Genomic DNA, 71,718 nt, shown 5'->3' with positions numbered 1-71,718 from the left:
CGGTTCACCAAGGAGAATTTGGTTGAAGCTGGAGTCCCAAACTCGGCGAACACCCCGGCACCTCCGGTGATCGAAGAGTCCTCGCTAATTATCTTTGCCGTCGAGAGCGCCAACCGGAGCACGTTCTCCATCATCCCGATCGTGACCTTGTCGAACCAGTCGTGGTACTCGAGCAGTCGCTTCTCCGCCCACCCCTGCATCGTGGCCAATGCTGCCGACAAGGCCCGCACGTACCCGGGCTCCCTGTCGGGCCTCCTGGCGTCGTTGGCCACCTCGACGAGCATCGCGAGCGCCGCAGCGATCAGGTCCGGCTCCACTTGCCCGGTCGCGATGTATTGCTCGAACAGGACCCAAGTGAAGCACACGTTGTGGATCATCCTGTTGATCCCGAGGATGCTCCATGTCTTCTTCATCAGCTCGAGCAGCTCGTCGACCTCGTCGAGCACGACGGTCTCGTCCCGGAGATCGAAGATGGAGCGGAGCAAGGCTAGGTATAGGTACTCGTTGAGGGGGAAGCCGTCGGCCCAGTGACACACTTCGACGGGAGGCCCGATATGGGTGCGCCATGCGAGGGCCATGACGCAGTTGCAGAGGGTCCGCATCGTTTCCGAGTTCTTGCTAGTGTCGATGGGCCTGAGCTCGCTGGCACTCACGATCTCGCTGAAGCGGGCAGCGGCGGTGTTCATCCGGTCCAGGGGAATCGAGGGGTGTAAAATGAGCCCTGCCTCGAGGACCTTGAGCTGCCTCCGCTGCCATACGTGATACTCCTGAGGGTCGTTGAATTCGGACGGTTTCAAGTGGCGGAGGAGTTCGAGAGGGAGGATGATTGCTTCTGCCCTTTTACCCGCCTGATCAAGAAGAGTCGTTCGATGAATTGATTGCAGGCTCATCAACATTGATTTCATATGCATCATGTTGGCGATGCACAAGCAGCGGATGCATATGGATGCAAGGAATCATGAGGGATTCGGGGGGGACGACGAACCAACCTGGCCGACGAGGGTGCGCACGAGGGTCTTCCTGAGGCGGGTTTCCCTCAGCTCCGTGACGCCCATCTGCTGCCGCATGATCTCGGCCGAAGTCATCGGCCGCTGCTTCACCTTCCCCGCCGAGGAACCAGCGCCACCCATCGCTCCCCCGCCCCCGCCCAGGCTGGACATGGCCGGCGACATCGCAGGCGATCCTAAATGCGTCATCGGGCGCATGTGGGCGGCCCTCCTCGTCCTCAGTCCCAGGGCTCTCTTTATCCGGCTGCTGACCGCCATGTTCGCCCCGCCTCCGGACGACGGTCTCCCGGCAGCGTCACCAGCCGCCGCGCCGGTGGCGGTGGTCTCAGAAGGATTGTGGTAGGCCGGGGAGCGGCCGCCGAAGCCGGGAGAGGAGCGGCAGGCGGTGAAGAAGATCTCGTAGGCGGTGGCGCGGAGCTCGTCGCGGCCGAGTTCGTCGAGGCGGCCGAAGGGCCACTCCAACTCCGCGCCGTCCTCCTCGGCGTCGTCGACGAACGAGCCCGCGGAGAGGCAGCGGCGGCGGCGGCCCATTCGGCGGCGGCGGCCTCGGGTCCCGTTTGCTTGTCCTTCTCTTGGGAATCGGGCGTTGGTGGTGGTGAGGAGGAGGAGGAGGAGGAGGAGGCGCAGGAGCTAGAACGAGGAAAAAGGTCGGTAATATTTCTCTCTTTTTGCTTCGTTCTGTTTGAGCTTCCCTTCTTCGTTCGTTAAGATCCCGTGGACTCCCAAAACAGGGCAACCGCGTGGCATCTATTTGGTGGCGAAAGCGGCAGGCCCACTTGTTCCAACGCACACTTCCGTTAGTCTGTCTGTCAAAACGGCGACAGAAACAGTCCGGACTTGGGTCGAGTGATTTCAGGGATCCGAAATCACTCCACGGCCGTTTAAAGTCCGACCCGAATATAAATTGGTCTTCGGATTCGCCGTTCATACCAGACCCGATTTATAATTTTTTGTGGATTTCAAATATTCTGTATTTTCTCAAATATAGATGATTTCAACCTATTTATATGATAAAATTATTATTATTATTATTATTATTATTATTATTATTATATATATATATATATATATTATCAAGGTTATCTTCATTTGTTGGATACGGATTGAATTAAATATCCAAAATTAGATTGGAAGCGTTCTCGATGAATACATATTTCTACGATACTTAAGTTAGTATTACGACGATCATAATTAAATGGTGTTGTAATGCGATACTATGTCAATTTTCATCCTAATTAATTTTGAAAATTTAATATAATTCAGTAAAATTAAGAAAAGTGGGTCATTTGGGAAAAGAATGAATGGATCATCCAAATTCTGATAAGCTCCCCAAAACTCTCTAAACCTGTAAAATCTCCTCTGATGTGTGAGATTGGAGAGGGTTTGAGGCAACCCTTTTCAGGCCCATGATCCATTTTTTAGGTTCAAAAATACCATTTTGCCTTACAGATGTGTCATGTTGCCTGCTCCTTTTTCCTTCAAATATGATCGATAGAAAGTGATTCTAAAATCCATTGGCACAACTTTTCAGACCCTGTTGAGTCACAAGATTGCTTTTCATTACAGGACTGAACTAATACTGTGTGAGTGATGGTTGGCCTTTTAGCTGTGTGAGTGATGCACCACATAATACTGCTCCAATTTCATTTAATTCATTGACTTGTTCACTTGTGGATCTAAATTCCAGTGAGGCATGGATATATAATTGAAGGGTTGAGCAAGTCTTCTGTATCTGCATTACCTCTTTACCATTCTCGATTTTTGTGAGTTTTCCTCATGCAATATAGTAAGACCTGTACTGTATTCAGATGCATAATGGAGCTCGGTGTGAATTCTACACCATCCCCATGACAGGTTTGATGGATAGTTTTGACACAAGGCATCATAATTTGAAGGTGAGTAATGTTTAAATCAAGGTTTCATCTTTCCATTCGAGACCCATGTATATATAGGTCCTTAGGTGGTATGAGTTCTTTCTTATTCGAAAAAGGTAAATATAATATCGTTATTTAGTTAAAACATCCGCATTGAATGTATCCTCGATATCTAAGATGCTTACTAACTTAGTTCATAAAGATTTTGTTTAATTATCACAAGTATTTGGGATTGATATAAAGGATGGGCCTAAGTACAACGATAAGATTGTTCGTTTAAAACATGAAAGATCTTTGAGTTACGAAAATTATCTATTTAAATATTTTTTTAAAAAAGCTATGTATATTGATCGTTGGTTTGAATTATAAAAATATTTTTTTAAATATTTAAAGATAAAAAATATATATTAATATTTTTTAGATCCCGTATTGATAGGAGCTCGTGCGTATATCTATCGTAAGTATTTGGGATTAAAATGATCCTTTACCCTTTATAAACAAAGAAGAAAAAAAAAATCTGTCGACAGCTTTCTTTGATGGATTATTTTTAATCTGCGTTGTGCATTGGTATTTCTAATAAAAATAGTCACCGATCGAATTTAGGATTTCCAAGTATCAGATTTGAGATGATTAGCAGCTGTTGATGGGTATATTTTTGTGGTACATGTTCATTATTCATATTCAGAAGCAGTGAGTCTCCAGTAGGACAGTATTAATGACTATTCCACTGCTGGCTGCATACTACATGTACTAGTGATAAATAATATAATAATTCAATACGTACTTAATACAACGGTCTATTATTAGTTGGATGTTAAAATTCTATTGTTAATTTTTTTTAATTAATTTACCAAAAAAAACTATAGTAATAAAGTTACATAACATCTACGTATTTGGTATTTACTAGGATATATCTTTTTTTAAATCTTGATAATGTCCTTGAATCGGATTGTTTGAAGTTCATGGGCCAGTTTGATCCAATTGAGGTAGGGTCAAATCGAAGCTCTTCGGATCGGATTAAGTTACGTCGGATATACAATATTCTAGTTATACTCAAGGGGCAATCGACTTAGATTCATTCACAAAATATATTAAAAATATATTTAATTTTTTATATAAAATTATTTTAAATTTATCTAAAGTAAAAAAATATATATATTTTTTTTAATCATATTTTTAAATAATTATTAATTTTTAGATAATTAATTATATTAAAGTATCTAAAAAATAAAAAAAATATATTAATTTTAAAATAGGTTAGATATCAAGTTTAACTTATTTTAATTTCGAGTGTGATTAAGTCAATATATGAAATATAGAATTTTGTGATTAGCTTTCTGATAAATTTAGGATAATTTCATTAAAAATAATATATTTTATAACATATTCTATGAATTAGTGTAACTCAAGTATAATAACTTTTTTTTAGATAATTTAAGATAATTTTATACATAAATTAATATATTTTTAAGGATAACTCGAGTTTTTTAGTCTTATGATGGTTTTAAGATAATTTTATATACAACTAATATGTATTATATGAATTAGTGTGATTCAAGTGTAACCCAAATGTAATTCAAGTATAACCCGAGCGTAAGAATTTAAGATAATTTTATATAAAAATTGATATATTTTAAAAAATAACTTAAAGTTTTTTAGTTTTATGATAAATTTAAGACAATTTTATATCAAAATAATATATATTTAATATGTTATGTGAATAAGTATAACGAATTTTCTAAGTAAATTATGATGAGGCGAAAGCAAAAAAAAAAAAAGGAGTTGAGGGAGAAAGAATAGAAGGATAAAGTGGAGGAGGATGAGATGAGGGGGTTGAGGGAGATGGATGAAGCAGGAGGCGAAGATTGGTAGGAGTCGACAGTGGAAGCGGAGGAGGAGGTAGAGTGGGAGGGAGGGTGAGGAGAGGAAGAAAAAGAAAGCCAACGAGGAGGGGAAGAAGGTGATGGAGTGGGTGGAGGAGATGGGAAAATAATTACAAATAATAAAGAGATTTTGGTAATAATTAAATATGTGGGCGTCATAGTAAAAATGAATTATTAGAGATTTTTTTTCAAGAAATTATCCAATTTTTTTTCCTTGTAAGTTTTGCTGCCATTCTATTTGAAGGGTTAGTAACCCACACTAAAGTTTCTTGAATGGATGTATCTTATGGTATTCAGCTTGTGAAACTCAATTTATCAAAAAAAATATATGTCATTGCTAGAATCTAAAGCATCCATTAATTCTTTTAGGAGACATACAATGTTATTCCAAAAGTTGGAAATATCTTTTTGAGAGTGAGATTGTTAACGTTTTTTACTATTTTTTTATTACATTGATTATAACAATATAAATATATTTTAAAAAATATTTAGATCTCAAAATTAATGGGTTGATTTTAGAAGTAATTTTGATCGTGATTCGGTTTAAATCGAAATTAAATTGGGTTGGAATCGAAATCGAATTGGTCCGACTATTTATTGATTTCAAATAAAATCAAAATCAACGATTTGAATATGGTTTCTAGATTTTTTTTATTTATTTTATTTTATTTTGATTAAATAAATAAATAAAAATAAATATAATTTTTATTTAATTATTTTTAATTAAAAAAAATAAAAACAATCGATGTTTTGAATTGGAACCATCGATTTCAATTCTAGAATCAACCCCTATATAGCTCGGTTTTGATTCCCAAAATTTAGGAATCAGAATCGTCAATTTTGGAATCGAAATTATTGGTTTTGAAACGCAGACTCTATGAATAGTGTCAGATGGTTTAAAAACAATTTATAATTATTTTAAAATATTTAAAGAAAAATATGATATAGGCATTTTAAATAATAATTAAAGTTATAAAAATAGATAAGTTTATATTATAATATATCATTTATTTATACATAATATAGTTAAAAATGTTGAATCTTGGATTTTGATGATGAAACCAATTGATAGTATTTATGATTTGATCTGTATTTTGAGTGACGTAAGAAGCTTTGATCAAGAAGAGATAATTAAAATAGAAAGAATCATGTTGGGCCGAAAACATGTCAGAATATTGGACATTGAGCCAAAGGATCGATCGACATATCGGTAGAAGGTTTCGGGCCATGAGTTCGGGCATCAGACTAAGAAGAGCAAAAATTACGCCAAGGAAATCGGAGTTGCGGAGGTCAACTGACCGATTGAACAACAGGTCGCAAGAGAGGATGACGTGCCGAAGAATCGGACGAAGCGTCGATGGATCAATGACATGCCGGACAACATGATTCATGCTTTGTAATAATTATTTAGATCGAAGTAAATTTTATTTATATAGGATTAACTACGATAGTAATCAAGGCATAAAACAAATGAACTCTCAAAGTCAAGAATGAGATATCGTTGGGAGTTCGAGAGTTCGTCGGAAGTCCAAACGTTCTTCAGAAGTCCGAATGTTCATCGAAAGTTCTACCGGAATTGACCGAGAAGTCTAGGAGCTTGCCGAAGAAGCTCGTCGGAACTCGTCAAGAATATCATCATGAAATCCGGGAACTTACTGGGAGTCCATTGGAACATTGTCGAGAGATCGTCGGAAGTTCGTCGGAAGATCACCGGAAGCTCATAGGAAGAAACCTAGGCTTACGGACTTGTTTAGCTTAGTAAATGTCTTAAATTTCATAGTTAGCACATAATTGGGATTGGAATTGAGTCAACCCAATTAGGGGCCAGTTGAGCCTATGTATGTACTATGTTGGGTCCAATGAAAGGCTCAAACAACGACCAAACAGGTGGTACCGTAGTGGCACAATCTTCGAGACCATGTTAGGTGGTGGTACCGCCCATACATAGTCTCCAAGAGACTGTCAGGTGATGGTATCGCCCGTACCCGAAATTTTAGGGATTTAAATTTTAGCTCCAAGTTTTGAAGTTATTTAGGATCTATAAACACCCTAGCTATTCTTACGTAGAGAAGGAAGAAAAGTAAACAAACAAGCAAGACCTATAGTCGAGAAAAGTAGATAGTTTTAGTACTAGTGACTGTTCAAGAGTACTGGGCTACACATTATCAAATCCCTATTAATAGGTATAGAGTCCCTTATCCTAAAATTTAGTTTCAATTCTAAAGAAGAGTGTAAGGGAAACTTTGTAAAAAGGAGGTGTAAAGATTCTCTCCTGAGCCTGCAAAAGGAGAATATAACTGTAAGAAGGAGGTTGATCTTCGCCTATTAAAGGAAGATCGTTAGTGGATACCGATGACCTCGATGTAAGAGGAATCAGTGAAGTGGATGTAGGTCACGATAACCGAACCACTATAACTCGGTTTGCATTTACTACAAACTATCCTTCTTTACTACATTTACTACAAATTGTCCATCTTTATTCTCACTGTTCTACTTTCTCGTTACATGCTTACGTAAGTGTTTTTAAGTTAAACATATTTTCGATTGATTTTAATCGTACGAAGAATTTTTGAACCGACGTTTTTACCGTTGCATTAATTCGCCCCTCCTCTTAGTATCGATTTATTCCTAACAAAAAAAAAATGATCAAAGATTTACTGGTCATATTATATTAAAAAAAGATAATTGAACTTTTTTCATGTTCATATATGCACTAAAATATTGTATAAAGATTGTGAGATAAACTTTATTATCACCTTTCTTTTCTTTTTTTTTCTTCTTCTTAAATACTCGTTATCAATTGACACCTTCGTTAAGAAGATATATTCAGTAAAAATTTGAATCCTCAATCTTAACAAGTTGATGTGATAAAAAACAGGTTGGATGTACTAACACTATGTGAATGTTTTAATCCATGAGCTGTAATAAGTAGATCTGATATATCATTATTAAATAAATATTTTGGTATAGAAAATAATCATAAAAGTAGATTCGTATGATGCTATGAATTACAGGATATATTCTTGATTGCTATATTGTGTTGGAGGCAGAGAAAGGAGAGGTGGATTCCACGAGGGAGAGAGAGAGAGAGAGAGAGAGAGAGAGAGAGAGAGAGAGAAAGAGAGCATTTACTCAAGATTGTAATGAGTGGGCATTGTTGGTTGGATGTTGAGGTTCTCCGCAAGTAAACTCAACGCGCTTAAAGCGCAAGAACTCCATGCAGGAGGTCCCCACCACACCTCTCTCTCTCTCTCTCTCTCTCCCTCTCCCTTGTAAGGGTTTCCAGCATGACAATCTCGTAACACCAAGGGACATTTTCGGTGGGCGGTTGGAAGCGAAGAGAACGCATTAAAAGCCGCTCTCCTCAACCCATTTCACTGCATAAATTACTCTCTCACTATCCTTCCTTCCTGTTATGGACCCAAAGCAGTAGAGTAGGAAGTGAATGTGAGATAAGAAGTAGAAGAAGAAGAAGAAGAAGAAGAAGAAGAACAAGACGACGACGACTGCATTCAGTCTCCTTGCATCAGAAAAGGGAAACGAAGAGGAGCAGAAGCACCATCCCATGGAGATCCTGCAACTGTTCTCCATGGTCCTCCTGCTCTGCTCTTTCTCGTCTCTTTTATGGGTCGTCTTCGGCCGGTGGAGATACCGCAACTGCTACCTCCTTGAATACGTGTGCTTCAAGGCGTCGGACGACCGCAAGATCTCGACCGAGCTCAGCGGCGACATTGTCGAGAGGAACAAGAGGCTGGGGTTCCCCGAGTACAAGTTCCTCCTCAAGGTCATCGTCAACTCCGGCATCGGCGAGGACACCTACGGCCCCAGGAACATCGTGGAAGGCCGCGAGGAGTGCCCGACCCACGACGACGGCTTGTCGGAGATGGACGACTTCATGAACTCCACCCTCGACGAGCTCTTCCGCAAGACCGGCTTCTCCCCTGAGGACATCGACGTGCTGGTGGTCAACGTGTCCATGTTCTCCCCGGCGCCCTCCCTGGCGTCCAGGATCGTCCGCAGGTACAAGATGCGGGAGGACGTCAAGGTGTTCAACCTGTCGGGGATGGGGTGCAGCGCCAGCCTCATCGCCGTCGACCTCGTCAACAGCATCTTCAAGACGCGGGGGAGGACGCTCGCCGTCGTCGTGGCGTCCGAGTCCATCGGCCCCAACTGGTACTGCGGCAGCGACAAGTCCATGATGCTCGGGAACTGCCTCTTCCGTTCCGGCGGCTGCTCCATGCTGCTCTCTAACGACCCGTCGCTGCAGCACCGGGCCAAGATGAGATTGAAGTGCCTGGTCCGAACGCACATCGGAGCGAACAACGACGCCCACAACTGCGCGGCCCAGAAGGAGGACGACGGCGGCCTCGTCGGCTTCTACCTCGGCAGGGACCTCCCCAAGGCGGCAGTGCGCGCCTTCTCGGAGAACCTCCAGCGGCTGCTGCCGAAGGTGCTGCCCGTGAGGGAGCTGATCCTCTACGCCGCCCGGGCCGCGCGGCAGAGGCTGCGGCGTTCCAAGGCGGACGCAGCAGCGGCGGCGGCCAGGGTGAACTTCAAAGCTGGCGTCGACCACTTCTGCCTCCACCCGGGGGGGTCGGCGGTGATCGAAGGGGTAGGAAGGAACCTGGGGCTGTCCAATTACGACCTGGAGCCAGCGAGGATGACGCTGCACCGGTGGGGGAACACGTCGGCCAGCAGCCTGTGGTACGTGCTGGCCTACATGGAGGCCAAGAAGAGGCTGAAGAAGAGGGACCGGCTACTGATGGTCACCTTCGGCGCAGGGTTCAAGTGCAACAGTTGCATGTGGGAGGTGAGCAGGGACTTGCAGGACGAGGGCGTTTGGGAGGACTGCATCCATCGCTACCCACCAGAAACCCTAGTCAACCCGTACATGGAAAAGTATGGGTGGGTCAATAGTAATGAGTAAGAAAGTAAGAACCCTTCTCCTGTGTTGTCTTCCTTTGCTTCCTCCAAGCTTGATGATGATGATGATTTTTTATGCTAATATGTAATGGGATCGATCCTCTTCCTCTTCCTCTTCCTCTTCCTCTTTGTGTTGTCTTCTGTCAATTTTTATGTTGTTACCTGATTTTAGACCATTCGAATAAAAGAGTAGTGAACATGTTTGTAATGGCTTCTTTCCTTGATGTTTTGGGACTGATAGATGAGCTTCATAATCTGCCATTGCCTGCCTGCCTGCCTGCCTACAGTGATGAATGAAGGAGAGAGAGAGAGAGAGAGAGAGAGAGAAGAGTGTTATCACACACACACACCATCGTTAGTGTTTCGCTGGATTCATTCATGGCTTGTCTCTGGCATCAGAACCAACAGTGTCATGCTATAATGGACCAACCTGGAAGGAAGAGGACACCCCCCCCCACCTCTTGAATTCAATGGCATGTGCATGTCCTCGATGCTTTTACAGCCCGTCCATTACATCTTTACACCCATTTGGCAACACCAGACATTACATCTTTACACCCATCTGAGTTAGTGGATCTCACTCACCTTCTTCAACCCACCCCAACGCTGTGCTACTACGGAGGCAGAGAATATAACCTGATGGTAATGGTAAGTAATACTCGGACACACACCCCTCTCGTTACTTGAAATCAACTGAGAGTAGCACTCGTGGGACAGTGAATTCTTGACGAGCCAAAGGTAACAACAACAAGCAACAGGTGAGTGGTCCTGTGTGGTGCTGAATTAGTTTGGCATTCGATGCATGATGACGATGATACAAATGGAAGGCGAATCATTGTCCTTTTCGGATCTAAATGATCTGGATTCGAGTCACAGAAATAATCTTTGCACGTTAAAGGAAGATCGTATACTATGGACCTCTACACGAATCAAAATATTAATTAGATTCATTTATATTCATCGATCTGATTAAATGTGGTAAAACACATAATACGAACCAAATTAGTTTTTCAAAATTAATATGAATTCAAGCAAAAACAAGAAGAAAAAAAAAACCAAGGAATCAAAGTTGGAGTGAGATTTATTTATGCATATGGTATGGTTCAAAATTAATATGGATTGGAGTCAAGAAAGCAACTCCACTTATATAGATTAGATCGATAAAAAACTATGTATGGTGAACCTATGCATGATTAGAAATATCAATCCAATTCAGTATCATTCTTCCCGCTCTAAGTGATCAAGGTTTGAGTTACTTGTAGAGATAGACTGGAAGCTCAATTGTAGCAACACCATGTAGCATTTATTGATGTGGTATGACTGAACATGGTAAAAGACATACAACATGGTATCATTCAAAATAGCGCACTCTGAAATTAATGTGGATTAGCATTTAAAGCTGTAGCAGAATATGCATTAGTTGGCAACAATGCAAGCACATAAATAAATAAATAAATATTTTGTTGGGAGTATAAATTATACTTAAACATGTTTTTATCATGTATAAGACACAAAGCGGGAAATTAGAAAGCATGAGTACTCTTATATAAAGATATTTATGGACCCAAGCTAGGACACAATATTTATTGTAGTCATATAAATATAAACATAAATTCTGAAAGCTTGGTACTATTCCTGCCTCATGCACATTAATTCTCATTAAATGGAAAATGGCCCACCTGTTTGAAACTTGGGTGTTCATCTGTAGTCAACAACAACAATGAGGAGGAGCTGAGCTGCACATCACATCAAGGGCCCTAAAATTTGAACCTTTAATGGAAGCCTCTCCAATGGTACCGCAATAAATCAGATAATAATTCAGTTGTTGAAGGGTTTCCAGTTTAGATTTGTCATCCCTAAGTCAAATGGTTGCCTCAAATTAGATATCTGTGGTAGGCCATTAAGGGATGTCATTTTGTTTGAGATAAATAGCATGCATGAATTTAATTGCAAGCGATTCATGAACAATAAAACATTTATAATTGGATTCATATGTTTTATCAAGTGATAGATTATGAAAGCGGAGCTAACAATACTTGGGTACTTTCAAAATTTACATAATAAGAATCCAAAGTATGGTTGATTGTGGTGTAAAAAGTTTCAAGAGGAGGATTTATGGAAAATGAGAAATGTTGGTAATAGTTAGAATCCAACGGTCACTTTACTATTTTGTATCGATGTATTAATAGATTATTAATATAATATCGAGATGTATCGAGCTATATCGTATATCAGTATGTCAGTATAATAGGGTGTATTGACGATACGGAAAATTATTAAAAATATTTTAATTTTTTAAAATAAAAAATTATAATTTTTAAGTTAAAAATAAATAAAATTTAGTATAATTTTAATAAAAATAATCTAAATTAGCAAAGAATAGTGACATCTTTTTTAATTTTAAAAAGTAATTCTGTGATATGTTTCAAATAGTCATTCAGTTAATATTGAATTATTTATAAAGAAATATTTAAAATTTTTAAATAACTTAAATTTTAAGTCTCAAATGAATCAAGTAATTAATTGATAGATATAAATGGTTTTACAAAAAAAAAATAATGAAATTCAATAATGGTAAATCATTGTCCTTAGTCTTATGTATATGTATATCAATTTGATATGTTTATCGGACCCAATTCTGAAATTAATCTCATAACATATTATACTAATATATTGTATGTCATTGATGTATCTATATAGTGATGGTCATAGTTTGATTGTCCTAAACCATATGTGCCCGAGGTAGCTCCTTAGGTAAGGACAATTGAGTTAAATATTTGTGCGGAGCACAGAGAACGTCAAAACTTCTACTTTCACCACTAATCTATAACTTCGTATCAAAAGATCGATCATCGCGTTGTTTCTCTAAGAAGAATGACTAATTATTATTATACTACTATTGGTTATAAAAAAAATTATAATACGATGATTGTGAATATGATAGCTTCGCTTTATGTCTACATCATATGCTTTGTCACATCTGTTCAAAATCATTCGCTGCCTTTTCCTTCCTCTTTTGTATATAAACTTACTAATGTCTCGTCGAGTTCTATGATTTAAATCTTGGATGGTACGTATAAAATATTATTCCTCGATCCATGCACCACCCTCAAATTGTATAGACGAGACCATCAACTACTTGATGTGCAACTGATGTCACTATCTTCCCCTTTGCCTTTGTTTTTGTATGATTGACGGACGACCATGACGGTTGGGTATCTCTAGTTCCACGAGCAATCTAACTGGATTAAGAGAGTGAAATGGGTTGAGAGAGGATTTATTTTTTTTTCTTCTATTATTCAAATAGTCAAATTAATTGTTTGAAATAGGGCAATCTTAGCCTTGATAGGTAACAATCGAAATCCAATTGGTATAGGTCAGTAACAATTAGATTTCCTTTCTTATTGATTGGTACAGACCTCATTGACATGACCCTAGGATTTTATCATAGAAGAAAGTGGAGAAAAGAGAATGATCACTTCAAGGGGATCAGCCTCTTAGGGCTTGTCAAAAGACTAAATAATATTTCATTGTCTGTTGAAAAGAAACGATTACATCACTATTTACAAATAAATATTAAATAAACCTCTATTCGACTCTAAATAGACTCAATAAATATTATTCAAAAGCTTAGAAAATAAAAGGGTCCTAACAATTCCTCCCTCTTCAAACCAGTCTTGTCCTCAAGGTTGAGTAGCATCAAACTTAGGGAGTTTCTCTTTCAACACTTTAGTCACAATGTATCTACGACACATCACAACCCGTTAATCGAGTAAGTACGATCTTCACTTCTTGATAGTGTAAGCAATAGGTTAGCCTTTTAGTGTTGCAGTCTTCTGAAAAACCCTCTCCATCTGATAGCTAGTGGTAGTTGTGACCTTACTTCCATGTCTTCTCTTTAGGATCACATACTTTCCATTAATAAAAAACTTCATAATTAGTTTAGAAAATTTTCATAAAATATCACCGAGAATTGATAGTTATTCAATTCAAAGCACCACTTGGAAGTCTTCCAAGGGTAGCAAAAAGAAGTCCACAAGCAACTCTTTGACCTTGCAAAGTCAGCTTAATCTTTGGGCACTTGCTATCATAGGTTAAAATCCGTCCATCGACGACCTTTAATTCAAATTTGTTATAATCTTCAATGTGGTAAGACAATCAATCGACAATCTTACTATCCATGAAATTGTTAGTACTACCGGTATCAATCAAAACTGTAACATGTAAATGTTTCAAAGTTTTTCCAACTTTCATAGTTTACATATTGGAGTAGCCAGCTAATGTAGCTAATGTATGCACTGCATGTATGATAGGTCCAACATTGTCATCAGAATCCATACCTTCATGATCAAAGTCTATATTGTAAGCTTTTGGTTTCACCTTAATTAGTTCAATCATAACAAGTTGCCCTTATTTATATCAGTGCTCCCTACTCTACTTTTCATTACGGTTCAATTATTGATCGGGATCTTATCCTTCTTGTGCTAACCAGATAAATATATTTTTCATCGTCAGACCACACATAGGATCGAATCGAAAGTTTTTAGGTCGAAATTAAAAGAAAGGTACACCATCAAACTATCAATGCTACTCGATAGCCATAAAAGTTGACAATTAGAATCTAAAACCATCAATCTCGGATAATTAATCAAGCACATTCAATTTAACTATGCGAATTTGTACTAAGTAAATGGAGTTGCATCATCATCATCATCATCATCATCATCAGACAATCTGTCTGATTAGAATCTAAGACGATTCGGACCCTCCACCACCAATGAATTAAAGATCATGAATGAGAGAGACGATTGGTATGGGAGGACAGATGCACCCAACCTCGTCCAGCATCCACTGCTCTCTGAAATGAACTGGAAAGGGCCATCGTTCCCTGCCACGGCTCTGTTTCGTCACGGACGGCACAAACACCGACCACTGCACGAACTGAACGGCCATGTGCTTGCGAGGGAAAGAGAACAGTAACCCTAAGTAAATCACTGTGGCAATGGCGACCAAGTCTCGGATGCTATTTATTGACTCCATAACTTTACCGGCGTACTTCACTCACATGCCCCTCTTTTATCTTGGCAGATTAAAGGCTCCCATTTATTGTGGCAGGCAAAGCGATTAAGTCTCGGCATCTGATGAGACGCAAGTCTCGGCGCATCCGCTCGAACTCTCGATCCAAATCGATTGCTGTGGCCCGCATCTGATGCACCTCCCTTTAATGAACTGCGCCGGAGATTAATTCGAGGCATCCACAGGGCGTCCCATTTGATCCGGTTTGAGGACGCATTTATGAGCCCAACCGCAGCGGTACCCTCCACCAAGTGAATAAGAACATGCAATTTGAATGGATTTTATATGCATATGGGATATGTGTGTATGAAGGAAGGAAGGAAGCAGGAGGGGAGTAAATATTTCGTCTGGGTTGACAGCCAAACATGGTATTGTTGGGCATTCAAAGTGGTGGTGGTGTTTTTGCTCTTTTTATTGAAGGAAAATTTGCCGTTTTCTTTCTCTTCCAAAGTTGTGTTTCCAACTTTGATTTTTACCTCGTTTAGGCTCTCGACAAATTACTTTTTTCAAGAGTAGAAGAGAAGGAAAGGCCAAATACAAGAGTAAAAGGATTGAAATATAATATCATAATAAGAGTGATTAATTAGTGGTGGCTAACCCTAATAACATGTGTGGCAAATCTAATTTTTGAAGGGATATATGATTCAAATAATTATTTGTTATGTTACAAACATTTACTACTGATTTATATTATTTAGATTGACATAAAAATATGTATCCAATGTTATATTTAAAAAGGATTAAAAAACATATAATTTTTATTAATTCCGATTCAAATGATATGAAAAAAAAAACTTAAAGAGTTTTAAAAAAAATTCAAATGTATCGAAACATATTTCAAAAATTAATCTTTTCTGGGTCTTAACACAAAGATTTTAATTCTTGTCATGAAGAACATATATCGTGGCCATAGCACTGCTACATCTGTTTTGATATATAATATTTGGTCTTTATAGCTTTCCCAAGTGGAATGTTGTGACCGAAGCATCAACAATACTTGGAAACATGAATGTGCATCGTGTGGATGTCATCATAGCGGAGTTCAACAATGCAATCTTATTTCACATATTGAGATCCAAACAAAGTGTGAGAAGAATTCTAGCAAGGTTTTCTTGAAGGACAACAAAGTGGCTGCATTGAATCATACCATGCTTTATTTTTCATTTGATAATTCATGCTTCCAGTTAGAAATTTGCCTATGGTTTAGCTCCAGCTGTGACGCGTCTCGTGATGGACCGCATGGTTACAAACTCTTCAGCAGCTGAAGGATGGATTCCCACCTGACATAACAACCATAGCATTCGGGTTATATATCATATGTCAACATATGCATATAACTAGTATATTGTTCTGCTGCATCTCAACTCCTTATATCAAAATCTCACTCAAATATTTATCTAAAAAGGCAAGGCCATCGTCACAAATGTAAAATGTCTCTCTGGAAACCTGGAAGTTCTATTAAGTGTCTAATGTGGAAACCAAACAGTTGCTGCTTCTGGTTAACAACTGGATTGATCAAAGATTGATTATTCATTTATGAATGATGACATGGAACTGGTGGTAAAAGCTCCATGCCTTAGGTCAGAGTAGAAGTTCGATTTAATATATGGGTAACTTTTATGAAAAGGACTGAAATTTTGACTTACTGTGCTATCAAATTGTGCTTTAGTTGCTCCACATTTGAGTGCCACTGCAAGACCCTGTCAATAGCAACCAAAAGAACTCATATTATTAGTGAAAATAATGCAAAAATGATATAAAGGTTTAAGATCATCATTGAATACGAAGGTTTAAGACAAACCTCTGTGTAATTTTTGTAAAAAAAATGGAACAACTTCAGCAGAAAATTTTCATATGATTATGTGCAGATTCTTTATATCAATATCACAGGTTATGCTTGGTTAGACATACCTGCATAATTTCAGGTGCATCTGGTCCACACATGGATGCACCAAGTACTTTATCAGTCTCAGAATCAACGATGAGCTTCATGACTGTCTTTTCTTGCCTTCTGAAACATGAAACATAAGAAAAACTAAATGAGACTGGCACTAGGATAAAATAACAGATAAGTTTTGCCCACAAACTGGGTCACAACAATCAGACCATGACAAGCATGCACATTCATGAAAAAAAACGAATATACAGATTCCTAAAACACAGTATTTCTTCACATTACTCCATGGCAACCGCTGCGGTTTAATACTATCAGCTCATATATTTCATAGGTTATTAATGAAAACCATGCAAAGAAATGAACATTGAGATACCATGAGCAGATTGTTGGAGCACCATATTATAAACTGGAAATTTTATCTATTTTGAGAACAAAAAGAGACTGCACTGACCCAGAGATAGTGTTCTTCATAGGATTAAACGAAGATGTGTAAACGAGAATATCACTCTTTGCTTGTTCCAGAGCCTGCTGCTCGCTGAGACCTACTACTGAAAGTGGTGGAATGCTAACAAACAAGCATAACGCATTATGTCAAAACTTACATCAGAAAACTGAGAAAAGATAAGTCACACAGCCCCTTGAATAACAATAAATTTAATCAGATTTATCTTTAAAATAGTACAATGTGAAAACAAAAATATATAGCAGTGCTATAAGTGAACTCATTGCAAAAGCATAGACCAAAAAACTGTAGTGGCATGGAAGCAATATACAATCCCAAAAAGTGGCCTAATCAATTAACAGTATCATGTGAAAATGAAGAGCTGATACCATTTATGATGAGATTAGTGGATGCAGCTTGGTTGAAGTAACATGCAAAGTCAACACTAACACTGTTTAATTAGGGTTTTATCAAGGTTCGAACGTCACTCTGGTAAACTAACTGCAACCCTCTCTTCTTTTTTGTTTCAGTTGCTAAAGGATGAGTTATATAAATTAGCAAAGAGGATGGGAATAACTTTAGCCTACCGTTTAGATGGGTTTTCTTATCCTGACTTCTCAAGATTAAACTTCTTTAACCAGGTCAATTCAGGTGAAACCAATATATCACCAACTGAACCCTCCATAATTGTCAACCAAATGTAGCTGATGGGTTTATTTGGCTGGGAGGTATATAGCTCAGCTGTGGATACCAAGGTCTATTGTGGTGTGGTTAACTGCAAGTGTCCAAGCCACTAAAACTACAACTACGATAATGGTCTGAGATGATGCAATTCAATCTAATTGGACACAGATTAAGCGGTTGTAGCTCGTGTTAGAGCTTAATTTGCTAGAGTGCAAAGTGAATATACACAAGCTGATAACTTTCTAGCCAAAATTCAGTATACATCAATACGACACTAATCATTGCTGGCTTGCTGTCTCATCTCCTTGCATCATAGTACCATACTTTCAGTTGCTGCCCTAAATTAACAAAGGTCATCCATCCCCTACCTTAGCCTCCACCTCCTAGTCCACTCAAATTCTGACAAAAATATCCTAAGTTCCCCTAACATGACTTCTGCTTCTGCCTCTGCTGTCACCCACCTTAGACTTATTTTACCATCATCTCTGCCTTACAAGGTCAGCTATCGACTAACTGCCTTAGTTCTACCAGTGTACCTAAATAACTGATTTTTACTCTTACTGTGTCCTATTCAAGATCAATGGATGTTCAAAGGACATGCAGATGATAGCTACAACAATAAATAATAGTGAAAAATATTATAAGGCATGAAAAAATAATTAGCATAGTCAGATTCTATGATGTTTTAGTAATGACGATGTTCTTTGATTGTAATAAGTCTGTTTTTTCAGTTGAACTCAATCTTTATCCTTCTTCCCTTAAGGTCTTCCCAATAAACAGAGCATGAATTTCCTTGAAACGTGATGTTCTCTCTTAAACAATTTAAGGTGGATGTCAATCCCCTTGTTCTACAGTCAAATTCTAAGATTCATTACCACATCTTTGACATATTCATCATGGTATATAACATAGTGTGTCAATTATCTTGAGAAGATAGCAAGAAGCTACATTAAATGAAGACTTTTATTAATTTTGTATGATGTCAATACAAACAACATATAAAAAAATCAATATTCAAGTAAAACTAAGCTTCTCCCAAGCATCGTTCAGTAATATATCATATTAATAACTATTTACAAACCCAGGTTCTTCAAACATAAACACAAGATATTGAAAAAAATGACTAATTTGATGATTTTCACAGGCATTAATGTTAAATTAATGCCTTTAAAATTACATATTCTAAAAAGGTCAAGTACTTTGCACGTATGTTGCAGTTTAGTGATAACAGATAAAAAACAATAAAAAAATAAGCAAATACGGAAAGATGAGTTGCACTGGGGAGATTTGGTGAGAAAAAACAACCATAGAGATTCCAAATTTATAAGTCATTAGCAAAGATAGAAAAAGCAAAGGTCGCAGAACATGGAAAAGTTTTGGAGTAATATCATATGCAACTGTAATCATCCCAAATTAGAAGGTACTGACTTCAAAGAAGTAATGCTCAAGGAACAGACTTACCAAAACACAGCACAGGGTATGCTAATGTAATCAGGTTTGGTTGGCTGTCCACCAAAAACAGTTTTCTGCAACATTAACTACATATCAGTAATTGCTACAGCCAATCTTCTGCAAGATCAGTAATGGTAGCTATAAGAAGAAACAATCCATGTATGGAACAGAAGATCAAAAATGGTAATGTATATAAGAATAGATAATCCACTTACGGAAAAGCAAGTTCCTTCCATTAATGCCACAGGAGTCAGATTCATCCGGTTTGTAACATCACCAACAGCCCATATGTTGGGAACTGTCGTGCGAGAATATTCATCTACCTAGAAATGATGACAGAAGATGACAACAATTAGCGAAAATGTGAAGGATCCCATTATAAATTCATAAGTCTCACCAACATCCTTCTGGTTATACTGTCATTGCAGGCATGGTCCCACAAAATGCAAGTTATGCAAACAAGAAACTTAAAAGAACACATTTTAATATAGCTAATTAAAGGATCCAAATCCAACACTTCACTTTGAAAACAAAAAACAATCAAACATGTCTTTTATGTCATTGTATAGTAAGAATAAGTGTAGATGGCAAAAAAGCATTGAAAAGCAAGTAACCTTGATAGCTCCAGTTTTATCAACCTCAACACCAACAGCCTGCAAATTCAACCTTTTTGTGTTTGGAAGCCGACCTGCATTTCCCAATAAGACATCAGTAGGATATGGCCACAATGATATGCATTTCAGTCATGCTATGCCAAAGAAAAAGGAAAAGCATCTTTCATCAAACATGGCTGAAGGATATTCAGAATCCTAGTTCTGTCTGGATCAGGTGCAACACTATGCTTATCAAACCTTAGAAGATATGAGTGACTAAGAAAAGGACTTGATTATATCACTAACATTGCCCGTGCAAGAGAATAAGGAAACCAAGACACAATACAATATCAACCCCTGCTTATAAATTGCTAATTATATAAATTACCAATGTTATCTCTAATTTCAGACCCAGCACTCGAATTCATTACACTGTTCCATTCACTAGTGCCTTTCAATAACATCACTTTCATTTTGTTGATTTACTATGCTGACATTCTATGTGAAGGTTAGTTCTAAAAGGGACATAATTCATAATTGGTCCTTCCAGCATTTAACGATATCATGACTTTCACCATACAGATCCTTAATCATTATTCAGGTCAAAATGAATATTATATGATAATTACTTCCTTTCGAAGCTTCAAACATTACCCCAGATGGTCAGTGGCTCATTGAGCAAGCTAAGATGTCAAATTATCTGCAAGATCATATTATGTAAATTATGAAAAACAGAAATTGAGTAAACCTAAGCACCATAATAATTTGTGTGCATAAACTGATCACATAATATGCATATAACAAACATAAAAGCACAATTTCAGAGCATGGCAATCATAGATGTGTAACCAACCTTATTCTACGTGCATCAAGTGTATAAGTTAGCATCCTCGCACACCACCACAGCTACTCTATTGAATCTTAACATTATCCACATTTAAGGATCAAATCACCATCTAATCCATAAGCTGGTAGTCTCCAAAAGAAGAATGAGAGAATGAAAAGAGGCACATGCATTACTTCTACATGATGGATACAACTCAAGTCATAATTCTTCACATGATATGCCTAACTGAACTGGTAGAAAAAATGCTTCAGAACATTGTGGCAAACTAAAAGTCTACACTGATGCAAATAACTGAGTTCCTAATGTACTATAGGCTTAAGCATGCCTTTTTTCATGAAAATAGAAAGCATTCCCATCATACAGATAAAATTTTAGAAGTCCAAAGAGTTTCAGTAGAGGGTGAAGTTTCCAAATTGCTGTTTGACATTTACCTTAAGCAAAGTTTAGAACAATCTCTTTAATTTGAAAACCATGCCAAAAAAAGCTGTCATGTTTCTGAACCCTAGAACATATAGATATGATTATGAATGCCAATTAAACACAATAAGAATGGAACAGTTTCTTACCTGTTGCAAATAAGACAACATCTGCAGTAATTTCATCTCCATGGTCAGTCAGAACTCTTATACCATCTTCACCATTCCGCAACTAATATGAAATGGTGAGAGTTGAACAGCTTTAGAGTGAAAGAACAGAAGGGTGAAATTGTAATACTGTAAGACCAAACTAATAAATATTCTTTAGGTTAACTAAACCTCAGATAAATTTGTTCCTGGGTGCAATCTTATGCCCCTTCCTTCAAGGTTTTTTGCAACAACAGCTCGCATTTCATCATCAAAACCCCTGCAAAAAAGAGGATCAAACAGAAACAGTTACACACTACAAGATCACAAGAAAGAATGATACATTAATTTAGATATAGCAAAAAGAAGAAGAAATATTAAGAAGTTTACATCAAGTACTTAGACATTTTAGAAAATAGATGTTTGTTTGTCATACAGAAAGAACAAATGGATGTGTCTAGAAATTGTTTAACCAATTAGGATGATCTATCATCCGGCTTTTGGAGAACATTTAAATTTTTAATAGCTCAAAGATAATAAAAAAATCAAAATTAACAATTTGTGGCATTTATGCAATGTGTTTTCTAAAGCAAAGAAGAAAATTGAACAGGAATGTTGTTTTTAGATGTTAATACAAACAATATATAGTACTTTTAGGGTTTTCTAGCAAACAAGAAATGAAGGACCACCTCCAGATGTGCCCAAATATGCTGGTGTTCTGCAATAATTTGTCTCAAAAAACTGAATAGTTTTAGAGCCTAAAACTACAAGCAGTTTGTCTTCGGTACAGTTTAATGAGACTGTACAAACACTTTATGAAGAAGTGATGAATGACAGCCTATTAAAAGCATATCTTTAAAATTTTCTTCTTTAGTGCTGAAAAGGGTATGCTTCAAGTAATATTTAGTTCTTTCTTCAGAAACAACAAAGGTTAAATCTCCTTGAAAGAGAAGATATTAGATAAATGGCCAGAATAGTCATATAAGTAAATGACACCTTAAAGGCAATTCCTTGCGGTAAAATAAGTCTACTTCTGCACCCAAGCCTCGCCATATAGAAGCAAATTCAACAGCAATATATCTGAAACAGATAAGAACGAGTTAGGAAAAAACATGTACACAAAAATATTTGCTTTATGCATAAAATGAATACTGTGGGGCATATCCACATACCCTCCACCAAGTATCACGGCACGTTTTGGTAACTCATCTAGGCTTAATGCCTCATCAGAAGTAATAGCCAATTCCTGATATGCAAATATAAAAAGTAGGGCATGTCAGCAAAGAATAAAAACCTATAAGGGCTCGAGTAAACTAACAAATCCCTTATCCTACATGTTATCTCCTATAAAACAATCATATTACACTTACATGCTCAAAATATATTTTGAAGGACTAATACCATGTACAATTATCAAGTGTCACAGAAACAACTTCATGGCAAAAAGATCAGTGACAACTGAAAGCAGTTTAGAATCGACTGAAAGCAGATAATGTGGCTCACATTATCTTAACATACCAGAAGGCATACAAGAGGAACTTGGCATCTACTTTATAAAAAATATTTTCCAAATCCGATCACATTTTCAGATATGGCATTTAAAGTGACTGAACAGACAACGATATGAATCATGTGACCATGAATCATATACAATTAACCAACATTTAATAAATTTGATAAAGAAGAGGAATCCATGAATTTAATGTATACTAAATAAATGGTCCAACGGGAATAAGAATTTTCAAGAACATTTGGACATTTCTTTTTCTAATATAAGAAACATTTTCAGGACTCTTCCCATGAGCTGAACTAAAAACAGTCATCGGTAATATGGTAGATGTACAATTTAGAGTTGAAGACTTAATGGTGCATGGAGAGGTAGAGGGAGACTAGAATAGGCTTTACTAGAAACAATAGAATAAAAAGATATTTATATGCACTAAGGTTTAGTTAAATATGACACATTACACAGAGCTCAATGATGGGAAAGGATGCACATGGCCGGCCTCAAATAGCTGTTGTGAAGTAAAGCTACATGTGGCCAATGGATGAGTAATTGGCACAGTTGACTCTAGTAACACCAAACTCATTAACATGATCCTATACAATTGACACCAATTTCCTCGACTACATTTTTGTTTAGCTTTAATCACCTTGTGACACAAAATTTGCTAGGAGTGAAAATCATGAAAAGGTTTTGATAGATTTTACATATCAATATCCTAAAATATTTAATTTCATCCTCTCTACAGTTCTTCTGTTTATGCAAACACATACCCAATAAATGTAGAAACAAGAAATATATAGGCATCAAAACTTGCAAATCCACAAAGCAAAGGAGCTCAACTACAGAATTAGAGTATTGAGAATCGAGTCATCGACAATGTCAAAATGTCTGTACAACCCTTAAAACGCTAAAATACTAAAAGCCATATGTCCTTGTCTCTTGAAAATTGCATCAAGTGATTACCAATCAATTGACATAATTTAAAGTTGAGAGGCACATCTGCCATAGTTCCCATAGTTGAATCTATATTATACCATAGAATTTTAAACTTTAAGGGTCAGGAGAATTACCATTCTGCATATGTAATAAACCTCAGAAAATTTTCATTTCCAAAGTAGAGACATGTCCTACTTAAGTTCAGTCCCTTATATTATAAAACCAACCATCTAATTTTTGATGTTTAAGTCAGGATATACTCTACTAAACATCTAAATTTTAATATTTAAGTCAGGATATACTCTACCAAACATCAATGGTATATCCATTTTGGTGAATTTTATGTATAGGTAAGAAGCCACAAATTTCTTTTTCATTTTTTAAGCACTCAGGGTGCTTCATAATTCAATTAATGATAAAATCTACAATCCTGAACTACCAGTTACTGTTTTTAGGCTGGTATAATGCAAAGTATATCCATGTGTATAATAAATTGTTTAGTAACTTTAGTTAAGCAACAGGTATGCAAATGTAAACTACATCAGTATAAAGAGTGACCTACAATTCAATACCATCTCCAAGATGCCTAGTATGAACATATCATGCAAGAGGACCAGCAGTCATATAAGTTAGGATGTAGGCTTTAATATCAAAGATCACATCAATGCAAATTGTAAAAGAAATTTTTGGCTATGTTAAACTCTGGATTGTGCCTATGATAAAAAAATTATCATTATGAAAATCTTAATAGCACTAATCTTGAAACACATGGCATGCTCATGACTCACATTCACTAAAAGCTGTTTATATTCATACAAGGAGAAGTAAACAATAACATCAGACATTAACCACATGCAGATAAAGAAAATTTAATGATTTAGATATCAGACTGGACTAGTTATAGCGCAAGTACCTATTAAAAAAATTATATGTTACAATTTTGTCAAAAACAAAGATATAACGAGACAAACCTTTCCTGGAATATTTACACGCTGAGCACGACTACCAGTGGCAATCAATATATGCTTTGCTGAATACTGCTTCGTTGTACCATCCGCCTGCGTCACTTCTACTAAATGAGCATCTATCAGCTTGCCCTCTCCTTCAAACATTGTTACACCAGCATTTGATAATAACCTCTTGTATATTCCATTTAACCGAGTGATTTCCTGTGTCTGTATGTCAATCACAGAAGAGATCAGTAAGTCCTTAATTAAGATGATTACAATATAATGTTCAAGTCTATTTAACAAATATTTTGGTCTCCAAGGAGCCATAACCAGTTGAATCTACACACGAACATCAGAGATAGTTTAGTAATGAAACAGAACTATCAGTACAGGATAACATGCAGGTCATATCATCAAAGCATATGTGAATTATGTTAAGCAAACTTCAGCAGTAAAAGGGAGAAAGTTCATCAAATTGACAGGATTCAAAAAAGTATGTCAAAGTCCACAATAGAATGAATGTGTAGCTATTGATGTTACAAGCCAGCACCTAGTGGGACTGGGGCATATGAAAAAGTCCACAGATGAAAATAACATTAACAAAGTGCCATGTTGCAGATAGCATAATACATATGAGAGGTACATGCAACCTAGTCTTTCTTCGTTGTTGACAATCCATAAAGAACCACAAATAAAACTTCAGAAAAATAGAGTTTCAAATAACTTTAATGTAGTACAAGCTTCTGAGGTCATGTTGCAAAGTGCCACAGGCAAATGCTATAGAAATGGCACCACATGCAGTTTGATCTAAGCCATTAACTGTATTGAAGATGGCCACAGAATTCCATTGGTAACAAGAAGATGAGTCATTGGCCTGACAGGTTTACATACAAGAAAAACATAATTTCAAGGCCATAGAAGCTTGGTTATTGACTCTTATGAAATCTGCCATTCTGGTGAAAAGCCAAATACCAATTAATTGTTACAAGCTATTTTACATTATTTTCCAAATTCTAGATGAAGTAAAAAGCTACTTCAGAATTCATGCATCTGGATAAAACCACAATCAAGGGTTACAATCATACTCATTGGTATGAAATTCGCATGGATGAACACCGTCTCACTTGACACTGTATGCCAAGATTCGAAATGATAATGCACACCTATGCACAGTAAATTCAAATTTGTAAGGTCAATTCTATTTGTGAAATTGGTTCATGGTTACTTACACATCATGTTGTAGCCAAAGGGTGCAAACCACATACATACATGCGAAAGAGGATTCATAGCTTCCTTTAGCCAATGTTAATTTAAAGAGATATTAATGTAGATTAGCTATCTGAAGGTTAAACCATTAATTTGAAATTGTAAATGTAGTGAGTGTACATCATGGACAGCAGATATTAATAATACAAAGAAATACAGAGAAGAGGAGAAATCAGTGTTGCCTTAAAAAAAAGGGAAAATAGAAGTGGCATATAGAAAGAGGATAAAAAGTTCTGTTGTATTCTCAAAATAAACCACAAAACTGGCATTCCTGTTACAGTATTATTCCTTATGAAACATTGAAAATTCTATAAAACTACTAAAACTATTCCAGAACAGAAGCATCTAAGCAAGGTTTCAAAGTTCACCCATTTTAGTAACCTACCAGACTGGAATGGTACCAGTACACCAGGGCGTAATACTGACTTATACCACCCAGTATCATTCAAGTAAAGATCAAGGTTTGTCATACCGTGACATATCGCCTAGTATGGGCAGTACATATTGGTATGCCCTATCATATCATGTGTCGGTATGTCGGTACATACTGTACCAATGGCCAGTCGATACATCGATACAAACTGAAATGACAAACTATGGTAAAGATATTAAAAAAATTAAAATAAAAGCTATTGTAATGGTACCGACTTATATTTTTCAGTGTGGATACTTGGACAGGTGAATACTACATCATATTGACCAGTATGGTCCAGAACTAAATGCTTTCATATCATTATTTAGTAACCCAGTTAATAATGGGCAAACAAAAAAGATACTCAAGGAACCGATCAGCCAGTTCTGTCCTGACTCAAGCTGTAATCAACCAGCCCTATCAAATTGATGATAAAGACTCCTGAAGCCCATGAAAAAATAATGCATGGACCATTGACTCTATTAATAGATATAAAGCTGGATATGGATCCAAAATAATCCTAAAGCCTTGGACTGCATGCATAGACCATCCCCACCTAATGGGAGGCGAACAGAGAATGGAAGCAAAATAATAAGAGCATCATTCAAGTTTTTTATTCTGACCTTATTGTGCAAAAGTTTTTTCCAATTAAAGTCAACTTGATCACTGAGCTCCCACCCAAAATTTCTACAATCCTGTAAAGCAAAGGCCACCTTGACATGTTAAGCATCGAAAATCATATACTGTGATCCAAAAAGGTAAATAATGAATTTCCATCAGAAGGTGAAAATAGAGAACATGACAGTATAACTGTCATATAATGCAAGATCCTTGATTGCAGAACAATGAAAACCAAAATTATCAGTCATACTAGAAGGATTTCATGTACATAATAAACTAGTTTTGGTGTATTTGTTTTCACTATCTGCAGCTGTGCATATAAACAAAACATTTTTCTTCCCATTTCCTCCTTGAGAGTCAGTATATTCTGAAATTTAAGACCAAAAGCATAAATCAGGCATCACATATATAATGCAGCACCCCACTAACAGATTAAATTTAAACAAAAAATGTCGCAATATCCTTTTAAAGAACCACTTTAGAAGTCAGTGCTGGAGGAAAAGAAAGAATGAGAAACTAGTTTGCAAAAATCTACTCCAAACATATGCATCAAGCCACCGCAAACACAATTCAATTCCAAATAACTTCTTCTACCTTTCTGTTAAATCCTCCATAAGAAAGGTACACATACAATAAAAGCTGCAGGAAACAGGACATGCCAAAAAAACAATCATGACCATGACTACAATAATACATGACACGTATTGGAAGATAGTGCTTCGTTAAGCCTCTGCACCTATAACAAATTGTTGTTGTTTATCTTATAGAGAACCAAGGACATAGCAAAAGCTTTACCAAAACTTAGCCTTCAAATTTTAATTATGTGAAGAAGGATCAAGCAATGAAAACACCCATTCAAAAAAAAAAAGACAAAAACAAAGAGGTGTGCCAGAAAAGATATCACTGTGGCCATGCCCAGAAAAAGACAAAGGCATAACATAACTAATGTCAAAATTATTCATGATAATCTAGACAATTTGCAGGAAAATACAACAATATCCTGTAGTCAAGGCAACGATTATAGACACATAATAACCGAGACTAGAGGAGCCTACAACCAGCCTCCCAAATCCAATATCCCAACCATACAAAGAAATCTCACATTAACATATCTAACCATTCTGCAACATTGAAGAAATTAGAAACAAAGACAAACATTACATGGCATACCTGTCAAACAAGCCTAAAAAAGAGCGGTTCATCACCTAAAAAGCATAACCTCTAAGAAATCAACACATCAACACAGAGACCAATTGCATTTTTGATCAAACACAAGAGACAGCAGATTCAATAATATACAAGTGTAGAACTCATGCTATAGAACATGGTATAAGGATTAAAACAAGTAGCATATAAATAACAAAAAAGTTACACCCTACACTCAAATCATAAGATAAATGATGGTTCTTTCCCAAATATTATCAGGGTTCAATAAATTTAGGCCAAAAAGTATTTAAGGAACTGATAATGGCCAATTAGTTGATGTGCCTTGGGAGTTGGGGTCATGGTAAATTTGCTCCTTTGCAATCAACATGAATAGAATTAGTCACAAATATAGTCTCTACTTATAAAATTAAGGCTGCATATATTAACTTTTCCTAGACCGAGACCCAAATGATGTGAGCGTTGTGCACTAGAGCACCCTTGAAATGGTCTCAATCGATCGCAAGAACCATTATCACAAACTTCACATCCAGCATCAGGTTAGCACAGTCAATTTTTTTTATTGTGTGGCAGTGATTTCAATAGGCGCTCGGGCGCTCGCCTAGGCGCTCGGGCGAGGCGAGGCGAGGCCCAAGCGCCTCGCTTCATGTCCAAGCGTCTCGCTTCAACGAGGCGCCGCCTAGGCGCTCGCCCGAGCCCAGGCGCCGGGCGCTTCGGGCGAGCGCCCGGGTTAAACCAGGCGACCGAACCAGTGTTTTACGTTTGGTTCGGTCTCCGATGCTTTAGTTGGTTCAATCGAACCAACTAAATCACCGATAGGCTCCCTCTCACGATTTCCCCGACTTCCCCAACCCTAACACTCGCGATTTTACCGTCGAGATTTCTTCTCCGTTGTCGTTGCTCTCTGCTGCCGCTGCTATTGTCGCTACTCGCCGCTGCCACAATCGTCGCTCATCGCTGTTGTCGTCGCTCGCCGCTCGCAGCTCCCGCTCCCACTCCCACTCTCGCTATCGCTCGCCGCTCCCGCTCCCGCTCCCGCTCCCGCTACCGCTACCGCTCCCGCTCCCGCTACCGCTACCGCTGTGGTTGCCTTAGCAGCCTCGGTCTTCTCACACTCTTCTCACTATACTGTTAACAGTATATTAACAGTATACTGCTAACCATATACTAATAATAGTATTTTTATTTATTAGATTAATAATATATTATTTTGATTTTAATACTATTAATTTTTATTTATTTAAAATTATTGTTAGGTTTCAGAATAAATGGCAAGTGTACAGAGCAACTCAATAGATTTGATGTAAAATTTTATTGTTTTGATTTTTGAGACTTTTTATTAATATGACATTGTGATTTTGTACTAATTTTTTTAATTTAATAGCATATTTTTTATTTAAATAATTATATTAATTATATTATATATTTTTATATTTTAGCGCCTCGCTTCGCTCGGGCGAGCGCCTAGCGCCTCGGGCGTTTTTTGACCTTGGCGCCTTTTGACGCCTAGCGCTTTTTAAATCACTACTGTGTGAAAAATAATGTTAATTCAGTAAATATTTGTGAAAACTGCAAATAATAAATATTGAAGTACAATAACAAATGGGAAACATGAATACTGAAATTGTAACTTTAATTGTGACATACAAATCTATCTATGACATTCACAAATAGTTCATCTAATTTGTTGATGATTTGGGAATGATCCATACACTGATAATCTCGCAAATCAAATAAACCACAGAACAATTCACCCATGGAAGAAAATTACATATGATTCCCTAAATTTTTCAATAATGGTGAAATTCTATGAGCACCAATCATTCATCTTTTTTTCACACAAAAGATCATATGCTTGTGCCAAATGGTCCAAAAATATTTTTATCCCATAGTGCATCAGGAGTTCGGGACTAGAGAAGCCTAAACCAGCAGACAATATAAACAGCAACCGTTAACAGTAACCAGAAAATAAAGTGATGAAAATAGTTGGGAGCATGTGTACATTTATGGATAGAATACAAAGAACATAGGTGTCAGAAATCCCTGAAGCAGCTTCCTATTCGAATTACTGCCAGGGAGCAGAGATATAGGATATGCTTGCAGTCACATCTCACAAGCCAGAATTTGCTGAATAGCATAATATTGGGTAAAATTAGAGCAGTTTAAATATGTGGCCAAGATCATACCTCAAATTCACCTCTAAACTGTGCACCATAAACCAGAATCTTTTTAGGGACACATCCACGTATAACACACCTGAAAATCATATGAATTATGAGCAGAAAGTGCAATTTCTTAGCTTTCAAAACCTTCCTATCAAAAAGGAAAAAATAGAACAGTTCTAGCAAGCATAAACTATGGATAGGACTATAGAACACAAAGATTCTATAAACCAAAGGCACACGCAACTGACAGAAAATCACTGGAGTTTCTGTAACAAAACCAAACACGTGTGTGTTTCTATATCAAATCCATAAAAGAAGGAACCAAAGTTTATATATCGAAACCAAACACACACGGAACAGACAAAAGATCACTAGAGTTTCTATACTAAAACCAAACAAACGAAAGCAGGACCAAAAATAAAACTTACGTTCCACCAATTCCTCCAATGACTTCCGAGCTGATGGGATGAAAAGGAAGCTCACAAATGGCAACCTGCATCATGATTTTACAAGCAGGCAGGTGAAAATTCAAATCAACTACTAACCTACCCAGAAGAAGTCTGAACTAATGAACCAAATCGTATCAAACAGGTCAAATAAACTGAAGACTTGAAATCAAATAAATGTATGTGCAAAGTCAATAGATTTACTTCCCAAAGAATAATCTCCTCCAATAGCCGAGTAGCAATCCCACTTTGAAGCACAGACCACGAAGTAAATATCGAAATTAACAAAAGCAAACCAACAGATGCAAAACAGATAATAACTTTTTGCTATAATTGGACCGTGACCACAACACACTGGTTACAGCTATCCAAAGCTGGGATCTCTCTCTAAGCTAACAAATCATCATTCACATACTATATGTTAGTTTACACGATCATACAGACTAAAGACCAGCCAAACCGTCGATTATAAAACTCTCTCGAGATAAATAATTCCTCAAACGCACAAAAGATACAAAGTAAAGATTTTTACAAGGAAGAAAAAGAAAAGGGAAGCAAAAAGAGTCGTAATCCCTGACCTTGGCTCCAAAGGAAGCAGAAGTCCGAGAAGCGCGAACGCCGCCGCTTCCAGCCCCGATGACAAAGAGGTCGAAATCATACTGTTTCTCTTCTTCTATGGTCTGGCCGAGCTCTCCATCAATCAGCATCTTCCGCGCCATGACGATTCCCCGTTGATTCCAACCCCAACCAGACGAACTTCTCAAGAATGTTTCAGACCCGTGATCAAATGGATTCAGATGATCGGAGACAACGCAGAATTACCCAAAGGAAAAGAATAGCACGAGAGGCACGAATCCCGATCCCGACCCGATCGGCACTCCGTCAACCAAATCCACCGACTGCGAAGTAGGCAAACCGAAACTGGACTTCCACGGATAGGCAACAGCTCGATTTCGAGACGATACGATCGCTTCCATCGTCTCTTCCAAACCTATCTATCAAACGGCTCCTAAGGTTCCACGTAGTATTTACTCTCTGACCCATTTTCAATTTTTGCCCTCGAAATTTACCCAATGCCGTACCCGATTGTATGATTGGATGATAATTCGCCGCTCGAGGAGGCTCCACTGTGCCGAAACCCAGGGCGGCGGGCGAGACGTATATAATCAATCTCAGCCGTAGAATTTTCCAATGAACGGATGGGATGTCGCGATCAGGAGAATCACCTTAATAATTGGCTCTTCGGTCAATCAAATGGTCGAGTCTCTTTTATCGCATCACCACCGTTGATATCGCTGTGGAAGTCGATCTCGTCAAAGTAAGACTCTGCTTCGGAAGGGACCGAGAGAGGAGATTTAGTTTGACGTTGACTAGTAATCAAAGGTCGAAAACGTTTTAAATGTGGATGTTCATGTGGGGAAAATGTTTTAGATGTTGATGTTTATGTTGGATGAAGCCGTCGCGGCTGCCCTCATAGGAAAAGGCCATTGTCAATCTATGATACTCGTAGTTCTAATGAGAAGATTTTCGCATACCACTTGTTATATGTAATTCTAAAACTGAGTTTATTTTGATCGAGTGGTGAAAAAAATGATGTTGGAGGAAGAAGATATATGTTCATTCTTACATTCACAATGAACTCCTATCATCTTTTGAGGTATTACAACAATTTTCACAGGTATTTTGCTTCCTTACAAGATAATCTTCATCAATCCAAAAATATCCATGACCATCTATTACTAAATTAAGTTTATTTTCAACATCAAAATGATAGGACAACTTGATCCTCCAAATGGAGGGTGGATAGCCATTGGATAGGGCTCCTCCTCCTAGATTTAGCCAAATGCTGGAAGACATCATCAGTGAGAACATTTGTAAGTCTCAATCTCAATGATACACTATATTCATGTATTTCTCTCCCCCCTCCCTTTATTCTGCCTTTACTCTCTATCCTTTATTCTACTGCTATGAACTATTCATCTATGTTCTGGGTTCCAATCGGATACAGCTAAATTTTGATCTATGTTTCCTTGATTGTTTATCATGATTGATGGTTTGATCTTGGTCAATGAAGCAAACAGTAGAAGACCAACTTACCAAGTTTATATCTTCAATAATACCACCTCTTTCAATGATATATTGGGATATGTGTACAAAAGCAATTACCACTGCTACTGGTATTTGCAGACTGATGCTTCACAAGGAGTCTCTCATGAAGAAGAAAACACAAATGTGCAGGTCCATTAAAATTTACATAATGATTTGTGGCTTAAGGCCGCAATAAGGACACAAAAAAAATCTCATCTTGACCATATATTAGTCAATTGAAATTTGATAACCATGCCACAGAAGAAGAGAGTGATGGCAAAGGAGGAACAGAACCAGTGTTGAACAGTGAGGAGAAACCTCGCTACCTGTTTGAGACTGGGTTGGGGCCGCTGGGGACCTCATGCTCGGTTTCTTGGAACTTGGAGGTGGTGGTCGAGGTGGAGTTCTTCGGGTGCAGCTTCATGGACTGAGATGTGGAAGGAAACAGCAGGCGCCGCGCAGAGGAGGAGACCACCGAAGTCTTCAAGCGGTCTGTTGTTTGAGTCAGTGGCAGGAGAAAGAGGCACAGGAGCAACCAATACAGCAGCACATGTGATCTCCACATTCCTTGTTCTTTTGCCATGCAGGGATCAGTCGCAGCACCAGTAGCCCACGAGGAGACAGCATCCATGAACCACTTGAACCAGCAACGAGGGTGAGCTTTCAACTCAGTAGCAAAGAACGTGCTGATGAGAAGCAAGGCCAAAGCTTTAGACATGAAGTAGGGAGGTAGGGAGGGAGGGAGGGAGGGAGGGAGGAAGTTACATGACTACCCCTTTCAGTCACCATTTGAATTGATTGGTTCTTGAAGACCCCATTAAGTGAGAACATGTGCCTGCATGGATGTGTCAGCTAGACTTCTGTCAAAGGGGCAGCCACTCTGAGACCTGTCCTTACGAGGCCTCGAATGTTGAGATCATAATTACCTTCAACATAAATGATTGCACGCTTAAGCTGGATATGGGTGATACCAAAAGATTTGTCTCGAGTGTTCTCTACTGTAGATCTTTTGATGACAGAGGATGAAATGATTCAACCCAAAAGAAGCCAACAGATGGTTCATGGTTGGAGGGTGTAAGGTTGCATAATATGGGGTAACTTTTTGGTGGTCAGTGATCAGTCTATTTCATCTTTACAGCATGACTGCCAAGAAGTCCATCGAAGTGCAGAACTGATGATAGAACCATCTGGATCTTGTTCGAAAGTGTCAGAGTGAGAGAGTCCAGCTAAGTTCAGGTATCAACAGTTAAAGACCACTCTTAAACTCACTTAGCTTGTGAGATGACTCTGCAAATCTAAAGATCCATACTAGCCATTTGGACATCAAGCTAGAAGAGCCAAAACAGAAACATCTGCTTGTGAAGCGACTCATCTAATCTAGCATTCAATGCAGTACTCGGCTACTTTAGTGATAGGAAACTCAAAAGGAACAAGTGCTTTGGGAATTGAGAACAAAAAGCAAATGTGATGGCTTCTGTTGGTGGATGGTTTCCATAAGAGAACTGTCTGATACTGAAGAAAACCCCCAAGTGAGAAAAAGGATGATATGAGGGAAGGCTTGGCAAGCTTTTACAAAGAAACACAAAGTAAGGCATCCAATTTTAAGCATTCACCTGCCTATATTCTGTGAAGAGAGGAGAAACTTTTGTTGGGTATGCAATCATTTAAACTTCTTTACTACAGTAAAGAAAAGGAGAGCTTGATGACTTCCTCTTTCACAACTCGTATCTTTTGACTTCTTCTTGTGACCAAATCCTTTGTGATTATGTAGAGTCACTTTTGAATGGCTTTTTTGATCTTGAGGGCAGAATATTTATCTTCATCTCAAGACAATGTGGGTCATAAGCCATCTTTTTCTAGCTCAAGGAATAATTGATGTCTGATGTTTAATATGCTTGAGATGTGCCCCACAAACACCTTTAGGATTTGGTGAATGAGAAAGTGAAATCTCACTTTTGTTTCTTTCATCTTCCACTCACAATGCTAACATCATAAGATGATTAGGAAGCTTGATCTGGTGTTGGATTTAGAGATTTGGCATCCTTATATCAAAATAGAAACAACAACAAAGCTCTATATATTACCCAGATGCATGCATTATGGAACTTTTAGCACCATGTCTTTGCAAAGTTCATAGCTTCTTGCCCTCCATTTTAAGACATACATGAAATATTAAGATTTCTTTGGCAATGGATAACTTGATAGCAAATTCAGGTGGAATAGTTGACTTCAATCCACAGGGATAAAGCTGCGAGAAAGCAGTAGTGATACGCCCACTGAGGCATAGCATCTGATACGCGAGCATTTGGATCAGAATGCTGGAAAATATCTGGGATTCTGTGAATCATATATAATGCTGGAAAAGACACATCAACTGCTGTTAGGAATCTTTCTTGGAAGAATGGCCTGAGTGCAGTTGGATGAACATATCAGACAGGTTTAAAATGTTAGAACTACTCATCATTATTGATAGAACAGCAACTGGTAAACCTAAAAGGTTAACATTTATATGAGAAGTAGTGTCAACCTTCATTTTGTGGAGAGGAAATTGGAATTTTAGCTCTCCATTTTTCACACTCCCACGGGAGATGGGAGAGGCAATTTCTGTGATTATTATCTGAAGCAATATATCTTGGTGATATTTTTTCCGTTAAATATTTCCTGTCTCATCTGATATTTTTTATTTTTTTTAATACCCTAAATATCTTTTGCTATCACCTAACAATCTCCCTCGTCACTTTCATTTTATCGTAAGGTCTCGTTACTTTCGTCCCATTGTAACATCTCCGTTCTATCGTTTTGATCTTATTGTTTTCATAGTATTATGTCTATCTCCTTCCCTTTTGCAAGGTCTTACAGTTTCGATATTATAACTTTTGTTCAATCATGATTGTCTTCTTCGCTTCTACTTTGATTTGTCTTATTTCATATATATATATATATATATATATATATATATATATATAGGAAAAATAATATTTTTAGCAACACTAAAAAATTGAGGCTAAGTTCAACTACATCAAAGTTTTTAGAAAGATAAGATGTCGTAATTATTTATATATTATAATATAGGTATTTGTGAATTTTATTAATGACAGTGTGCTTATATATTTGTGAATTTTGTTAATGATGGTGTGCTTATAATTATCTTATTTATTTTCTATGATAAATTTAGGAATATTGTAAGTTTAGTTTGATGAAAGTTAGAAATGACGAACACAAATGAGAGATGATAGAGCATAATAACAAAGAGGAAGACAAAAAGGATGATTAACCATGAGGAGGACGTAAGTGAGATACAAAATAATAACGAAAGATGAGAGAAATAGTTCCACCTAATATAATTGAGATGATTCATGGAAGACAAACTAATTATGTTCCGATGGCTCTCGATCCACTAATTCAAAAATATTTAAAAAATTTACTACCCCTAGTTAATTTCTAAATATTAGATAGCTCCACATAAAAATTCATAAAGTTAGCTCCTTTTTTTTCTAGATAAATCATTTTTAAAATTTTTAATTATAAAAATATAGTAGTAATAATAATAATAATAATAATAGATATTTTAGTAGTAAGCTTATATCAAATGATAAAAATACCCCTATGTCTTCCACCAGTCACCTTCTATCATCGTAACTATCATTGTTGCCCCTTGCTCGTATCATGAGCGTGTTATGCCTCTTTTCTTCCTCTCCCCCCTATATTTTTTGAGGATGCGACTAAGGGATGCTGGTGAGGGTACCAATCATTAAGATAGCGAAGAGGTAATCGTTTCCTCCTTGGTGAAACCTGTTGCCTGCAAATGGCATTGCATAGAGACAATAACATAAGAGGAGAAGGAGGAAGGAAAAAAAAGTCAGGCGCCACTCATGATGGGAACTAAGTGCGAGTGGTAAAAGCCATGGGTGGTGGCAATAGTGGTCACGAGCGATAACGACAGAGACGATGATAAATGATGGAAGGTGATAGATATTTTCATCAAGTCAATAAAAAAAAGATGCCTCATGTAAAAAATCTATTAGAAGGCATCATTTGATAAAAATCCAATTGCAAGAGTTTTTTTTAGGTAAAATATTAAATAATACAAATATTAAAAAAATTAGTTTTTGATCGAAAAATATATATATATATAAGGAACGCAATCAAACATCCCCCACCAATTGAGCTGTCGTGAACAGCTAATCCTACACCATCCTTTATTTGCTTTTTTTTTACGATAAAAAAAAACATAGGATTATTCCTGAAGAAAGCATATACTTTTCGAAATTTCCTATAGAGCCCCTCTACTTTGAAAAATTCCAAAGCAGCGCCCTTTGTCGTTTGAAAGAACCATTTTACCCATTCTTTCGTCGAATCCATCGCCGCCTCCGTCATCGCGCGAGGGCTCGTCGTCGCCCGTAGCCCCCCTCCTCTGTAGCCCTCGCACAAGGGCTGGCCGCCCCCTCCACCGCGTGCGGGTCGCGCCCCCACCGGCTTCGGGCGAACACCATCGGCGCAGGCTACTGGGTTCTGACGAAGGCGACGACGTAGGCGGTGGTCGACAAGCTGGGCTGAGCGAAGGCGAGGCACAGGGGCGGCGGTGGAGGAGTAGAATAGTCATTTAACATAGAGCGTTTTTCGAAAATTTTCAAAATAAGGATGCTATGCGAAAAGTTTCGAAATATAAGACCTTTTTCTCCAAGAATTCGCACAGGTCGTTTCCTCGGCTGCCAATTTTAGCGATCATCAAAATTAGGTCTCCTTCCAAACCCCAATTAATCCCGCCTTTCCCCCTCTATAATCGCATCTTATCGTCGATCCGGAAGCTATTGCCTATTTCTCGTGGTTTTTCTTTCTTTTTTTTTTCTCTTCTCCTAAGGCCATCCACGACGATCCAAGGTCAATCCTCCACCTCCCCCAAAGGTAGCATTTCGAAGGAAAAAGGCCAATTTAGTTATTGTTTCATGGATCGCGTAATGTTGTTGTTGTGTTGATTCTAAGATTTTCTTTTTTGTTCGGGAAGGGAGGAGATCGAGGTAGTACCTGGATTTCGTCGTGGGGAAGGCAAATAGTTTTTTGATTTGGATTTGGATCTGGGTCTGATCAATGTTCAGCTGTTGCGTCTCCGTTCCTGAGGACTGGGGGGAACCTGATGCTTTCTATGCGATCAGGCCCGAATGCCGCGACGATGTTCCGGCCTCTCGTTTCAAGCCCACGGTATGCTACCTATGTTGTATATTGAATGGTTAACATAGAACGTAGTGAGCAGTTTCTTAAATTTTATTATACCATAGTCAGATTTAACGATCGAAGAGAGAAATAACCACCACCTTAATCCTAATAATTGAAAATGCCCTCGGAAATTCTGCTGTAAAAGAATGTTCTTTGCCATTCATCTTGTTTGATCCACAGTCCCCAGAAAAATGCTGTGGGTGGATCTGAACAAAAGGAGGTGCCCCTAACAGTTTGCAGTGTGTGAAAGGGGAAGTCGTTCATTTTTGTTTCGTTCACTTTACTTCTCTGTTCCGTTGCAGGATTAGCATAAATAATTTATGCTCTCCATCTCCGAGTAGTTATGTTTTTGTTTCCCAATTTATGTTTCTGCTCTAGGTATCTAAAAAGAGTTGGTATGATTCCATGTGTCACTTTTATAAATTTGGTGTGCGTCTTACGTAAAATCTGAAACTTGATAGCAGCAAGTTTGAACATATACTTGCTTTAAACTTTGTACTAATGATTTATGTATTAACTGATGTTTGTTAAATATCAACTGAGGTTGAGTAACATGAGTAAAATTTGAGCACAGACAACTGACTATCAAGGTGAACATTACGTCGGATCTATTTCTACAATTGTCACATCTTATAACTAACTGCCCCTAACAGTTTGAGTTTTGCTGACGATTGTGCACATTTTTGTAGTTATTCCATTGTCTTACATGTCAACTCTAATGGTCATCTACTTTCCATGTTGGTCTAATATGGCACGACATCCTTAGATTGAAAACGTAGCCTCTAAATTGTGCTTTGCCAGTTTGAGGAGAAGTGAATTGAGTAACTATCAAATCAAAAGTGGGTAATCCAAACATGGGAATTAATGGCTCACTTACATTTCTATTTATAGGGCGGCTAGCGCCCAGAACTCCTAATTTATAATGATTTTCAATTAGCATGGAATGATTATTTAAGGTACATGATAACATGCTGGAATAATACTGAAATAGATGTAAGATTGTTAATTTATTGTAATTCTATTTGTTGCTTTATGGTGTTAGCATCCCTAAACTAACGAGCTAGGTCTAACTCCAGGCCACTCAGAGTCTAAGCTCAAGTAAAGATCAAGTTTGGGTTTGATTCGCTCCATAACATCTAAAAGAATATCCATTTGATAGTGTAAGCTATATTTATGTATATTTAGGTTAGCAATTTCAAAAGGCGCTCGGGCGCTCGCTTAGGTGCTCGAGTGAGGTGAGGCAAGACCCAAGCACCTCACAACACCTTGGGGCAAGGCGTTTCAATGAAGTGTTACTCGAGTGAGCCCGAGAGCTGGGTGCCTCGGGCGTGCACCCGAGCCAAATCGGATCAACTTCAAGCCTAGGTTTGATTGGGCGAGTAAGTTGGTTCAATCGAACCAACTAATGTAGGCTGTACCGACACTTACCCTAACATTGACCCAACGAAAGAAACTAGAAGCAAAAACTTGCTACTCGTCTGTCGCCTTCGTATGTGTTGTTCGCCACTACAGCTTCGTCTGCTGCCTACGTATGCTTCGTCCGCTTCGTTCGCCGCCATCGACAACCTTGTTCGCTTCGTCTGCTATTGCAACTTCATCTGCTGCCCCCTCTAGCTTTGTCCGCCATAGTCGGCAACCTTGTCCACTTTATCCGTCGTTGTGGCTTCATCCGTTTTCCAGCTTCGTCTATCGCTGGTTTTCACTTTCCCCCACTTTCCTTCACAGATGCTTGTTACTTCTCCATCTTCTCATTTTATAGGTAATACTTTTGTGGAGTAACTTGCTGCACCATATTGAGGTGGTGCACTATTACTCTGTTAGGAGTTAAAGCTTAGAGTTCTAAGTTTATCACATTATGATCATATTTATCAATCATAATATATATATTTTAAAAATTTTAATATTTAGGAGCACCTCACTTCGCTTGGGCAAGCACTTAGCGCCTTGGGCATTTTGAGACCTTGACACCTTTTGGCGCATTGTGCTTTTAAAAACACTGATTCAAATTGGGGCTTCCGTGCCACATCTTTTATGATCCTCCAAATGTGACTGAACAAAGAAACAAATGTTCAACATAGTAAAGATGTTCTGGATGATTCATATCTATTCCTTCAAAGAGAGTAACTTTATATAAGCTTCATGACCTTGTGTTGCATAGCCCATCTCAGTTGTATTGCTGCTACTTTGATTTACATTTGCTAAGCAAGTAGGACACTCAAATGATTAGTTTAAAGACCAACATTACACACTCATGTTATGTCACTAAATCTTTCATTAGGTAGATTATCTGGAAGTGTTGTAATATTCCTGATAATGACAATATAGTTATATACAACATATTTTATTGTATTTTTTTTCACAAATGCTTATGTTGCCTCATCAAACACATGACTTGTTCATCTGACAATGCAGCCTGGAAAAACTCTCAGTGCAAGACGGTGGCATTCTTCATTCTCTGAAGAGGGACATTTGGACATAGCAAGAGTGCTTAGACGAATTCAACGGGGGGTGAGTAATTTGTCATAAAATCTCTTAGAGACTTACCTGATTTCATCGGTTATTCAAGAGTGTTTCTAGTCACTCTTGATTAATGATGATACTTGTTGCTGTATGGATACTTAACCTATTGGTTCTTACACAGTTACACTATAAAAGTCTTAAAGAGTAAGGAATTATATGATGGCAATGTTGACTAATTTTGTATATTGGCTTATAGCAATGTCATAGTGATGCGGATGATTGTTTCTCTGTGTTTTTGACATCATCCATTGCTGCATACTAGTATCATTCATACTACTGACTGTGTAGATGAACAATGTATATTACTCAACTATGAGACTTGCAATGTAAAATCCTTCTCAAGGAGAATTATTGTAAGCAAGCCTTCTTTTTCTTCATTTCAGCTCATGTTTGTCCAGATCGCTATCTTCGCCTCGTTCCAATGATCATGACCATACATTTTAATACTTGACGAGCAATAGGGAAAAGAGCTAACACTAGAAGATTTGATCATCAAGCATGGATGAAAAGGTGGATGGTGGTACTGAAGTGATCACTGGTTAGAACATCTCAAATTAAGAAATTATAACTGGGAATATTGCTGCTAGAGAAAAAAATAACTTAGATAATTTGTTTGACCTTGAGTCATATGCAATCCTCTTAGGATATATATGTTTCCGGTCCAAGGGATATAATACTATGAGCTTTGTCATATTCTAGCTATCTCTGATTTTGCTTACTCATGTATTTTCATGATTCTAGTTCACTATCTTTCCTAAAGATGTTCATTGTTATCTTATATCTTTTCCATGTTTTTTATGCTTCTACATTAGTTTTATCCAAGGTTCATCGTACCACGATGTATCGTCCTCTATAGGCGGTACATACTAGTCCAATTAAGGACCAATATAGGTGGTACATATCGATCTATCGGTATACCCCACTGTATCATGTGTTGGTACGTCAATACGTACCGTACCAACATTCAGTTGGTACACCGGTACAGACGGGTAAGGCGAACCATTATTTCATCCTAGGTTCATCGTGCCGCAACGTATTGCTTGGTTCGAGCAGTATGTACCGATCTGGTAGGGGACCTATATGAGTGGTACATTGGTGTAACCATGTATCGTGTGTCGGTATGGCTCGGTACAGCTCGGTACGTACCATACCAACAGCTGGTTGGTACACCGGTATGAACCGGTAAGATGAATCATGGTTTTATCTATTGTCTCATCAATCCATTGTAATTGGCCATTATACATCCTCATACAGATCATTTTTGTTTATCCCATTTTATCCTTTAGTGGTGAAAAGATAGTGCTTCTAATTGCTACCTTCTTGTTCATACTTGCTTCAGGTTCTGATTTATTTATTGTGTGGTATCCCATACTATATAGTCTACACAATCATGGACCTTGTTCTTTGACAATGTCTTGCTTTGAGTGTGAGTAGTGGGAAAAATTTATGCTTCATTCTAGCGTAAAAGGTGAGAAAATTTGAGGCTAGGAATCATAGTAGCAGCTTTAAGCCTACAAGAACTTTAAGCAAAGAATAAATGCCATCTCTACTGCACTATCATCTTGCTATTTGTTCCTGTTTGATGCTTTGTTGTATGTAGCACTCACATGGTATTTGGTAACTCGCATAGAAAATTGTCAGGTATTTACCTGTCTTTATATGTATGCAAATTTCAAATGCCTGTACAAAATTTTCTGTCTTTTTTTGACATTCTTTTCGCCATCATGCTGGCTTGCTAACAGAGTTGAAATTCATGATGGAATTGGATGTGATTATGTCTGTTGATGGATGTGTCCATAGCTTGCATTAATTTAAATTCAACCTCCTGGATCACATATCCACAGAACACTTGTGTTATTTCTATTTTTCTTTGATGAAAATGTACACGAATCTGAGACAGTTCATGTGTTTTAACTTTTCTAAACAAGATTAGAGAAGCGTAACATCTTTGTTGACCTTGGCCAAACTCTAAAATATGTTCTTTTAACTTCCTGGCACTACATTGAAGTGCTGTCATTTTTACAAAAATAATCACTTAGATGTTGTTTCTTAAAATATCTAATTTTTTGTGACCTAAATCTCATTTCATAATATCAGGGTGTTCATCCAACAATAAAGGGAGTTGTTTGGGAATTTTTGCTTGGGTGTTATGATCCTAAAAGTACCTTTGATGAGCGTACTCAATTAAGACAAAATCGGAGGTAATAGTTCTCTTTCTTGTCAATTAGATATCCAATGACAAGTTGAAACATTATAAGATTATTATCTTCCTTTCCATCTTTTTTCCCATTCTATTAGTAATTAAAAATTTGTCTTGTTTCACCATATTTTTTTGTCCTCTTTGAAACAAAAGTAACAAATCAATGTGGCTTTGGCAGGTCTGAATATGAGAGATTAAAGTCACAATGCAAAGAGATGGAGAACACAGTTGGTAGTGGAAAAATGATTACAACACCTGTAATTTCAGAAGATGGTCAACCTATCGAGAATCCTTCAAGTAATGGTGCTAATTTGGGAGAGGAACAACTACCAGAAAATAAAACAGATAATGTTACTCAGGACAAAGAAGTCATCCAATGGAAGCTTACCTTACATCAGATTGGTAAAATATCTATGAACATAATTATCTGGAATCCTTCTGAGACTTTTACCAATAAAAGTCTATTCCTTCTATTATGTAATATAATTTGACATGAATATCATGTGAATTTGCTGGAATGCTAATGACATTAAATGATAGCTTTATGCTGGAACAGGAAAAAAAATGTCTTGGTCTTGAAGAAAGTGGGTTAAGCCCATATTTTCAGGCTGCAAATTTCTACATTCATATGTCTTCATAACCTGTAGTTATGTCATAGTATTTCAAGAATTTATTGTTATATTTGCTTTAGAATTCCTTCTTTGTATATTCAGTAAGTTTCCTTGCTTGTTACAATGTCAGAGTACATGGTCATGGACTATAATAATTTAAATCTTTATGTTGGGTAACGTCGGAAAAGTGCTTTGATATCAGATGTGATGTAGGACAAGTTGCTTTATGTAGGATAATTGCATGGAGAGCAAAAAAAGATTTTTATTTTTTTAGCTTTTGATAAGGGAAAGATAAAGTGAGGAAGTGGAATATAACAATGGTGAAAGGTGATGATGAAAGATAAAAAAGAAAGAAAATATAATACCAGATTCCTTCAGTTTTTTAGAACCACATCTAAAGATAATGGCCTCACACCAGATGTGCCTCATGTATAGATGATGGTGTCAGCCTAATGGGGAGAGATGTCAAACTCACTGTGGCTCTAGGAATTATGAATTGGGTTCACAATTCATATATATTTTAGTAAATACAACTTAATTATTCCATCTCTAGGTCACAACCAATTTTCCCCTTTTGTGTCCACTAAGTTTAAGGAGAAAAAGAACACAATTATGAAAATTACATAATAATTTCTTCTTTCCTTGTACGAGGAAGATACACCTGTAGTTTTTTTTTTCACAAATAATATTCTTTAATATCTGATTAATAATTAAACAAGGCAACGAACAAACCAGACAATACCAAAAAAGATTGAGATATTGTCATTTCACCATATTATAATGTAGTAAGCAAAAGTATAGCTTCATCTAGAAATTCCAAATTCAGCTATTTGCTGGCTCTGTTGTCTTTGTTCTTTGTTTCCTCAAGTGTGAACTAATTTGTTCTGATCATAAGTTTAGATGGTACTTAATTTAATAATTTGTTATGGTAAGGGAAGTCTTAGCTTTCATGACTATTTGCTATCTAGGCTCCTTTATTTAGAAAAACTGCTTAACAATATTGTTACTGGAAACTACATAATTCCCTAGTCTCTTCATATTACTTGATTCCTATTGCTAAGAGCTAATGACTGTTATTTCTGTGTAAAAAAAAAATCCTTGAAAATAGGTTTGGATGTCGTTCGTACAGATCGGGCACTTCAATACTATGAAACCCCAGAAAATCAAGCAAGGCTATGGGATATTCTTGCGGTTTATTCATGGATAGACAAGGAAATTGGTTACTGCCAAGGTGAATACATTTCAATAGAACAAATCAGAAGAATTTGATGCTCCTTTGTTTAATCTTCTTTTATCCTTTTCACTTGCCTTCTTCTGATATCCAGTTTGTAAACAGGAATGAGTGATCTTTGTTCACCGATAATAATTGTCATTGAAAATGAGGCAGATGCTTTTTGGTGCTTTCAACATCTTATGCGTAGAGTGGTATGTAATTTTTTTAAATTTACTGGAGGTGCTTTTCCTTGGTAATTAAAGTTTATGTTGTCGGAATAATCGTTGTGTCTTTAAATGCAAATGTACTCCCATGTTTATGTCATACCTTATCTTGAAATAGTAATAGTGTTGAACTATGTAGCACTTGGAACTTGTACACTTATCTAATGCATAGACTGTTGATATTTTTTATTAAGTGAAGGTGCCCATATTGTAATCAAAGTTGACTCTCGTGGAATGATCTGTTTCTTTATATACACACAGATTCCCATGGGCATGTCATCAAATATCTCGAAATGGTAACTGTGTTGTACTATGGTAAAAGTAATTTGAGGCATGAGAAACTTAATGTATACTATTAAGGATTAAAAGGCAGTTATCTGTTTGTGATAACTTGGTCATACATGAGATAAGAAAAGAATGTCCCAGTATACAATAGTTCCCTTTTGAGAAATAATCATGGAACAATCCCTTTCCTTGGATAAAGGCAAGGTGGTCAATGTGTCTATGTATAAATATATTTGTAAATTAGGAAGCATGTAGGATAGATAGAGGGTGAGAAATGATATAGGGATGTTACTGATGTGGGTGTTGGAGGAATCAAATTGAAGCTATGGGGATATAAGTTAGAGAAGAAGAGGAAAGACACGAGACATTAAGCGAGTTTGAAAGGAAAAAGAAGTCCAAAGGCTAGAGTTGTTTGTTCAAAACAAAACTTACCTTTTTGGTTTATGTAACACCCCTATTATTCCTACATCAGAAGTGAGTTAAGATTAAAATTGACTTATAAAGGTATGATAGGTGTACTACTATCACAACTTTGATTTAAGTATTCTGGCTGATAGTTTGGGCTCAACGAAGTTCCATTAGGTTGGGTTGTGACAATTGCTATCAGAACCGATCTAGTATTAGGGCATGATGAGAGGATCGAGTAAGAAATGACTATCTATGAATAAGATCAGAGGATATGCCATGATATAGAGCTATCACTGGGCTATGCCTCACATGCACTATGTTAGGATTTGATTTGAACTATATTAAGCCTTGATGAGAATGTCAAGCCCTTAAGTAGAGGAGATTGTAATACTCCAATTAATCTTATATCAAAAGTGAGTTAAGACTAACATTGACTTATAAAGGTATGATGAGTGTACTAAAGCATTTTGACCAGTGATTTTGGCTCAACAAAGTTGACAGGCCAATTATTTCATTAGGTCAGGTTGTGATAGTTCAAGAGAGAAACTTGTAGTAGAGGGTACTGCTCTACCAACTAAAAATTGACTTATTAATTATGTTGAAGTGGGCATGCTATATTGCACTGTTATTTAATAGGTCGAGCTGTATGTCAAATGCCTTAGACTAAGGATTAAAAAAATTTATCAGAGGTAGGGTTACGCTTAGTAGCCCAACCATAAGAGGCTTACCATCCATAATTAAATCTTGGGCACTCGAGGGGTATCTCTACAATCCGACACCTCTTTTTATTGTCATGGTTCCTTCTTTTTCCTTGTTTAATATTTTTTCCATGTAACTCTAAACACTTTCTTCTTCTCTTTCTCTCACTTCCTCCAACTCTTCCTTTTCCTCCTTGCCATCTCTCCCCCACTGACTGGTACCTTGCCACCACCACTCGCTGCCTTACCATTGTCATCCTGCTGTGTTTCCCCGCCTCACCATTGCCATATTGCTGTGTCATCACTGCCCAACTGCTGGAGCACTTCTTCCTCCTTTGCCTCTGAAACGGAACACATCCGCTTCTTCCTTCTCTGCTATATCTTTTCCTCTGCCTCCTCTACCTCCATCTCATCCTCCTCTTTGTCTCCCCTCCTCTCCCCTTACCTCCCTCTCTCTTTGGTCGGTGGTGATCGGTACGCCAGCATACCCTACCATCACTACTATGTGCCACTACACCAGTACATAGTGGGCCCATATTGGTCTGGTCAATGATTTGTACAGGTCTGATACTGAGATATAAAAGCTTGTCTTAGACAATTGCGAAAGTGAATAAAGCAAAATTTTAAATAAATCAATATCGACAACCGAAAGAACAATATGATATTTGTATATTGGATGGTATATAGATCTATACCATCCAGCATAAATATAATAAAAAAATGAATATTACTTGATACCGACCTATATGGTCTGTTACCAATCCTTGGTCGGACAACTTGTAAAACTGTATCTTATGGTCTGACCAGTATATAAATCCTTGATGAAGGATGAATAAATTTGCTTGTCTTTGAATCATGAAAGAACCTGATAGCACATTTTCTCATGGTGAAATGAAAGTCTCTCTTTGATTTCAAAGACCAGTACATGCTTTGAAAAGAAGAGAGAGATGTGCTTGCATGTATTGGTCTTTCAAAGCATCCCTCTCTACTTTTCAAAGCATGTCTTTCAAATCATAGTTGCATTTGGATTTAAACAGTGCATTGGGTCTTTTTCAGATTGGGTGTATAAAGAAACAACTATGTGCTCAATTGTATTAATCTATCTGTGGACATCTTTAGATTGCTCTTTGCCATCTCAATGCACATATCTTGCTTTTTTATTATTTAATTCACTCAACAATTTGGTCTTTGACTATAATCGAAGTGGTACTTCAGCATGTTCAAAACTTCAAATCCAAACTTGGATGCCTTATATGTTTTATTCCTTATTTACTTTTACTTTGAACAACTCTGTAGTCCCATTGGGTCTTCCTAGTGACAATGGAGACTATTACGACGTTGTCAATTAGCATTTGGCTTCCACAATTTGTTAGACATCAAGAATTTTTGGATGATCAATTTTGTTAACTAATCTGGAGTTAATTATTGGTACCAAATCCATGAATGCTTTAGTAAGGCTGTAGTATCACACAACCATTAAGGATAACAATACGGTGGGTTTTGCAATCTCCATCTTTGACCTGAGGTCGATTTTGTGCACCCTATTCTCATCTCATGGATCATCATACTGTGGCAACCAGTTGTATTGATCTAGTCAGCACTGACATATTGTGCGCCAGACGTATTGGTTTTTATAAAAAAGTAAAAAATGGTTAGAAATTCACAAAAATCCCTTTCTAAGGGTTTTTTAATACTAATCTAATGGTAATTTTATCATATTTAAATAAGAATAGAGTGTATATGAGGCATAAATGAATAGGAATTTATCTTTGAACACTAATTGCTGATTAGGAACTTTAATCACAGCGAGAGTGTGAGAAAAAGATCGAGAAAGAGAGTGAGTGAGCCTGAGTGAAAAGGTGGAGGGAGGGGATTAAAGCTCTAAATGAGGCCCAACGGTCAATTTAATCATTGGGGTCAAACTTGGCCCAATTTAGGTTGGTATCAGTCAAATCCTGATTGGTGCCAACCTGTGTCGGTCGATGCAACTTGAGTTTGGCCGATACTTGAATTTTGTTTGTCCATTTATGACTGCTGGCGGATCGGTATGTATCACCCATTTCATACCGTTTCAAGTGGTACTTCAAACAATGTCCCATCTTATCAGGTTTGATGATTCTGACCAAATGGGAGAAGGGATTGGATGATGGTGCCACAACTTCAAATCTAGGGTTGATGATGAGGGTCATTCTAGTAATAGAGGAGGTTGATGGAACTCTTATGTCTCACATCCCATATGGATGGAAGGTATTGCAAATGAGACAATGAGAAGGAGAGAGAGTGGGAGGGAGGGAAAAACAAAAGATGCATTGAGAAGAGAAGAGGGAGAGACTGAGAATGAAGAGGAGCAAGGAGAGAGTAAATTGAAGGAGGAGGAAAAATACAGACATAATAAAGAATTCAGAATGTGGAATCATAAGAGTTAAAGATTTAGATTAGGATTAGGTGATACTATATGAGAGACTCTATTTTAGTTTATTCGAAGAAAACCCGCACAAATTGGAGTAGATTTTGGTCAAGAATTCATAGGTTCACTAACTATTGTCCTACTTAATGGCCAAGGAGAGAAGAATCAGATCTTTATATAATGTACCTTCATATCCTAAAAGGAATAGAGTGATTTTGAACTAATTTCAAACTCTTTGAGAAAAAGAAAGAATGGCAGAAAGGAGAAAAAAGGAGAGAGAGAGGCTACAGTATGTAGTTACTGGGATAAGATATACTAAAACAACTTATTTTTCCTGCTCAATACTGGATTGATAGTAGATGTTTCATGTTGTTACTATCTCCAACTCAAATTCTTTACTAAGGAAGGGTGGATTCTGAGACAAAGAAGAGTTATGTAACAATGAAATTCAAGCCAAAAGTAAATTACTTCAAGTACAAGGTGATGTGAGAATTATTAATAGTTGATCATGATTGTTAATTTAAACCAATTAGACAACATGGGCAATGCTGACTTGAGGTGTGGCTCTATGTTCTTAGGAGCCTTGTGATACCATTTCAACTTATAAACTTATATTCTTCGTAATGTAGTTCAAGTTCCATTGTATATTATGAGTGACCCCCCTTAGTCCCAAAAAAATATGTAGTGTGTGAATGACCAAGATGTTTTACCATTTTGATTGTTTGAAAAAACTAGCTTCTTTTGTGCAGTGCTACAAAAAAAATGCTGCACAAATTAGCAAAACCACACTGAGAGATATTCTCAAGTAAAAAAGGGAATTCTAGATACTTTGCTTATTCCATATTTCTTGTTTCTTCAATTATTTGCTAGATCATGTTCTATACTACTTAGATTAAGATATTTTATTAAATTTCTATTTTGCTTCCCTCGTGTTTTTCTTTTCTTCGTTAAAACTTGATGTGTTTCTGATACCCTATTTTTATGTCATAAAAAGTAGCTAGATGCTTTTGGATTGAAATGACTCGTATGGTTTGTTTTTGTCATTGTCAAGAGAGAGAATTTCAAATCCACATCTAGTACTATTGGAGTTCGGTCTCAACTGACGCTACTCTCATCTATATTGAAAACTATTGATCCAAAACTCCATGAACACATAGGTATGGCCTCTATCATTTCTGTGTGAGTATTTATGTCAATTGTTCATAATTTAATTTGCTTCACATTTTATCTTCTTATCTGATTTCCAATGCACTGAACATTCGCTGAAAGTTGTATCATCACCCGTTAAATTATCTGTATATGAAGTGTTGGGTACAGTCCTTGATTAACTTTTTGAGTTCAGTCTCTGGACAAGTTAACATATGAACATGAAAATGTTGACATCTATGTTTTTTTTTTGAAGTATTATTTGAGTATTAACATTGTGAATGCTCTACCCAACCTAAAATTGTTTGGAAAATGAACAGAGATCTTATTTTGGAGAAAAAAGATCTTCATAATCCTTAAGATAAACAATGCATTATAGTATCTTTTGTGAACTTCTGGTGAACGAACATTATATTCATCAAATATCACTAAAATACTGGAGATTCCATCACTATAAGTAGATTTTTTTGCATATCATTTGCTTTTATCTAAAGAAAATGAGTAAACACAAAGCACAAAGTATGAAATGCTCTGAAAAATGTCATACTTGGATATAGAAGCCAGCCTGTAGAGACCTGATTATCTGGTAACAAATGGAACCAAAGAAGAGAAACTTTCCCTTGATGAGTCATAATGTTCAACCTGACCAGTGAATTACCTGACTAGCTTAACACTATTTTGGCCTTATGGTGTGTAAATATACGTCTAGAAGATGTTTATAGAAGGATTGTGATATTCGGAAAATATTAATTTTTTTCTTGATCCTTGTGGCTGATTCTTGGATTCTGTTAGGATGAGTTTCAATTAGCATCCTAAGCGTGATACATTATTACTTTCTTCAAGTTTTCTTGTTCTTTTCCCTTGATGTTTATTCATGGATGCTTAGGTTACTTTTTTTTCACCTTAAATTCCTTTTCCATCTGTAAGTTGGAAGTGCTAATTCATGAAAGAATATCAGTTGGTGGCTTATTGTCTTGTTGTTGATACCTGTGTCCTAGTTGGTATTTCAGGCATATCAGCTTAATATGTAGCAGTCTGGTGACACTATATTATGTTTTTTTTAATTCCTAAAACAATGTTCGACAGCACATTAAGAAAAAACGGATATAATTTTCATGAATTCCTGAAAAAGATGTTTTAAATCAGTGCTATTTAATATTTCTGATGAAGAAAATATGACAGAGAATCTGGATGGAGGGGAGTTTTTGTTTGCCTTCCGTATGTTGATGGTCCTCTTCCGTAGAGAGTTCTCATTTGTTGATTCTTTGTACCTTTGGGAGGTAAGCTTCTATTGGATTATTCCTGTAGTTGCTTTTTAATTTAAAATTTCATACTGCAAAACACCATTATGAACCTCAGTGATATTTAATAAGATTGAAAGTGCATTTGCTCCTCTCATCCCCCCACTACCAATTTCTGATTCATCACATGTACATATTGATGGGTGCTGACGGAAGACTATATGTAACTGTTTATTCTTATTCATTCAGCTGATCTGGTCTATGGAATACAATCCCCATCTCTTCTCCATCTATGAGTCAGATGATTCAGCTAAAAAAACCGAAGATGGGTCAGGAAATGAAGATCTAATGCAGTTTGGAAAGTTTGAGAGGGAGAATGTCAAGTCTGGTCAGAAAAACCAAGAAGCCACTCTATCCATCTTTTTGGTTGCCAGTGTTCTTGAGTCCAAGAACAAGCGGCTCCTGCAGGAAGCAAAGGGTTTAGATGATGTTGTGAAGGTTGGTCCATTTCCTCTCCTTCGCTATCTTCCTATCTTCTTCCCTCAACTCTTCCTTGCTTTTGGCCTCTCATACTGGTGGGCTCTCATGGCAGATATTGAATGATATTACTGGAAGTTTGAACGCAAAGAAAGCATGCGACGAGGCTTTGAAACTTCATATTAAGTATTTGAACATGGTATTTATCTCATTTAATTTTATTCTAACTCTTAGTTAGGAATGTTATTTCTCAAGTTTATTGACTAGGTATTCTCTTTTAGGCAAAGGCAGCTTAGTTGGGAAGCCAGAGATTGGGAGGACCATCTGCCGGGGAGTTATGCAGAACAGGAAGGCATCATACAGAGAATTCCATTTTATTTCACAAAGTTCTCTTGTTATTCATTAATTTCTTTCATTCTTTCACACTGCAATATGATTTTCTTGTAAGCTCAAACGGAAGATGAAATCTGAGTCTACCTGTACCTAAAAAATATAATGTCTTGAAGTCTAATGAAACTTATTGCATCTGAGAAACTTATCCTAAATATGACTTTCTTTGCCATGTGTATTCTTCTGTTCTAAGTTGCCTAGTGCTTAGTGATAGAGTAATCAAGTGTAATGTAGCAATTGCCTCAATACATAAAAGAATCAAGATCAAATCAGGCGTTTCCAACTTCATCTTCAATTCCAAGCCTATATATGTCTGTATGTGTGTTTCTATTAAATCTGTTGTGTTTTTCTGTTTTAAATATTGTAACCCAAATTGAATTTCTTATTATTAGATAATCTTTTGCTGAAATATTTATCAATATTGCACGATTTAACTATATAAGTACAAAAATCAACGAAAGAAATTTGAACATTGGACAATAATATGTTGATACTTGCAAAGACAATAAAAAAAAGCACTCCTTATAATAATCTCATTTGGTCATACCACATAATATATATATATATATATATATATATATATATATATATATATATATATATATATATATATATTCTGTGGTATGACCAAATGATAAATATATAATACAAAGGATAAATGACGAATAGGGATGTTAACAAGACCAGGCGGGGAATGCTTCCCTCGTCCTCATCCTAGTTTCATCTCTCATCCTCTATCCTCGTCTCATTCCCCATTTAGATGGGGTGAGTGTGAAGATGGAGAATCCCCATTGCAAGCGAGGAACTTTACGTGTTCTTCGTATATTTATAATTAATTATTAAAAAAAACTACTATCAAACCTAATTTATAATACTAAAATTTACATATAACAAAAGATAAATATAGCTAAAAATAAATAGAATCAAAATTATCAAAACAAAGATAGGGGGAAGATAAAGAGATCGACGAAAGGCACAGGACTATGATGGTGGAAGAGGCAAGGCCACGAGGTGGGCGGGAATGATTGCAATGAGGGGATGAGGGTGCTTTGATGAAAGGGGAAGTCGAAAAGAGGAAGGAGGGAGAAGGGAGTGTGCGATGGGAAGAGGAGGAGAAAAAGAGAAGAATATTAACGAATCATCATAATCATTCACTATTTATTGTTTGCAGCCATTGATCGTAAAAGGAATTATTGTTTGTTGATGAAGGGAGGAGGAACGATGAAGACATAGTCAAATAGTCGACGCCTATGATTGGATGCGCACAATGTATGGGTTCACGAGAAGGAATTATTATTATTGAACGAGAAAATATTTTATTTAATTTAATTGAACCAAATGATTCTTAATTGAATCATAATCAATTCAATCAATGTCACCCAGTTTAATTTAAATAACGAAAATTTGACACATCTAATGCTTGAGCTTAGGATCTCAGCCCATATATTAATGAGTTGGGTATGGGGTGGAGAATACTCTTTCTCGTCCTTGCCTCATATTTGTATAAGTAATATAAAATACTTTTATCCTCACCCTATCCCTATTTATTTTCTCTATGTTTGTAGCATTAGGGATGAGTCCCCATGGGTATCCATACCTATTCCATGGCAAAGGTGGGATTCAAGTCTAGGATCTTACGATATACTATTAAATTTTTTTATTAGTTAAGCTAGTTGACACCCTCAAAATAAATTAAGAGATAAAAACCTCATCTAGCATAGGGCTAATTATAGATTAGCCCATGTGTACCTGTTTAGAATTCCGATCCCTAGATTTTAAAAAAATTATATTGGAATTCTTATAGTTATGAAAGTGGAACATCTAATTCCATTTACCATAATATTATCGGTTTTACTAATGAAAGCACGAAAATGATGAGCAAAAAGATAATTTCAACATCTTAGTTGGACGAGAGGTGTGGCAAAGGGAGTGGAAAAAGAAGACGATGAAGATGCCGACGCTCTGCATTTTCGTCAATGTCGCTCGATAACTATATCAGTGCTGATGCAGATTCAAAACGACGAAAGGACTGCTCGACATCTACATCGATGTTGATACAGATGCAGAGTGACGTTGCTATGCATCTACATCGATGCCTACAATGATATGGGGAAAGGTAGTGCTATTTTGCATCTACGTTGATGCTGATACAAATGCCGAGCGATCTTTTTATCACTCTACATATGTATTAATATCGATATAAATGCTAAGCAGCTCTTTCGTCACTCTATATCTACATTGGTGTCGACACAATGCAGAGCATCAACATCTGCGTTGTCATCTTCCTCTTCTCCCTTTACCTTGTCTCTTGTCATTGCTCTTCCTCCTTATCCATAATAGCTACTCACGTCTCCTAGCGACGTCGTCATTTGCCACCGTCAAAACGTAACTAGGATATTGAAATTATCTTTTTGTCCATTATTTTAGTGCTTCCGTTGATAAAATCGATAACATTAAGAAAAATAAAAATAGATATTTCACTTTCATAACTAAAATGATTTCAATATAATTTTTTAAATTTAAGAATTCAGATGTAAAAAAGTATAACTAGAAGACGTAATACGTAGCCCTCGATCATTCTTCAAGAATCAGATGCTATTTGTCCAATATGATGATTTGAACTTAGAAGAATATATTTCATCCAATTAATTATCAATACATTATTTTTAATGGTATTTGTTGGCGTGATATGCTTTGCTTCGTTATAACTTATTTTAAAGTCACTATTTTATAATTTGATGAAATTTCTTTAGGCTTGTGAACAAAATTAAAATGAAACGAGTTTAAGTTCCTAACTACAATATTTTTTTTCCCAAGTATGTAATGCTTGTAATTATATTTGATTCTATTTGATATATTCTTATGTATAAGAAAAAAAATGTAGTTATTAAGCTTGGAGCTCCCTCAAAGTAGAAAGTGTTATGTCATATAATTTACATTTACCTTTCTAATATTACTTTAAATTAAACATGAATAGATTAGAAAGTCATTTGAACTTGGACATTAAAATCTCCTAGGCATACTTATTATTGGTGTAAACAACCTTAAGCCGTGGCCTTGGGGCCGACGTGGCTTGGTTCAGGTCCGGATGATGGGGGATCTTCCCGGGATGATCCTCGAGACCGCTACGGTGGTCTGATCGGGACGGGGTCGCCGTTTCCTCCGGAAGAGAACTCCTCACCTGGGCACGCGGTGGGAGGCGCTCCGTCTTCGTCCTTGCACACAGGTCGGGTCGGGTGGCTCAACCCAACCCCTCCGATGATCAAGTCAGATGAAGTGAAGAGGTCTTTTTTGTGTGTGTTTCCTCCTTCCCCGTTTAGAATGCGAGGATATTTATAGGGAAGTTTATTGTTTCCTGATGTGCCCGCTTGCAGGGGGCAGGCTCGTACTCTTGGTAGCGTCTGACGCTGGTGTTGGCGTGGCGTGAAGGACCGAGCCTGATCATGACGTTAATGCGCCTCGGCCGGTGCTCTGGTCCATTTGACCAGGTGCTGTCGGGTCGATCGAGGTGTGAGGCGTCATCTTGGGCAACTAACGTCAGCCCGAGTCTTGTCGCCATTATTATCCTCATCACTTACTAAAAATATTAATAGGTATATCTTAATAAAATTAAAATTAAAAAACATAATATTTGATTTATTTTTAATTATAGTTAATATTTGTCCATCTTAATTCATCCATAATATATTACACTATTTTCATAAATTTGAAGGGTAAATTTATAATATCACGTGCATGACACGTGCTCGGATGCTCCATGTGTGAGTCGTCAAAACCCTCCGCGTCTTGTCCCCCTCGATATCACTAGAACGAAACCCAGAATACTGTCGGCGGAGCCTCGCGCGTCTCTCTGCTGCCCGGTGAGACTTCTTTGATGTTGCTGTCCACGATGGATCTAATTGCTTGCTTTAGTTTTCTGTTTCTCTCTTGTGTTCTTTAAGGGCTTGAACGAGTGATTTGCTTCGGTGATTTCGTTTTCTTTGAGATGGTCGGTCTATCGTACTTCATGCTTATGATTGTAAGGTGTTGCGATGGTTAGGGATTCCTGCCGACGAAGATGTATCTGCAGTTCTACATAAACGAGAATGGGGACAAGGTGTACACCACCAAGGTAGCTGCTTCACTTCAGATTTCTTTAATTGCAAACAATAATCTTGTGGCTGGATTTTGACAGAATTCCTGTTTTATCTTACTTCGGATTGTCTTGTTTAAGGGCTTCAATTTGCGTTACGATGTGCAACTACATTAACTTTATGGTGTTCTATGGTTTTCTTTCTGCAGAAAGAGTCGCCGGTAGGGATGGCAACCCAATCCGCTCATCCAGGTGGCAATTTTTTTTTTATTTGCAGCATTCATGTTTTTCGTTTTTCTTTTTTTGCACACTATAAATTTGTTAATTAGTATATAGTTTTGAAGCCGACGGAAGATCAAGTTGAATATTTGGCAACAAGAGCTTGTTTTTGTTGTCAAATTTCTCAATTGAGGAATTCTATGCTACTAATTTTGAAATGCATGACTTACTTCCAATGCTTACTTTTGTATTTGTTAAAACTGGTTTAAACGAGCTGGACAGAAACGAAAAAGCTGTTGTTTGTGTTTGGGCTAAACAAACAAATGGTTGCTTGTGATTGACTTGTTCTTGTGAAGGTTTTCATAATCTTGAACAGAATAAATCTGGGCTGAACATGAGTTTAAACTTGAGTTGTTTGTGAACTTAACTATCATTATGGCCCTACCTATAGGATAGGGAGGAACAAAGATAGGGTCTAAAGGGAGATGGCCAGAAAAAAATGGTGAAATGAAAAATGATTTGTGAAAATGGTAGATCAAGAATGAGGGTCTCTCAGAGAAAATAAAGAGAATATATCAGAACAAATGCAAGGTGATTAGGGTTAGTAATTGCTATTTATACAACCTTTTAGTATAGAAAATCTGATTTTCATACATCAACATCTGTCAATCCAGGTGATGAAAAATATGTTTTACTAATTTTTTAATGTATTTTCTAAATTGAGCTTGTATCAAGCAAACAGAAATCTTACCATTGAGATCTTGTCTCATTAAGGAAATAATTATTGGGATCTTGTTTAAACTTGGTTGATTATAATTCCGAATGAACTGAACTTGAATCAAACACAATCTTGGATTTGGTATGCTTGCAAACAATGAGCTAATTTGATGGGCTTAGTTGGCACATTACATTAAATGTTTTAAGTACCAATGTTCTTTTCGACATTCGCATGTTAAAAAAAAGGTTCCCTTGTAGAAGATACTTTCTTAGGTGAAGTGGAATTTACTGAGAGGAACTGATCACTTACACTTCAAACTTAATGTCAACCCAGAGCTTTCCTCTTGGTCTTATGCTATTTGAATCTCAACTCTCTTTCTCCAGTCCATCTGCTCTAGGATACAATGGATCTTAATTTAAAAATGATCGCTTGGAGTGTGATTGCCACCAAAAATGATTATAGCTTCAATCTACAATAGGTTTGTCGGTAATTATTGGGAAAAGATAATTTCTTTGGCAGTTGAAGCCAAAACTAAGTTTGAAGCTTGGAATCATCTTGGTTTCAGTTGGATTGGCCAAAACAAAACAAGTTATGTAACAGGAGAGGGGAAGTGATTTCATTTGGATTGGACAGACATACTTCTTATTGTCTATTAAGTGCAATTTCAAGAACTGCCAAATTTCCAATGCTTTTTTTGTCCAGCTGTCCACTAGAAACAAAACTTTAAACAATTTATTTCATGTACAACTTCTAGTTACTTTTTTTGTTGGTACTTCATGTGCAAGCTTGTACTACCTGTCAAGCATGTTCTTGAGATTGATAAATTTTTTGTAGTTATTTCCTTTTCAAAATTTTTCATTATTTATGTTGAATAATTTGGGAACTTAGGCTGCACCTAACATGCAATTATCTTTTGCTAGAAACATGTATGCATTTTTTTATAACTGCTATTAAGTTATAGGCTTTACATTTGTAGTTGGCTCAAGTTAGTTAAAAGGGTAAGTTATTCTTCATCTAAAGCTCATATCATTGCATTTATCACTTTGATAAGTATATTAGTCCACTTTTGATTGTAGGTCTGCTAGGAGCGCTTAGTTTCTGGTTGGTTATTCTTACACATTATTGATTAGCTAGATTAAAACTAAACAAAAGAAGTCAGCTAAAACTATGGCATACTGAAGAAACTGCATACTGTTGAGTATATTGTCAAATTTGTAACTAATCTGAGCATCTAAATGCTATAATAAGTCGTCATAAGTAATTTGTTATTTATGTATGAGAAGTTTCGGCAATATCATTTGAGATTTGTTACTTATGCCTGAAAGGTTTCAGCAATAGCATCTGCTCATTGATTGACTTGTTTTACTGTTAGTCATAAGAGAACCTGATTTCATGCCGTATAAAGTAGAAAATATATAACAAACTGTTAGTCATAGGAGAACCTGTTTTGATTGGCATGTGAAAGATTCGTATTCCTTCACAAAGTGCACTAACATTTCTTTCTTTGTTATGTAGCTCGCTTCTCCCCAGATGACAAGTATTCCAGGCAACGGGTGCTTCTGAAGAAACGGTTTGGGTTGCTTCCAACCCAGATGCCATCCCCAAAATACTAGGTTCTTTGCCCCCCAGCTCATAGCTGTTGACTGCAGCAGATATGATGAAGTTGATCTATTAACATTACAAAAATTCTAAGCTTTCTGTGTGACTAAGTTGACTATGGCCTGTATTGTGCAACCATTACGTTCAAAACTTGCTGCAGACAGTTTGCAATGAGTTTAAATCAATTATGGTGATAACAAAAAGTACCTGATGCATATTGAGTAATGTACTTGTAGGGAATGTATTGACCACTTCTTTGTCAATTGTGCATCAGTTCTCTCTGTCTCTAACATGTAGGTAACCTCTTAAAACTCTCTACAGAAAATTCATGAGATTTTGCAGGTGCCTACAATTGCATACAGAAAAACACTCAGCTGACGGCTATTTATTTTCTATGATATGAGGGTTTCAGAAACCAAAGGTGGAAGTTAACAGTGCTTCTGAAAGCAAATCCACATTTCTGATTCAAAATTTGCTGGTCCTATGGGTGTCACAAGAACAGTCCTAGGCATGAGTTGAAGAAGCAATAGTGCAATGTAGTTCATATGCTAAGATATGCTAATGTATTGGAGGCCCAAGAAAAGGCACAACCTCTCTGTATGGATATCTTGTAGCTGAACACAATACTCATGCCATAAAGAAGGTTTCATATATAACACAGATTTCTTGCAGTCATATTTAACTCAGAGTTCCAAAAATGGTTTAGATTTGGCACTAGAGTGTATGGAATTGTGTGATTTCAGATGTTGCCTGCCTGATATTGTGAACTACAGCATAATCCTACAAACCCATGGCAAGCTATCCATGTGGTTTTATGTGTTTGTTGCCTGCCTGCTATAGTGAACCACAAAACTCTGTCAATGCTTTTGAATTAGAATATAAGCCCTATCAATTATGTGTGAATTCGAACATAAATCCTTTTAATTATGCAATTATGTGCTAACTTGCAGGATGTTCCAATGAGATCAATCTGATATGACTGGTTTTACTTATACTTGATATTAGCTATATTTCTGTGGATGATACCTATTTTATAGAAGATCATATAAACTATCCAAGTTGAAATTTGGTGGAGTCGGATCTGATTCTGATAAGCTTGCTATTAGTTTCGCACTGCGGTCTGCGGTTGTGTTGCGTTGAAGGGTCCCAACTGCTTACTATCGATGCTGACGTGTCATTCAGCCTTTTGCAATCCACAGCCCATCGCGGGGCTCACCAGATGTCGGTGTGTCCCACTAAGGATGCGTCGCAAGGATGCCACGACATCATCTATGAAACCTTCCAGATTCATATAGCAGCCGTTCATTGGTAGGAGCCCCCACCTGCCAATTGTGGGCTCCGTCAACTCTGAACGGTCGGATCAACGTAGGATCCTTAAAACAACTGGAGAGGCTCGCAACCCATCGCAATAACAATAGAAGCCCTCCTCGTTCTCAACTCCGCCGCCTTCGCGGATCACTGCAACCGATCTGTTGGATCGATCGATCCATTCAATAGATCGAAGGAGAGGGACAGGGAGGAGTCGGAGGTGCTTCGCGATTGCTGTTGTCGTGATCGGGGAAGGGAGGATGACGGAGTCTGTGGTGCGGAAGAAGCCGGGAATGGCTAGCGTAAGGGAGATGCCCGTCCTCCAGGACGGGCCACCGCCGGGCGGGTTTCTGCCCGTCAGGTACGCCCGCCGCATCCCTAGTAAAGGCCCCAGCGCCGTTGCTATCTTTCTCGCTGCTGTTGGTGCCTTCTCCTGGGGCATGTACCAAGTCGGCCAGGGCAACCGCGTCCGCCGGTCAGTTGATGGCTTGCTTCCTGATCCCCCCCAATTACCCTTCATAAATTAGAAATTTTCAAATTTTGTTCAAAAATCTAAATTTTCTGTTTGGACTATGATGAACTACTGGTTTCTCGATCTCGTTTTTTGTGTAAGCAGAATCATTAAAGCTAATTTGATGGATTTTTAATGTGTGCATGTAAGATGTTTTTTCGATTGGAATTGACGGAGGAGATTTGAACTTTACACTCGAGATGTTTTATGCCAACGCGAGGAGGTATAATGTGAAAAATGCCAATTCGTGGATTGTTAATTAATTTCTACTAGTCGTCTATATGGATAATCTATTGTTTCGTAGAATAGAGTTGTCTGGAGGCCCTCTTCAGTGTTCTGCGAGAGAGCTTGCGGCGTTCTGCAACATGGCTTTAGGCTTTCGAAATATGCAAAGACCTAGGTTTAGCCTAAACGCTCTACTAATGAAAGATCAAAACAAGGATACACTTTGTAGAACAGGCACCAACTTCTCTTGATATGTATGAGACAAACAAATTTGTACGTTCATATGGTTATAGGAAGAATGTTAGTGCTAATCACACTCTTCCCATAGGCTAAAATAGTTTGTGATTGGATTCCAACAGAAATTTTTTACCTTTTTTTTGTGGCTTGAGGGAGGGATCTTCCACAATAAAACCATCATTCCTAAGGTCAGCATAGCAAATCACATATGTATGTTTAAAAGTTAGTTCATTTGAGCCAAAGCACACTTTATCTCAGGCTTATTGCTGGAATCTAGAGATGCGTCCTTTGCTAATGAGTCACAGAAGTCATATCTTAAATGGCAGTCTATTCCCCTATTCCACTCTCAGAAAAACATCTTGCTATGTTGGCATCCAATGTCTCAAATCTGATTATGAGTGTCATCTCCTACCCAACCTCTAAGTAACTATGCTAACAATAATTGGAAAAAATAAGTTCAACCCATAGATCCTGCTAATTCCTTGTTAGAACTATTTCTTCTTTTATTTCAATATTCTAGAACATGTTGATAGTCTCATACATATATTAAGTTCTTGATTTTTTATACCATTAAGATCTTAAAGTCAGTAAGGATCATCATGGTTAGGCAATTCCCCAGAGAAAGTTTCATATTCTGTCAGGTTCCATTTAGATTATATTATGAACAAACTGAGGTCTTTGACTTCTTTAAGGGACCAAATGAAGGGAAATATAGTAAGCTCTACTCTTGTTATTTGTGTGATGTGTGTAAGCTAGCTTTATCACAAAGGTTGATTCTTCATTAAAGTCATAGTGCTTTCAAAAGACTTTAGCTTTAACTGGGCCTACAATCAATTATGTTGGTACATAATGCATATAGTGGAGCAGTAATACTTCCAAAATTCTTGATGAAGTATTACTGTTTACTTTCTATTGTTACTGTTTACTTTCTTATGATCCTGTCTTACATGTTGGGAAAACAAGGACCAAGATTGATGCATGATGCTTGTGTGAACAGCAGAATTGATGGATATAGTGGTTTGGAAGACCTCTATGATGACATGGTAGATGTTATGTTCCTCAAATGGTAGCCAATTGCTGGGTGATTTGACTGGAGTTTCCCTTGACACATTCTTAATAAGCACACATATCCATGCTTCTTTATAATATCTTAATTTGCTTTCTTTTTATGGTTGGATAGTTTAGTTAGAATACCTTGGTGGTTATGCGCTATGATCTCTCTCTCTCTCTTTGTGGATGGGTTTTGATTAAGAAAAAACAGAGGAAATTTAGGTGTTAGCATAGGAAGGAGGGGAAGATATTTCATAGTATCTTTGCTGTCAAAAGCAATGATGATGGTTGTAGTGGTTTGAAAGAAGCCTATGCTGGCAATGGAAACTTTTTGTTCATGATAGCCTACCTTTGGCCTATTCTGCCAAATGTTTACCTTGACACGGTTTCTTTAAGTACTCTCGATGATGTGTGCTTTGACCTCCCTCCCTCTCTCTTTCTCATATGGCATGCAACTTTTGATAATAAATGAAAAATAGGGAAATAATAGTGTAAATATGAGAAATTAGATATTAGTAGACAGAAGAGGAGGAGATGTTTATTGCATATTAGTCACTTCAGAACAAACTTCTACAAGATGTTCATGCCTAATGTTTACTAATAATGCTTGAACCTGTTAAAGAATATGTTTAAAAGGATACCATCCCAAGTTTGCTTTAATATCACTTGGAGTGTTTCGAGGCTCATGATGCACAATGGTAAAATAGTCTCTTGAAGTGCATTTGTTAGCGTGAGGTGAATCAAGATCCAATTCATGTGAAAATGCATGAGAGAGAGTTGTAATTATAAAGCGAAAATCATGATGTATATTATAAGCTAGTTCATGAACAACAATTGGTGTTTTAAAGAAATATGAGGAGGTTAGACATTACAACTAGGAAATAGAAGACTAAACGAAAAAGGAGAAATATAGTTAATAAAGAAAAGATGGCAAGAGGAAGGTTAGCATCAATAGAGTAAAACAATAGCAAGAAGAAAAGAGAAAACTGAGAATATGAAGAGAAAGGACACTGAATGGCTGAACCTCATTTGCTATGAAAACCTACATATGCATTCTATTGAATTTCTGTTCATTCTCCTTAGATGGTTTAATCTAAGAAACAAGAATAGGTATGTAACTAAACCATCAATTGTTAAAAAAAAAAAGATATTGACAAATAAATAAAGATACACTTTCTTTAGTGTCTTATGCCTTTGGTTGCAACACGAGTTTTTGTTTATTAAGTCCTTGCACCTGAGAACGTTGAATCCTTGTATTGCTTAAGCGCTCACCACAAACCTTGAGCAAAAGCAACAAACAATTCATTTTTTTTCCAAGCAACAATTCGCATAGTGGAAAGATAAGAATTAAGAAAAGAATACATCAATACAAAAGAAACATGGCATTTGATATGGTTAGAAAACATAGTATCTGGAACATCAAGTGGAAAATGCAAAGAAAAAAGTGGATAAGTTTGAATGAATAATGTAGAAGTTGTAACCATTTGGTTTGTTGGACATGATTAGGAACTAGCAGAATTGGTAACAGTGACCACCTTTTCGGTACAATGATATGTGCCCCTGCTAGAACAATATGACCACGCACAGGTAATACTTCAAAACATTTGCATATCATTTCAAGCATGTGTCTAGAACATTATGCAATGAGAAACATTGGATTCAATTTGCTTTGTACTTAAAAACACATGATACAAGTATGCACCTGTAATGTTTCCCTTTTTGCATGATTCTTTATGCTTCTATTTTTTTGGTCTCATTTTGGTTCCTCAAATATGGCTAAAACCTATTATACACTTGTGGAGGCTGATAATGTGATAGTTGACATTGAGGGAGTTGGTGTGGCGTCATTGAGTTTCAAGAGTCTAGCAAAATATGAGAAAGGGATCGGAAAGGGAGATACCACACAAAACCTAAACTCAAATCTCCTTAAGCTTTAGTGAGTTAAGTCAACTTGATCCTGATTGGTTCAGCTTGGACATATTAATGATCAGGCTATGGCCTAATAAATAAATTTCAAATGGCCCATAACATGGAAAAATAAGAATGAATCTGTCACCACGAGGGACTTGATACAGTATGATGGAAGCCATGTTTGAATTATCAAGATTCAAGAATTCAGTATAGATTAATTAGTTAACTCAACATTGAATAAGGACTTAAATTAGATTTCCTTTTGAATGTTTGTTCAACAAAATAAACTTTAGCTAGTATCGACATAGTATCAATTTTAGTTATCAACTTTTACAAGATTTCCCCAAAGACTTGGAACTTTGATAGTTTTTATTCATCTAAGGATTGCTTTTACCCGTTGTTTTTTGTCCATTCAATTTGATTTCATATATTCAAACAAATTGAAGGAGACCAAATTAACTTATTTGTGTTTCTTAAGAACTTTGAAATTCAGACTTTTGCGACAAGTCAAGCACTCAAGGATTCAAATGAATAAAAAAACCTCAACTAGAGGCTTCTGAAGCACGTAAACTTGTAATAGTTTATTAGATGAATATTGATGTCTTCTTTTCTTGAATGCTGATGTTTTTCATTTAATTAAGATGGATATATAATGTTATATGGATTGTTTGGTTGTTCATGCTAAGCATTAGATTATGATTATGAATCTGAAATGATGATTACTGTTTTGCTAAACATAGCTTCTTTTATGGTTAATACTTAATAGGTTTGAGATTCTAGTTGGTTTCTAATTATATAGTGTGGTATGCAACTACATATTCCAACATTATGAAGAAATGTGAAGTTTTGTCATAGAAAATAGTTATATGTTTGAAATATTTTAAATATTATATTTGTGTTTTCATTTTTCTTGAGATAGAAATGTATTTGAATGTGATATCAATATACATCTCTAGTCATGCTACAGAACTAGTGACTTGTATACTCCATGATCTATGCTGACATGGAGCTTTAAAGCTGGGATTATGTTTACCTTGATATTGTATCAAATAATTAATGCCTTTAATCAGAAAAATTGCTTGTCAGTGGGACAACAAAAGATGTGATATTATTTTTCATTTTATAGTCTGAATTTAAGTAGAAAAAGACACGCATTGTTTTGTCTAGCATGAGGTGCTTACCACTCGGCACCTGAGGCCAACACATTTCACTCTCCTTTTGACTAACGAAGTTGAAATTCAGAACCTTATAGTTTGGACCTAAGAAATTTTATTTCAAATTGTAGCTACTCAGGATAATTTTTGTATTGAAGTTGTAATTTTAAGTATAGCTAGTGTGTCTTATAGGAGCTAATTAATGGGGCATCTTGCAACTATACTTTTCACATGCATCCATTGCAATCTTTGTATTAGAATATTGTCGTCCAATCAAATAACCCTAACATTAAAATATTATATTTTTAGTTGAAACTGTACCTTTACATGCACTTGATATGGGGCTGAAGTGAAGCTGAGACCCATATCCTTTTTTTATACTTTAATACATCTCTAATATGTATATGATCCAAAAACAAAACCATCTATCAAATAGTCCATTCCTTCTAACAAGAAAGAAGTCAGAAGGGGAATACATGTGGCTGGGATTTCTAGCTGTGGTTACAACAGAATATAACTGCTAAACTTGACTATCACTTATTTTAAAAGGATGACATTCCATTATTTCCATAAATAGTTGAATGATTTTTTTTTTCTATTTGAAAGAACTGTTGGAGTGCATGTCTTGTTGATTGAGTACCTCAACTGCTTCCTGTTGTGTGAGATCTCAATATCTTTGCATATAGGCTTCAGGAGGACCTCATTCAATGAAAAGTAGTCTTCAATCATGTCTTCTAACCTTCACTCTCATTTTAGTGGAGACGGACTATGCAAGTCCATGTGACAAAAGCTTCTGAACTGTAGTGGTCACATCCTGGACATCCTCCTATATTCAACTCAAGTATTACTAACAGTTTAGTGTCTGGATTCTCACTTGTATTAGTCTGAATTTGTCTACTTCAGTTGGATTCATAGAGTGCTTTCCCTGAGTAAACCTCCACCCAGCATCAGCATCTAATGTGTTTTTCTAATCTTTCTGGTTTCCATCATCTAGTGATGTGAACAGTAAAATACTGTTTTTTTCATATTTAGGTAACCAGTCTTTCTCCTACTTATCACATTCTTTTATGAACCATGGAATTCTGTTTATTTTATACAACTTTAATTTTTTTATGAAAAGTTCTTCCTGATTCAGTGCATTGAGACTCATATACTGTTTCTAAGTATGCTCTCATGATTTGAACTAGTGAGCTTAAGGAAGAGAAATATGCCGCCCGCAGAGCCATACTGCCAATGCTACAAGCTGAAGAAGATGAAAGGTAGATAAGCTTTTTAAGTTGCCTTATGCTAGTTTTTCTTTCCTATTGATGCTAAATTGGGAGTACACTATCCCTTATTGTAGGTTTGTCAAAGAATGGAATAAATATCTGGAAGAGGAGGCCAGGATCATGAAAGATGTTCCTGGATGGAAGGTAGGAGAGAGTGTGTACAACTCCGGAAAGTGGGTGCCTCCATCAACTGGTGAGCTGCGACCTGACGTCTGGTGATGGTTGATGTCTACCTGCCATAAATTTATCGAAGTTTGGGTGCTTATGAACACCTTAGAAACTTTGCTCTTCATCTGGCACTCAATCTTGTCTATTTCTTTTCTGTTCATCCGCAGAAGAATGACTGATACTACTTCCTAGCTTTCTTTCGAACTAGTGTCTTTGAGTTGACATCTTGGTATGTCAAACCAAATGAATAAGATGATGGGTCTTGAAAGCTATCGAAGCAACCTTTTTTCCTGTTTATTCTATTTGAATTGTGACATGATAATTCGAATATGGAATTGTTGGTTGTTGAAGCAATGCAGTATAGCAGTGTTCAATTTTGCAGCATGATCTATGGAAGTCTTTTTAGGTTTTTCTTTCCTTTACTTTTTGTTTAAGCAGGTAAATCTTCATTTGGACCATGACCAGAAAATTTAGTGCTTTCAGCTGAGACTGCCTGCCTTTGTTGTAGCTGTGGATCTCCTAGAGATAATAACAACCATGCAGGTTTACAAAGGAATCCAACAAGTAATTATTGTTAGGGTTAATTATAAATTGTTCGTTGTAGTTAGATGTCTATAGTATCTTGGTTCTTATACTTTAAATATTTATAATGAAATCTCTATGATTATGAAAGTAAAATAATAAATAAAAAAAATTTAATCATTTTTGTTAGTGGTGGTAGATGGTGTCAGTAGTGGTAGATGGCGATGTTGTTGAGAGTGCGAGTGATTGTCGTGGATGAGAAGAATGACAACGAGAGGTGAGAGTCACTCGACGTTGATGTAAATGCAGAGCGGTGTCGCTTGGCAATTACGTCAATGCCAATGCAATTGTTGAGTGACAAAAGAGCTGTCGATGCAGATGTCGAGTGGCGTAGCTTGGCAACTACGTAGGTATCGATCTCCATCTGTGTTGATGTCGACGTAATGACAGTTGTCGAGTGACAATTGGGTTTCTCGACATTTGCATCGACGACCCTTTCACCACTCAATAAATACATCAATGTCGACGTAGATGCTGAACGACACCGCTCTGCATCTGTAACGACGCCGATGTAAATGTTGAGCAGTTTTTTCATCACTTAACAACTGCGTTGATGCTAATGTAATTGTAGAGCGATGAAAATGTCGCTTGGCAATTGCTTCGACATCGATGCAAATGCAGCTCACCCACAATAATCACTCACGACCCCCAGTGGCACCGTCGTCCACCACCACCACCAATTAGAATGTTGAAATTATAGTTTATCATATTGTTTTCATGTTTTCGTCAATGAAACCAATGATATTAAGGTAAATGAACATAAATGAATCTAGATGTTTCACTTTCATAATTATAGGGATTTCAATATAAATTTTTTAAGTCTAAGGATCATAATGCTAAAGAGATCTAACTACAATGGATAATATGTAATTAACCCTTATTATTGTATCTAGTTCCTGATTTGATCCAGAATGGATAGTATTTATTGTTCTGATGGATTTGAGCGATGATAAATGATATCATAACCAAATATACCATTAAGCATTACTAGAGACTCAACTAGAAAAAATCTATCGAAGATTAAATTATAATAAATGATAAGAGAACCATTATAGATTAGATGTCTTGTGCATCAACTCAAGAAAATTGTAAAACTAGATATTATTATTATGTGGCTTAAGTTTAGGAATCGACGATTCCAATTTCCCAAAATCAGGAATAAAAATCAAATCGACAAAGATCGATTTTAGAATCGAAATTGATGGTTCTGATTTTGATTCGAACTGTTAATTTTTAATTATTTTTAATTATAAAATTGTAAATATAAAAAATATATAATTTATTTTTTAATAATAGAAATAATGTAAAATTATGAAACCTTCGATTTCGATTCTGAAACCTACATTTCAAGAACCGGTTTCAGAATCGATGACTCTGATTTTTCAGACCTAAGAATCAAAATCAAATCATTCGAGGTCGGCTCTTATTCGGTTTGGAATTGATGAACCATCGAACCAATTTAATTTTGGTTCAAATCGAACCATAATCAGGTCTACTGACATGCACCATGTAAGCAAATTATAATATCCTAATTTAATCTCACATCATTAAAAAATAAATAATGTTAGAAAAAAATATCGTTGACGTCCTAGTCAATCCAATATAATTCGAACCCATATTCACATAATTGTCCGAGATAAAAATGTCATGCTCTCAAAATACCACCTGCATGAAGATCAAAGTTACGATAGATTTCTAAACCTAGTCACTTTCATGCTCGAGCTAATAATCTGATATCCCCAAATATGAAGTTGAATAGTAAAAAAAAAATGAGAGAGCTCATACCTTAAACGATGGGAAGGGGAAAAAAATTATGATTAGATTGATGGAGAGTAACATGGATCTCACGTAACAATGACCGAGAGTAGATTCACTATTAAATAAAATAATCAATTTGTAAGGATATATTATTGTTGATTTAAAACTTTTATTTTATATTACGGTTCAGATTAAAAAAAATCAATTAAGTTAATCATCCGAACACACCCGATCGTGACAATTACTGAGTGGTGCGAGGGACAGCTATATTATAGTCCAAAAATCCTGATCGATTGATTTTATCATCTGCGATTCCGCGTGTCACCTTTCGATCAGTCAAAAACATTGACCATCTACCACCGTACGTACCAGTCGATCCACACCGCAAATGGAAACGTAATTAACCGAACCGATATAATACCGACATCCACCTGGTTACCAAAAAAGTAATAATAAGAATACCGACCAATATGGTCCGAAACGGCTCAATACACAAACATGTAAACACCGATCGAGACGGTATATCCTGATGATGGATATAATTGGAACCTATTTAAGTTCTTCCAACTCTTTCACAGAGAAAACTAAGCTCTCAATGCAGAACAAGTAAAAGCTGTAGGAACAAAATGACGCTTCATAAACTTACAAGCGCTTGTGGTAGCAGTCTAATTGATGCCCAGCTGCCATTGCATTCAACAACCATAAAGACCAACATCCCATCCACTCTTTCTGCATATACATGGATTGATTTGGATCAAACATTAAAACCACCCAAACATTTCGTACCTAAAGTAAGCAAAATCTAAGACTCTCATAATGTATGTATAGACTTCAACAACCCAAACATTTCATACCTAAAGTAAGCAAAGCATGATTAGACTTCTTCCATCCCAAGAGTGACCAGGGTACGAATTACAAACAATCTAATGAAAAAGCACCATGAAGTACAAACATAATTCAACAGTAATGTTTACTCTTAACAATGCATAAAGACACTCACCAAAGTATTCGCACAACATGCCTCAGTAATTAGTGCATATAATGTGCAGTTAAATGGTCCAAGGGGTCAAGGATTTATGCACTAATTATATACTATTTAACCATGCATTATATGCACTATTGTGCCTGATTAATCATATTTCTATGTGCCTGATTATATACTACTTATCCATAGGAGGAGTAAATTATATGCACAATGGATGCCGATATGTAACATGCCTCTTATTTCTCTGTCCCGCTGTCCGCATCTATTGTGCCGGATTATATACCACTTATCCGTAAAAGGAGTAAATTAAAAAAATAAAAATTATTATTAACATGAATATTTAGGGACCAGCATTTATAGTTTTTGAACAGCCAGCAAAAGTTCTAACAGGACATAGAAATAAGAGTAAGTAGATTGCATGCAATTATGAACTCTTTACAATACGGGACATCTTCAGAAGAATCATCTTTAGAATTCATGAACCTGAAAACACACCAACTTCTCTTACATCAAGAAGGTAAATAGTTGACATTGCTTCTCGATGTTACAAAAGCACCCATAAATTTTGTAGCACGTCATTCACCACAAATTGCACTCTAGATGAGTTCAGTTGTATATTCTCTAGAATTAATTGCGAAAACTGTTCAAAGAACAAATAGATATCAATATTTTGCAACCATACTGGCTTGAAATGACTAAAATAAATACAGAAAGAAATATAATTGGTAAATACACATGGTTTCCATAGTCAACTCTTTTAAGTGCATAACATGCCAATGTGGTGTGCAATGCAACAGTTCTACAATCCAAAATTGAACACACTTGAAAAAGGTTGATTATGTCCCAACTGCACTCCCCATGTCCTGAATCATCAGTAATCAGTTACGCATTTAGGGGACTTCCTGGTCTCATGAACTAGTCGTGCATGATACAAAGAAATCAGTTTTAATGTATAATCAACCCATGACGAACAAGACAGTGCTAATAAAAATAGAAGCTTCAGATATAAATTAATTGAAAGATCTAATATACTATATACTTTTAAAATAAACAGCGACATAAGAAGCTAACTAGTTAACAAATTAATTTTTTCTACTACTTTGCCAAAACATGCCAGAAAAATGGATTCACCTTATCGCACTGTATTCATCTACTGTGTTTCTCATGATCATGCTAAGTTGATACCTCAGGTGCACATAATCTATAACAGTTCAACTGTCTTAACAGGACAGAGTTCTCACAATTTTCGAGAATGAGTGTCATGCCAGAAAAATAGCAGCATGGTAAATTGTTTATACTGAAGCACAATGTCTATGTACCAGTTAGCAATATGTGATAAATGCTTAGGCATGTGTCCAGGACAACATTTTGCTTTGCCCCACAGACTGCATGAACTTGGCATGCTGCTCAGCCATTTTTTGTTAACAAGAGAATGATGAACAAGATCACATTTGCATGCAACCAGTGAAGTCAACAGGCACTCGCGTAGAAGCCTAGGCAAGGCGAGGTGTGGCCCGATAGTTGGGCTAGGCGAGTACCTTCACTTGGGCGCACGCTTGAGCCTAGGTGCCAGGCAGCCCTAGCACCCACCTGGTTCAAATCAGGCAAGATCAAGTTCACTGGATCTTGTTCGATCCAACCCTGCACCGTGCCCCCGCCCGACACACGCATGCAACGAGACAACTTGTGGAAACCTAATCAGCGAACATCAGCTCTTCCTCTGCGTCGGCAGCAGCATCTTCCTCTCTATTAGCGAACGACGACAACAGCGTCTTCCTCTCCATCGGCGAACACCGACGACAACAACATCTTTCTCTCCAATGGCTAACGACAACAGCAATAGCATCTTCCTCTCCATTGGAGAATGACGACGGTAGCAGCGTCTTCCTCCAGCAAGCACATTGTCGGTATCCCTGTCTATCCTCCTCTTTTGACATAGCCGCCAACATCTTCCCCCCTTCTTCACAGCGCTCTTCCCCTCCCCCCATCACGTCTCCACTCCCTGTTCCCCCCACCTTCGTCGTAGCCATCCTCCCCGCTCTCGCTATGCCCCTGTGGCTAACATCTTCCATTGTCTTCTTTCGTTCCCCCTGCTGCCAACGTCCCCTCTTCTTTGCCTTGTC

General features: G+C 37.1%; 7 protein-coding genes across 12 annotated transcripts in view; 4 read left to right on the top strand and 3 right to left on the bottom strand.

Moving 5' to 3' along the window:
* The window catches only part of LOC135610215 (protein unc-13 homolog), a 3,702-nt gene extending 2,029 nt beyond the window's left edge, over nt 1-1,673 (bottom strand). The window contains exons 1-2 of the mRNA XM_065104469.1: nt 990-1,673; nt 1-848 (exon numbers count right to left, since the gene is read on the bottom strand). The exon at nt 1-848 is cut by the window's left edge and continues 46 nt beyond it. Coding sequence (XP_064960541.1) covers nt 1-848; nt 990-1,538 — 1,397 coding nt within the window. The 5' untranslated portion in view covers nt 1,539-1,673. The remainder of the gene's footprint in view (nt 849-989) is intronic.
* Nucleotides 1,674-8,114: 6,441 nt separating this feature from the next.
* Nucleotides 8,115-9,895, top strand: LOC103988964 (3-ketoacyl-CoA synthase 12-like). The gene has a single exon (XM_009407664.3). It carries the CDS (start codon nt 8,330-8,332, stop codon nt 9,689-9,691), a length of 1,362 nt encoding a protein of 453 aa, XP_009405939.2. The 5' UTR covers nt 8,115-8,329; the 3' UTR covers nt 9,692-9,895.
* Nucleotides 9,896-15,796: 5,901 nt separating this feature from the next.
* LOC103988968 (glutathione reductase, cytosolic) lies at nt 15,797-31,708 on the bottom strand. Its single transcript, XM_009407677.3, has 16 exons — nt 31,287-31,708; nt 30,691-30,755; nt 30,284-30,353; nt 26,936-27,007; nt 24,656-24,859; nt 22,414-22,487; nt 22,238-22,321; nt 21,434-21,521; nt 21,245-21,326; nt 19,853-19,926; nt 19,454-19,561; nt 19,248-19,312; nt 17,112-17,225; nt 16,675-16,774; nt 16,410-16,463; nt 15,797-16,043 (listed from the first exon to the last, which is right to left on the bottom strand). Exons 1-16 carry the CDS (start codon nt 31,425-31,427, stop codon nt 15,960-15,962), a joined length of 1,479 nt encoding a protein of 492 aa, XP_009405952.2. The 5' UTR covers nt 31,428-31,708; the 3' UTR covers nt 15,797-15,959.
* Nucleotides 31,709-37,132: 5,424 nt separating this feature from the next.
* On the top strand, nt 37,133-51,985 carry LOC135610036 (rab GTPase-activating protein 22-like). 2 transcript variants are annotated; one of them, XM_065104021.1, is made up of 12 exons: nt 37,133-37,701; nt 37,802-37,995; nt 40,423-40,518; nt 42,628-42,731; nt 42,909-43,132; nt 44,450-44,572; nt 44,678-44,766; nt 49,628-49,733; nt 50,905-51,002; nt 51,213-51,461; nt 51,556-51,639; nt 51,722-51,985. In XM_065104021.1, exons 2-12 carry the CDS (start codon nt 37,885-37,887, stop codon nt 51,734-51,736), a joined length of 1,299 nt encoding a protein of 432 aa, XP_064960093.1. In that variant the 5' UTR covers nt 37,133-37,701; nt 37,802-37,884; the 3' UTR covers nt 51,737-51,985. The 2 variants fall into 2 exon arrangements, with proteins under 2 accessions (XP_064960093.1, XP_064960165.1); XM_065104093.1 differs by lacking the exons at nt 37,133-37,701; nt 37,802-37,995 and adding an exon at nt 40,914-41,068 and having other exon boundaries at nt 40,425-40,518.
* A 3,613-nt stretch (nt 51,986-55,598) lies between these two features.
* On the top strand, nt 55,599-58,701 carry LOC135610000 (H/ACA ribonucleoprotein complex subunit 3-like protein). The gene is made up of 4 exons (XM_065103915.1): nt 55,599-55,690; nt 55,870-55,941; nt 56,112-56,154; nt 58,355-58,701. Exons 2-4 carry the CDS (start codon nt 55,888-55,890, stop codon nt 58,450-58,452), a joined length of 195 nt encoding a protein of 64 aa, XP_064959987.1. The 5' UTR covers nt 55,599-55,690; nt 55,870-55,887; the 3' UTR covers nt 58,453-58,701.
* Nucleotides 58,702-59,836: 1,135 nt separating this feature from the next.
* LOC135609950 (NADH dehydrogenase [ubiquinone] 1 alpha subcomplex subunit 13-B-like) lies at nt 59,837-66,654 on the top strand. Its single transcript, XM_065103821.1, has 3 exons — nt 59,837-60,221; nt 66,022-66,093; nt 66,177-66,654. Exons 1-3 carry the CDS (start codon nt 60,007-60,009, stop codon nt 66,319-66,321), a joined length of 432 nt encoding a protein of 143 aa, XP_064959893.1. The 5' UTR covers nt 59,837-60,006; the 3' UTR covers nt 66,322-66,654.
* Nucleotides 66,655-68,900: 2,246 nt separating this feature from the next.
* The window catches only part of LOC135609821 (uncharacterized), a 7,945-nt gene continuing 5,127 nt past the window's right edge, over nt 68,901-71,718 (bottom strand). The window contains exons 7-8 of one of the 5 annotated variants that reach the window (XR_010485979.1): nt 69,257-69,339; nt 68,901-69,041 (exon numbers count right to left, since the gene is read on the bottom strand). The gene's annotated coding sequence lies outside the window, so the exon portion shown is untranslated. The other 4 variants (XM_065103709.1, XM_065103528.1, XM_065103590.1 and 1 more) reach the window with 4 other exon arrangements.

The sequence above is a fragment of the Musa acuminata genome, chromosome BXJ1-1 (genome assembly GCF_036884655.1).
Source record: "Musa acuminata AAA Group cultivar baxijiao chromosome BXJ1-1, Cavendish_Baxijiao_AAA, whole genome shotgun sequence".
Lineage (NCBI taxonomy): Eukaryota > Viridiplantae > Streptophyta > Magnoliopsida > Zingiberales > Musaceae > Musa > Musa acuminata.
This window is presented reverse-complemented; position numbering and strand designations above follow the sequence as displayed.

Coding starts and splice junctions, on each gene's coding strand:
- LOC135610000 (XM_065103915.1), top strand. CDS start 55,888: ATGTATCTGCAGTTCTACATAAACGAGAATGGGGACAAGGTGTACACC. Junction 55,942..56,111: donor ACAAGGTGTACACCACCAAG/GTAGCTGCTTCA, acceptor TTCTTTCTGCAG/AAAGAGTCGCCGGTAGGGAT. Junction 56,155..58,354: donor AACCCAATCCGCTCATCCAG/GTGGCAATTTTT, acceptor TTTGTTATGTAG/CTCGCTTCTCCCCAGATGAC.
- LOC135610036 (XM_065104021.1), top strand. CDS start 37,885: ATGTTCAGCTGTTGCGTCTCCGTTCCTGAGGACTGGGGGGAACCTGAT. Junction 44,573..44,677: donor GGAAATTGGTTACTGCCAAG/GTGAATACATTT, acceptor GTTTGTAAACAG/GAATGAGTGATCTTTGTTCA. Junction 49,734..50,904: donor AAAACTCCATGAACACATAG/GTATGGCCTCTA, acceptor AAAATATGACAG/AGAATCTGGATGGAGGGGAG.
- LOC103988968 (XM_009407677.3), bottom strand. CDS start 31,427: ATGGCGCGGAAGATGCTGATTGATGGAGAGCTCGGCCAGACCATAGAA. Junction 24,860..26,935: donor AAAAACTTTTGCACAATAAG/GTCAGAATAAAA, acceptor ATTGACATACAG/ACACAGGAAATCACTCGGTT. Junction 16,464..16,674: donor ATGCACCTGAAATTATGCAG/GTATGTCTAACC, acceptor TGCTATTGACAG/GGTCTTGCAGTGGCACTCAA.
- LOC103988964 (XM_009407664.3), top strand. CDS start 8,330: ATGGAGATCCTGCAACTGTTCTCCATGGTCCTCCTGCTCTGCTCTTTC.
- LOC135609950 (XM_065103821.1), top strand. CDS start 60,007: ATGACGGAGTCTGTGGTGCGGAAGAAGCCGGGAATGGCTAGCGTAAGG. Junction 60,222..66,021: donor CAGGGCAACCGCGTCCGCCG/GTCAGTTGATGG, acceptor GATTTGAACTAG/TGAGCTTAAGGAAGAGAAAT. Junction 66,094..66,176: donor CAAGCTGAAGAAGATGAAAG/GTAGATAAGCTT, acceptor CCCTTATTGTAG/GTTTGTCAAAGAATGGAATA.